Source organism: Miscanthus floridulus, chromosome 12, assembly GCF_019320115.1.
Source record: "Miscanthus floridulus cultivar M001 chromosome 12, ASM1932011v1, whole genome shotgun sequence".
In the NCBI taxonomy this organism is placed as follows: Eukaryota; Viridiplantae; Streptophyta; class Magnoliopsida; order Poales; family Poaceae; genus Miscanthus; species Miscanthus floridulus.
Window position 1 is genome coordinate 52,479,924 of NC_089591.1, and position 72,089 is coordinate 52,552,012.

The following is a 72,089-nucleotide window of genomic DNA, read 5'->3' on the forward strand; positions in this document are numbered from 1 at the left end:
CTTTACTAGACTATGGAGTAGTTCTAGAGAAAGTACCTCTTTTGTGCGACAATGAAAGTGCGGTAAAACTTGCAAATAATCCGGTTCAACACTCTCGCACCAAGCATATAGATATCCGCCATCACTTTCTAAGAGATCATGTAGCTAAAAATGATATATCACTAGAAGGTGTAAGATCCGAAGATCAATTAGCGGATATCTTCACTAAACCGCTAGATGAGGCTTACATTTTGTAGATTGCGAAATGAGCTCAATGTACTTGATTTTAGTAACTTCACCAAAAATTGAGCTTGTGTTGTCCCTTGCATTCATTGTAATATACAACATGTTTAATTTGTGGCAATGCATATAGGGCTTGTCTAACATGGTTAAGATAACCGCCGAAAAGCAGTGTGAAGAAGCTTAACCTTGGATCAAACTTGACAAGCAACTAGATTTACTTACAAGCATTACATATGCATGAATGTTGTTTTGTCGTTTTGTTCCATTTGCCCTCTTGTTGCCTATTTTCTTAAAAAGAATTATAGCCTAAGGCAAAATACTTTGAAAAATATGAGGGTTTGAGAGAGGTCACTCACATCAGTCCCAATTGGTGTTTATTTGGATCTTATTCAAGTTGGGACTTGATTGGGAACAGGCAGCGCGAAGGAAAGTTTGAAGATTTGCTGGAAAAGGTGCACCGGACGCTGCACCGGACGCTGCTATTCAGCGTCCGGTCAGTTCACAGGAGGTGAACTACTGTTGAAGGAGTGACCAGACGCTGCGTCTGTGCGTCCGGTCAGAAAGGGTTCAGCGTCCGGTCGATCGGAGGAAGATCAAATTGTACTGACCGGACCCTGCCTGCGTCCGGTCATGGACCACCGGACGCGTCCGGTCCCGATTCCAGAGGATTTGGACCTCTCTGGAATCGACCGGACGCTGGGTGGTAGCGTCCGGTCGCTACCACCGGAGCATCCGGTCAGTGGATCTCGCGCGTCTTAAGGACTCTTTTCCCGTTTCCTTTTCTATCACGAGTTAGGGGGATTATTTATACGGGCCTTTGAGTTTTTCTTCCCTGACCTAACCAGCGCCGCTGTGTCCCGCGCCCAAGTCGCTGCCGCAGCCCGAGCTGCCGCACGGTTGCGCCGCCGCCTCCTCGCGCCTCACCTCACGCCCATGCCTCCGTGCCCCTGCCTAGCCGCGCCGCCGCAGCCTCCCCGAGCCCGCAGCCGAGCCTCGCACCCCGGCCTAGCGCGCCACCGAGCCCCGCGCCAGCTCATCTCGGAGCACCACCGTCCCGCGCGCCACCACGCTTGCTCAGCTCCTCGCTGGCCTCCTCGCGCCCAAGCTCGTCGTTCCACCGTTGCTAAGGCTGCAAATCTTCGCCAAGTGCTCTTGCCCTATCCTCCCATTGTTTGGTAAGGCGAGTTTTGTGTTTCACTCTTGATCTCCACATTTGTGACCTAGATCAAATTCTAAACGCACTGATTCCCAATTGCATTCAGGGCATTTGACCTAACCCTAGCCCGGTTCTGAGGATCCCCCGCATGACATCTTATCTCTTCTCGGTTCGCTGGTCGTCAGGTAGAAAGCCATTCGATTCAATTTCGCATCTACATTGCTTTCTCTGCTAGGGTTTTGCATCTATTAGACATATGGTATTTATTTGTATATCCATCTATTCTATCATGCAGCGAGTCGGTTCCGTTGTGTTTCGTCTGGCAGTTGGCAGTCAACTCAGAGCCAAGCTCGCGAGTAAGGATCGAGGCCAAGCCTCGAAAGCGGCAGTTTGACAGTTGATCTTCATCAGCGGCAGTTCACCATCTTGTCAGTTCAGATGGCTCGCACCAAGAATGTTGGTGGTGGCCCAGGTGATGATGATAGGAGGCCCCCGCCTCGCCAGCCAGCTAGATCTAAAGGCAAGTCAACCAAGCAGGTAACATCCAAGAAGCGGAAGTACCCCGATGCAGAGACAGCGAGAGCAGTAGCTGTTGCAGAGGCCGCAGAGCGTGCCGAGAGAGGTGGTACCCACAGCGGAGTTGTCATTACAGATCAGCCAGTTTCACCCGCAGTCAGAGCTACAATTGAGGAGGTTGAGCGTCGTCATGGTAGTCCAGCCGGGACTGCCACGCTTGCAGGACGACGGGTTGCCATTGAGGAGGGTCCGTCAGCACAGCAGCAGCCCCCACCAGCAGAGCCTCAGCCAGCCCAGGAGACTCAGGAGAGTCAGGAGACCGAGCCGGCACCTCAGCTACGCCGCTCGAGTCGTACCAGTGCTGCAGTTCCACCGAGGCCAGTTACACAGCGTAGGGGTTCACGCCCTCCGCCCAGACCACAGGGTCCGCCTCTAGTGGTTCATCTCGACTTGAGAGCCGCTACAGCCAGGCAGGTTTAGCAGCTATGGTTTGTTGAGTTTGAGGTTTGGTTTCCTTCGAGGAGGGATGAGAGAGCAGCTGAGGGGTTCTACACGCCACTATAGGAGGATTTCTACAATGCATATCTCAACAGTGGGGCAGTGTTCAGATCACAGAGGGTCTATCAGATAGAGTCCATTGTGGCAGCAGTCGGAGAGGGCATTCGGCAATACTTGTCATATTTGCCAGGACTGTCAGATCTGATTGGACGGACAGGGATATATGTACCTTCTTGGGTTCGTCAGTTTTATGCCTCGCTCTACATCGATCCTCATCACAGATTCATTCACTTTGCCTTCAACGGCAAAGACTACAGAGTGACTAGTGGCAGAGCCAGGGAGATACTGAGACTACAGGAGCAGCCTGTAAAGATGCATGAGGTTTGCTATGGACAGTAGGGGCCTCCCAAGGCGTCCTCATGGAGGGCAGGTGCCCCCTACAGATTTAGTGCGGCATTGCTTCAAGGAGCCTTTTGGTGAGGGGTCGAGCAGGAACCCCAGTGACTTGACTCCTACAGCGAGGATACTAGAGGCCATCATCAGGAGGACACTGCTTCCCAGGTTGGGATACAGGGAGGGCCTAACTCGCTTACAGCTCTGGCTTCTCAATGCCATCATGCAGATGACAGTGTTTGACATCTGGGACCTCCTTCTTTCAGAGATGGAGGATACTATAGCTGAGGGATTCAAGGGTCACAGGCAGCTTCCCTATGCTCACTGGATCACGTTCCTCATCCGCAGAGTTGTGATTGATAAGCCCCCTGGCATGATGGATGAGTATACAGGTGCCACTACAGAGTTCCTAGCTTACAACCTGTCACAGAGGATCAGACACGCCACTCATCAGGCACCCAGTCAGCCTAGCCGTCGCCCCGACGTGCCAGAGTCTGCAGCTCAGCAGGACGAGATCATTAGAGGGATTGCAGCCACTGAGGAGGAGGAGCTAGAGGCACAGCAGGAGGTGAGTGAGTACAGTGACAGCTCCGACGACGACTACCAGCCTATACCTTAGATGCCTCCTCGCAGACACGATGTAGAGGCAGGTAGCTCCAGTTCTGCTCCACCTGCTCCACAGACAGACCCCGCTCTCATTGCTATTCTTGAGCGGATGTAGTAGAATCAGACACGACAGGCACAGGAGACAGCTACAAACTTCGCATAGTTTCAGGCTCGTCAGGACGAATTTCAGTGGCAGCAGCAGCTCCTTCAGCACCAGCAGTTACTTATGCAGCAGCAGCTCATGGGATTCATGCAGCATGTAGTGACAGCCATTGGGATCCCACTGCCACAGACTTCGCCCCAGCTTGCATAGCCTCCTACCACTTCGACGACTCCAGCAGTACAACCCATCGGGCTTCAGAGTCAGGGACAGCCTCCAGCTCAGTTTCCGTCATCTCCTGTACAGGTGTCCCAGTGGTTAGCCTCACCTGGTGTAGCCCCGCAGTTTACTCCTTATCACACGGGTTTCTCACCAGAGCAGACTTCCTCACTATTCGTGCCTGAGTCGTCCGTCTCCAGGAGTCTTGGAGCATCTTTCAGCGAGTTGACTGGCATGCCTACTCCGCCTCACATGCATACTGCCGGTCCGTCCATAGCAGCTCCAGCTATCATGACTACTCAGAGGCTCCCCTCATCTGTCGCCTCGTCAGATCCTACGATAGACATACTTGCAGCTTCACAGGCAGCACCAGCCCCAGCTCAGACCCAGACCGCTTCAGCGACACTTCCTGCTTTAGAGGGTCAGTCAGTTCAGAGCTCAGGGTCAGATGATGATGGCGCCCAGTTCCATCTTGCTCCACGTACTTCAGCGCCCGACTCGTCCGCTGCAGCCCCGTCGACCGACCCTTAGGTTTTGGTGTTTGACGCCAAAGGGGGAGAGGGTTTGAGTATGTAGACTTAGGGGGAGCGAGTTTTAGGGGGAGCTAGTTATCTAGTATTAGCTTATTATATACATTTGAGTTTTATTTGTGTGATACACTATTTCTTATGCATTCATGTGTCTACTTTCATGCATACTTTTATATATATGTGATAGTGCTATCTACGTGGTTGTGATATTTGACATGTGTGACTTCTACTTTACTTTATCTATATGTCATATCACCTGTGTAATGCTCATTTGTTTTTGCTTCCGTGTTTACACTTCGAAGCAAATGAGCTTTATTTATTTGTACTCATGCTTAATTCATATTCTTTGAGTACATTGTGTTGGCTTGGGTCATATAAGCGTGACTAACTCTTTTGTTCTTATTGACAAAAGCTTATATGAACCAAGCCCGTAAAAAACCTCACTCCATAACATACTCGAGGTGGTATTGTCATCAATCACCAAAAAGGGGGAGATTGAAAGCATCTAGGCCCCTAGTTGGATTTCGGTGATTAATGTCAATACAAGATTACTATGACTAACGTGTGTTTTGCAGAGACAATTAAGTTAAGTCATGGTAATGGAGATCGATTGGGCAATCGAGGTTGTCATGCCCCTACGATGGAAATCGTTTCGGTTTTCAAAGGTTGGACGACAAGGTTAAGGATAACTAGTTCTAAGTGTCGATTGGAGTTGGAGAGACACTTAGAGTAGTTTAGGACTTTATTTTTTCTTTTGGCCGTACTATGAAGGGGGGTATGAACGGGTAGCTTGACCTAGTTGAGTCTAGTGAGTTAGGTGTGGTGCACACTTGTTAAAACTAGCTCTAGGTAGCTCCTATGAATGCCTAAGGTCTTTTGGAGCAAACTTCATTCACATATGTTCGGAAGTTGGAAGTGAATGGAGGGTCAAACACTGACCGGACGCTGGCTCCGGTGCGACCGGACGCTGGCCGCAGGGTCCGGTCAGTTCATTTGACCGTAAAGATCAAGTCTGGTGTAACCGGACGCTGGGAGGTCATGTGACCGGACGCTGAGGGCCAGCGTTCGATCGACTCCAGTAAGGGTCCAGACTTGGGAAAGAGTGACCGGACGCGTCCGGTCAGTGTGACCGGACCCTGTGTATCCAGCGTCCGGTCGTTTACAGTAAGCATCCAAGAGCGACCGGACGCGTCCGGTCGGTACTGACCAGACCCTGACAGCGTCCGGTCATCACTTGAAAACTGGTTCATGGGTTGAACTGACCGGAGCGTCCGGTCATCACGACCGGAGCGTCCGGTCATCCCGCAGAGGCTCATAACGGTTCGTTTTTCAGGCTGGCTTATAAATAGAAGCTCCACTCGTGAGTGGAGTATCTTTTGCTCATTCCAACAGCTGAGAAACACGTTTGTGAGTGCCAAGAAGAGCAAGGTCCTAGTGAGGTGTTTGTGATTTGAGAATCCAAGAGAGTAGCCTCACTAGCAAATCAAGAGTAGCGAAGTGTGCATCCATCTTCTCATTAGGCTTCGCGTGGTCAAGTGAGAGTTCGTGCTTGTTACTCTTGGTGATCGCCATCACCTAGACGGCTTGGTGGTGATTGGGAGTTTGGTGTTCACCCGGCGGAGCTTGTGGGTGACCCAACTCAAGTTGTGAGCGGCTTTGGGTGATTCGCCGCGACGGAGTGTCGAAGAATCAACCCGTAGAGAGCACTTGATCCTTGCGCGGATCAAGGGGGAGCTACACCCTTGCGCGGGTGCTCCAACGAGGACTAGTGGGGAGTGGCGACTCTCCGATACCTCGGCAAAACATCGCCGCGTTCCTTTCTCTCTCTATTTACTTTGAGCACTTACTTTGAGCATTTACTTTGAGCAATTCAATACTTGTTTTTACTTCCATAAGAATTGCTTGCTAGAGTAAGTTTGGAACTTAGGTTGAGAGGTTGTTGTGCATTAGTTTGATATAAACACTTTTCTAGGCACAAGGGGTTAATTGGGCTATCCGTAGGATTTGATTATTGCAAGAAAATTTAGAATTAGCCCAATTCACCCCCACTCTTGGGCATCTTGATCCTTTCATGGATCCTTGTGCAAAACAAAATCCTCACGGCTGACAACTTGCAGTTAAGGAACTGGCCGCACCAAGACCACTGCGTCATGTGCAATGGACCACTGGAATCAGGCCTTCATCTATGCTTGTTGTGCCCTCTAGCCAAAGAGATTTGGAACCTCGTGCTAACCTGGGAACATTTTGATGCGCAACTAATCCAGCCACAGGTCCAGCCAATAGAAATTTGTACTCAGTGGGAGGAAGCGGCTGCCACAATCCCAAGGCAGCGACGATGACACTTCAACAGGAGTGGTGATTTACACAATGTGAAACATTTGGAAAGAAAGAAACAGAAGGATTTTTCAAAACACTGCTATGGACGCAAGACAAGTGGCCTCCAAAACCAAAGAAGACATTGACCTTCGATCACATGTCCTTTAGCAGCATAACTTAGCCCCTCTCTTTTTCCCCTTAAGGAGAGGAGATCGTTCTTCTTCTGTACCTAGGGTTGTGTCCTTTAGGTGTTTTAGGCTTTCGGACTTTCTATACATAAATCTTATTCTTTTCTTAATTGAGAGGCAAGCTCTTGCTAAGTTTTTTTTTAAAAGATGGGCGTACCAGCTGTTATGACTTACGAGAAAACAGGGCAGCTGCTGTGCTCATAGCAGTTGCTTCTGAGGAAAACGTGGCGGCGTTCCCTTCCTGCTTGCATCTTCCAGGACACCATCAGGCATCAGAGCAAGCGATCGCTTGCAGAATCAATATTCAATTTTGCAATTTGAAACACAGCCCGGTTATTTTTCTCATGTACTCGCCACAAAAAAAAAACCATTTAAATTACAGAGGGAAAATGTCAAAATACTGTTCATATGGTCTATCGCTAAACTAGTAAACTCTGAAGTTGGAGTGTTCTGATTCACATGGTAGACCCTAGCTGGTCATCTTTCAGCCCTACAGTGATAATAGTGTCCAGGCCTCATGATTTTCCCTCAAAGTAAAGAAATACAATTGCATATTTTCGAACAAGTGGGAACATGTAACCTTTGTAAAGCAAGCATAAACTACACTCAAAGCAATGAGCAAAACGAGAGCAAAAGAAACGCCTTGCCTTGCTGAAACATCGAGAAAGAATCAAGAAACCAAGGGACCAGCAAGGTTCCAAAGGCCTGAATGAAGATCACAGTTTTTTTTTTGGGAAAAAAACAGTTGTGAAGGGAGCAGTATACCCTACACTGAGCTGGGATTTGCCAAACGTGAGTGAACAAAACGTAAATGCTGTAAGGTCACAGCCCACAGCACTGCTCCATTGCCACTGATCAATATACTTCAATTGCAACGAGGAGAATAAAGCTCCAGTGTGAAAAATAAAATAAGATAAAGGGGTTTCTTTGGTTAAAGCAAACCAGGCCACAAAAGCCTCTGAATTGCTTTTGCTTTGTAGATGAATGAATACGCACTTTGCTCTTTTTCCCTCTTGGCTCCATCACGTAATTGAGTATGTAACCCAGCTGAGAACTTTTTATTTTCTGGATTAGATGCAAATGTGATCTGATTTCGTTTTCTTCCCTGCTATATTGAAGACCAACTTCAAAATTTATGAGACCTATTGTTTTCTGTGTACATATCATGTTCAGAGCACAAATTTCCATGTTATAGGCGAGGCAACTAAACACTTTACTTCACAAACCCAACAATGTTTCATTTCTTAGTTTTCACGAATAAGTAAGTATTTCCTCCGTTCTAAATTGTCAGTTACTTTGACTTTTCTAGATACATAGCTTTTGTTATACGTCTAGATATGAACGACTTATAATTTAGAACCGAGTACCAAGAAAAGAGCCTGACTGTCATAGCGAGTGATTATGTCAACTTCATTAAGAATAACATGGGTCTTTCATGCAGGCAACTTCACCAACACTCCTCTTCCAGTCTTCCTAGGTCCTACTCAAATCCAGGCAGATGCACCTTGACTCTGCATCACATCACATGACCTCGTCTTTACTCCATATCTCGCAAACCTTTTCCATCACAGCCCGTACCCACATTCGCTTCAAGCTTCTGCAACGAAGTGCCTGTATTCCTTCGTGCCACCTTGCATGCCTTCCCTTGCCGGCGACGGGGAAGCCGACCGCTTAACCAACAGGCGGACACGTTCATCGGCGACCGGCGCCACCATCTTGTCAGCCCCGCCGGTCATGGCGTACGCATACCCGTACGTCTTCCGTGCCCAGGCGCCACCAGTGAGAGTGGAGGATCAGATTTTTTTTTATTTTTAACACTTTTTGTACTAACATAGTTAAAAAAAAAACTAACACTTTTTGCCGCGCCTATTATCATGGCACGGTAAAACGCTTGTGTCACGCCATGCTATGGTGGTGCGGCAGAAGATTGACGTGGCAACGACCGGCACTGCTGGCCGGTGACGTGATAGGATCTGCCGCGCCATCGATCTTGACGCAGCACTGACGCGCCACGGTGCATGGCGCGGCAGTACCTGAACAGTTTAATCAGAACTTTCCGCGCCGATCCTTTTTTATTACGTCTTGTTTTTACTCCTATATTGGGAGTTACTCTACATATTGCTTGACATAAAATCAATAGCGGATTTGTTTCGGTCTTTTGTTGAATTTTTTATGGTTCGATAGAGAATTTGATAAGCCAATGATTTTTCCATCTTTCATAATACGGTTAACCACCTATGTTAACTAATCGATTACGAAAAATTAGATCGGATTTTGCGGTTCTTTTTTCTGCAGTACCTCGACGTGACATGAGCGTGAAAGAGGTTCAAGAATCCATTTTCTTTTTATAAGGGCTAAAAACGAATCACTTATTTTTTTAGCTTTTTGGCCCCATATTGTAGGATCGACAGCGACGCGACCATGGATCCCGGCTTCCTCGACCCCTCGTGCAGCACAGTCGACTACTGCGCGTCTAACCAGGGTGCCTTCTTCGGTGATTTCATGGCGGTGATGACCAAGCTCAGGAGGATCGGGATCAAGACGCCGGCCACCGGCGTCGAGATACGCCGGGAGTGTCGGTTCCCTGAACTAGTTGCTACTTAATCTTACCGGCAGTGATGCCGCGACGCATTGAAACTGAATATAAAGTAAATAAATGAAGTCCGTGCGCAAGTTGACAAGCTGCCACATAATATTTTTATTGGTTTGACATAAGTTCGACATAACATAACCAACTAAGCCTGTAAGTTTTGGACACCAATATTCATTCGACCTAACAAACTAAGACCCGGGAGTGTAAGGATCCCTCGGACGTCTCTGTCTCTTCAGATTTATTGGCAACACATTGGGAGTGTAGCCAACGTCGGTGTGGTCGCGTCGCCGGTGCAGTACGGCTCATACCCTGCAAGTATATGATATGCACGATTACTTATAATCTTTATGATCGTTAGTTCATGGACCCTACCTATTTAAAGAAACTACCTTTGTTAGTACCTGTGAGACTCCTTAGGTACCAAACAGGGGCACCACCTAGCTGAGACATGTCGATCTCGTCCTACAGCCAATCATCCCACTGGTCGTGCTGTCTGCGGAAGCTCGGGGGGTCGTCGTCATCGTCGTCCTCGTCGTCCTTGCTTGTAGGGTCCTTTCCAGCGCTATGATGTGGTAGTGTACTGCACTGTGGAAGTGGCACCTAGTCACCGACTGAGAAGAGTCGGCTGGTATCCTCAAAGAGGCTGAAGACGTGCCACATGACCGCGCCGAGAGTGGCAGTTCCACCCAAGGAGTGTCCATGCAGCTCAGCTTCTGAGCTAGCTTCCTGTAGCTCTTCTTCACCTTCTGCATAAATAGACGTTAAAGTTAGTGCATTTCCCAAACGCATATACACTAAAGAAACATTTTCGGAACGGACAAGTTTATATTTCCCTCCACAAAAGCCTCGAGAACGCCTGGCCCCTGCCCTCAAGACTCGTGAAGCTAAAACGCTACTTTGTTGGACATCCTTGACAATTGTGTCGCCTGGGTACAGAAACCAATTTTTTTTACAATTTAGCCCTTTTTCTCACAAATAGACCCCTAGCGGAAAGAATTTAGAAAATGGACCCTTAGCTCGGCGCCTACCTCGGCGCCAGCGTCTCTGGCGCCGAGCTCCTAGGCATGGAGGATGGCATGGCAGGAAGCTCAACGCCAGTCACTCTGGCGCCGAGCTCGGCGCCGTAGATCTTGGCGCCGAGCTCGGCCCCAACGTTAATGGCGCCGAGCCTTTAATACCTACTGGGCCCGCGCCTTTCCTCTCTTCTTCTCCCTCTCTCGCCCTAGCATAGCCGCTGCCGCCCTCGCTCGCACCGCCGCCGCCCTCGCCCGCGCCGCTGCCCATGCATTGCAGTTGCGGAGTGATGGAGAGATATGGGCTCCGAAACCAAAGGCACACCTAGAGAAGGCAAGAGAAAGGGTTGGCACACATTAGGTTGCATGCTTTGACCATGCCACAGGGACTTATCAGGTCGAGCATAGGGGCGGTACAATGTCCGACGGCGAGGTCCGAGAGTCGAGGATACATGTGGTTGTCCTCCAAGATTTCAAGTGCACTTGTGGTAAACCTAAGGCAGTATCCACTTTCTATGTTCTCATTTGGTGGTAGCAGCTAGACATCGCAACTATAATATCGAGAGGAGGATACCTCATGAGTTCAGTGTCGACACGCTTGTGCACACATGGAGCCCCCGCTTCGTGCCTTTCCGGGACCCTAGAGAGTGGCCTCCATATGATGGGCCGAAGTACATTGCTGGATCCAGCTTACCGTTGGAACAAGCGTGGATCAAGGCAGAGGACGTGGCACAGGATGGTTATGGATCAGATACCCGGAAGAACGAGGCGTGGGAGAGAAACTTCATTTGTTACTGACCCCGAGCAGTACGAGTGCGGCAAGTGCGGTAGACTTGGCCACAATTCACGAAGTTGCCATTAGCAGATTAGTGAAGTGCGACTATTGGTTCATTTTATTATTTTATATTTGTCGTTTTCATTTAATTAATTATGCAAGTCTCTTTTTGTGCTTGTATTGGTGTCAATTACTTATACATTTGTAAGTTCATGTTTCATTGTATATTAAAATTCTAATTCATTCACTTTTTTTGTAGGATGGAGAATTCCACCTGCTCGACCCGACGTACGAGGTGACCCACCAAGGACGTCTCATAGCGTTGGGGCAGGTAATAATCTATAAGTTTTGTTCAAAATTTGGTGAACGTACATGTATTCATGAAGTAACAAGAGACTATGTTTTATTCGATGCAGGACCTTCCGCTCCTTCATCCTAGAACCCACAGTGGGTTCTTGGACATGCGGTACGATGACAGGTACACTCCTTTCCTGCAAAGAGCTGGCCTGGATGTCATCTCTTTTTAGGTTCATCGTGGGTTGCCCAAGTTCAACTCAACGGCCATAACTACGCTGGTTGATAGGTATTAAATTGAATCATTGCCTCCATCCATGGCCATTTGTTCATGTGATTGACTTTTTGACAATTAATATTGCTTTATCTTAAATATAGGTGGCGGCCGAAGACTCACAGCTTCCACCTACCTTTCGGGGAGATGACAGTCACGCTCCAAGACTGTCAGAAGATGCTAGGCCTAAGGATTCATGGCAACCCAGTCACCGGGCAATGCAGGTCAGAGGGCTGGAGAGCACGAGTGGAGGCCTTCCTTGGGCGTGAGCTTGGCGAGCAGGTGGCTCCCACTTCTGGAGTTCCCATCTCCTGGCTACGAGAAGAGTTTGCATAGTGCCCCTAAGGGGTAGATGAGGAGACAGTTGGGTACTACTACAGGGCATAGATCTTACACCTGTTTGCCTACGTTCTCTTCCCTAACGCCATGGGTGACTAGTGCGTCCTAGATGTGGATCCACTGCCTCAGTGCCTAGGACCAGGTGGGTCACTACAGCTGGGGCTCTACAGTCTTGTATTTTCTATACTGGCAGTTGTGCGAGGGGTGTCATCGGTCTTTGTCAAACCTGTCACTTGGTGGATGCATATACCTATTATAGCTGTGGATGTGGGCTCGTCTTCTAGTTGGTCCGTCCTGAGGTTCTGGATCATCATGAGTGGTTCCAAGGTCAGCCTCCAAGACGGCAGCCGATGTGGGCATACCTTTGGGACCAGGCCAGGGTTCCATACGTGAGGTTAGACCGGGCGTACATTGAGTTCACCAACGAGCTAGACACGCTAACGGCGTCTAGTGTAAGTAAATTTTATTTCCCATGCTGGTTTGAAAATGATTAGTATACCATCTAACATCTTGTTTGGACATGTTGTAGGTGGAGTGGGAGCAGTACGGTGGAGAGGATGCACTTCCTTTTTAGCTGAGCAACGTTTGTGGGGTCGATGACGACTTCTATAGGATGAGGTGCCCTCTAATCTGCTTCTATGCTGTCACATACCATCTGCCAGATAGGGTTGCACACCAATTTGGAGTGAGACAGCTTTGGCCTACGGCTCTGTTCTCGACTGGGGTTGACCTACACAAGTAAGTGTTTTGATATTTCAAATGTCTCATGATGATGGTCCATTTCTATTAATATAGTGACATGTATATGGATTCAAGTAACGATGATATACGTGCAGGTTGGATCGTTAGAGGAACAAGAAGATTTTTGATTGGGAAAGGCACCACCAGTCCTTCATTGAGGAATGGAAGGAGATGCACGACAACATGGACAACAACAACGAGCCACACACAAACCGTGAGTTCAGGCGGTACCAAGCTTGGTACCAGCGTGTGACACAGTGTAGGCTGAGGCTACAGTGGACCGAAGCTAACTATGCCAACATTGAGTCCTCCGACGATGAAGACACGGCGCACGATCAGTCGACTCGTGCAGGAAGGCAGGTGGAGGCAAGACCGATCTTGGACAGAGTGGTAAGCCAATTGCCTTATTTTTGTACGGTAAGTTGCATAACAATACATTAGGCGTTCTTGGACCGACATTAGGGGTTATCTATTGTAGTTAGTGCAACCTTCGAGCCATATAACCCTTATAATATGTTAGATTCTTGTATAAAAGAAAACAAAACCTATTGCTATCTGTTCAGAAGTATTATTATTGAGAACTTTGTTGCAGGGCAATACACTCAAATGCTCAGTTGAAGAGATCGAACGCGTTCGGCTGAGTCAATGACGACTACATACTTGGCTTCCTGGACGTAAGATTAAAAATACTCTTTCAAACATATCATTAATATGTTAGATTCTTTCAGTTAACATAGTTTTGTACAACAGAGGCTGTCATGTCGTCTACGCCGTGCGGCTGGTTGTTGTGGTTGCAGGACAGACACAGTGCAAGACGTGTACGTTCCTTCCACAGGCAAAGGAGGCTTGGGTTCCTCTAGTCAAGCAACTACAGGGGATGGGGACGGGGACAAGGACGAGGAAGACGACGATGATGATGACGTGGACAAGAGGCACGAGGAGCTTGGCCCCTCTCAGCTCTATGACGCTCCCTCGACTCATCCTACACCGCCTACAGGCACTAGGTGACGTCGTCCGCGTGACCCTTACACTCCTGGTATGAGCGCTCTCGGTCACAAGGGTAAGGGCAAGAGTAGGAGGCAATGAGGGATGTGGTAGTTGTTAGTATGCACTATTATGGATTTTGTATTAACTTTTCTATAACTATTTGGGACTGTATGGACATTATAGACTATTTGGACTGCGCAGGACATATTATGTTGGTTATGATGTTCGTTGTGGTTGCATTTTGCTTCTTGGATGATTAAATGTTTGGAATATATAATGATGTCTCTGTTTGTAACTGTGGATGCTCCTAAAACAAGAGAAACTCTTGTGAATTTTTTTCCGTGAAACAATAATCATACTACACTGCTAAAAAGGCACAAATGTAGTACATAGATTAACTATAAATTTATTAGAAAGAGTATAATCCAAATGTATCGTACATATGCTTTGTAGACGAATCTAGGGTTACCAAGCAACAGTGAATTATTCTATGGGTTTCAGATAATAAAAATAGACTTTTCAGATACAGGGACAGCAGCGATTTATCACATCACTGATATAGTACTGACATGCAAGGAAGCACAACTCCACTCTATCTCCACCATCCATCTTATTATTGTTTGATCCAAGGGCTTAGGTGAAGAGGCATATGGATCGCTGACATGGCACATTGAGAGGCCTACATTCCTCCTCTCAACCTATAAATAACCACTCACTCCCTCTCATTCACACACACAACAAGGAAGAAGAACACTCCTCATCATTTTCTTTTGTTGCAGTACCAATGTCTGGAGGGTTATCCAGAGGGAGAGGAAAGGGAAAGGGAACTACCTGGGGGTGGGCGGGTCCTCTTGGTCCCGATTTCTTTGAGGAAGCTCTTTATGAGAGGTTCCCAGTTGAGAGCAAAAGTGATTTCACTAAAGAGGCACCACTAAGAGGATACGATGAAAGGAAAAAAGAGTGGCCAAAATGCATGCATGGTGAGGACTGCCTAGTGCAGATGTTCACTGAGGGAATAGATGGAGGTCGTTGTTTCTTCAAATGCCCGCGAGCATGGGTAATTGCTATTACTTTTTATTTCTTCAATATGTTTCTCTTGTATATAACTTACACAACATACTTATTGTAGTCTTCCTTGGCTAAAGAAAACTGTGGGTTCAATAGGTGGGTCGATCCTTGACCTATTTATCCACATGCGGAGTACATTTACTACCTACAGGACCGTATCTTCGATCTAGAAAGGGAAGTAGGCAGCGGTTACAAGGACGATGGATAGGACGACAACAACAATGGTGCCGATTCACAAGAGGCACTCTACAATGATCCATATTGCACCTGCCCTAACCGCAACAACAAGGGGCCTCCCCCGTCACCCCCGCCGCCACCACCACCACCAATAACGGGAGGCTACTATGGAGAAGGTGCAACACAATTTGCTATGTGGCCACACTACTAGGATGACTTTATCTTTTTCATATACCACATCTATGTGTTTGTTGTTTGGTTTAATTACCTAAGGCATGTTAGGTTTAGTCGAAGGAAACTCTATACCTAGGTTCGGTACATGTAGTCACATGCCATTTCATGTGTTTCGTGTGTTGATTTATATAATGTCGTACGTCGTTAGTTTTTTTTGCAACAAGTATTCATATTTCAATACGTCTGTATCATTAAGAGGAATATTAAGACCATAAATAATGAAAACAACCACATAATGAAAAGTTCAATACTATGCCACATTAAACAACATATTAATACTAGAAGTACGTGCCGACAGTAGACATAGGGGCAAATGCACTTTCAAATCCTCAGTCTGAAACATACTGAGTAAGCAACTCATCATCCGAGTACCAGTCCTCTACCACAACCCTGTTGCTGTGGCTAGGCTCACCTGTGTTGCTCTGACCTACCTGTCACCTATAGTAAGAGGCCTCCGCTTCATCTGCAGCCGCTGTGGCCTGAGTGAAGAACGCGGCGTCATCCTCCTCTACCTGTAAGCCCGCCTCTGCTAGAGCGATGAGCTCGCTCAGTCTGCCAGTGTCGTCCTTAGCCTCCTTCTCCTGCATGCCCGTCTCTGCTAGAGCGATGAGCTCGCTCAGTCTACCAGTGTCGTCCTCAGCCTCCTGCGTCTGCATGCCTGCCTCTGCTAGAGCAATGAGCTCACTCAGTCTGCCAGTGTCATCCTCATCCTCGTCCCCCTCATCAAACAACACAATCGGTGATTGAATGGTGCGACCAGCTCATGATCTATGCTCATCTAACTTTTTCTCCTCATACCTTGCACGAGCCACCTCTGCAGCATGTTCCTCGCTGCAACCAATCCCTTCATGTATAAAATGCAATTAGTTACAAACACGATTATATTACTTTTAAAATTAGGCAACGAAAAAAGGCTTTCAAGCACTCACTGACACATAATGTAGCAACATGCTCGTTCAAGACCTGCATCTGTACTCTTGTCTCCTCCCTTGCCTCATTCCTTACCCTCTCCTCCTCTAACGTCATCCACCTCTCCAATCCCCATTTGTTAAGCCCAACATCGATCGGGTTGCAAATACCATGCTGTCTAGCAAACTCACGTATCTTTTCTTTATGATGTATAACGAATAGGTTGACGTAGTCAGGTCCATATCCCCTCTTCCGTGCAATTAGTTGCCTCTTCTTTAGTTCATCCAAGAACTTAGCTTGACCATCATAACATTCCCACCTGCATTTTCTAGTGCTCTGTTCAAAAGAAATATTATATCATATATGTCTTAGCAAAACAAACAAAATACGATTCCATGTTTACCACAAAAATAACGAACCTCATCATACTCAATCATATGGCCGTAATAATGGCCTATTCCAAGCTCCGAAGGAATTAGGCCATAGTTGGATTTAACACCACATTCGCACATGACAGGAGGCGCTTTGTAGATTACCCTTTCTTTCTTATTTTCCTTAACCCTCCGCGGTTCTTCCGACCATTGGTTCTTAGGACCATACAACCATTCCTTGAAACGACACTTCACCATTGAAAACACCTAAATAATGAGACATTAGTACATGAACACATATAGCTCAAGATTTGAACACATACACTTTGCACTTACTTCATGCTTGTTTGGACACACAAACTCCAACGTATTCTCAGGGTTTATCACAGCTTGATCTCCGCAATCGCATAGAGGAGGTTCCTCGAGTCGTCTAACTGCGGCTAGGTGCTTCTCCTTAGCCATCACTAGCGGAGGGTTAGGGGGGGTGGAACCCACCGCTTGAAGTGCTCACGTGGATGTCTCCCTCTAAACCAATCATCGAAAAGGAGGTACCTAGGATCAAACTTGTCTGCACCTGTTGATCCACTGCAAAAAAAGCACCTCTCATGGTCCTACACAATGAGATTCCAACAAAATATTAGTAGCATACATACACAAATAAAGAAAAAGGATAGTGGAAACAATTTCTTACATTAAAATGATTGCATGTGTAGAAGCAACGCGCCGCTGTGTCCGAATGTTTCGATTGAAAAACATGGGTCGGGAAACCACAGTTACAGTTAGGGACAGGGAGGTCAGGAGGGACGGGGGCATCTTTGCTAGACGCATCTGAAAGGTCCTTGTTTGGTTTTGGTAATTAAGTGACAACTTAGATGGACTAATTGTGTTTATGTGAGATACACAGGTGATTAGTCTACAGGTACATGTGTATGAGCAACATATGCCATGAAGGTGAAAATGGCTTGGAGATGTTGCAAAGCTCACACATGTGATGATGAAGGAGCTTATTGCACATGAGACATGACATTGAGTCATGTGATCAAGGTGGAGAAGATCAAGACAAGACTTGGCTTGATAGACCGGTTGCAAGCGTAAAGGGCAAGTCGAAGGCTTTGGAGTGATGGACCGCGTGGCGGTGAAGCTTGAGCAAGACTTAGCGCCGATGGACGATGGCAACGATGAAGAGCAAGAAAAGTCAAGATCGATGAACCAATATGATCATGTGATGATATGAAGTGGATCATATCATTGTTGATCATGTTGGTGCATGTGTTGCATCGACATTAAGGAGATGGAATGGAATGCGCAAGGCAAAGGTATAACCTAGGGCATTTCATTTCACCGGTCATAGGTGTGTAGAGAAGTTTATGGCCAAGTTTAGGATAGATGGCCGTACTATCAAGAGGGGCAAACTTGTTTGCATATCGGTCATCTAGTGCCACTCGAGTGATCTATCTTTGCATTATCGCTAGGATCGAGTGGCGTGGCAAGTTGAGTGGCTAACATCCTTTGGGAAATGATTGTGAAAATGCTAACACACATACACATGGTGATATACACTTGGTGGTGTTGGCACATTTACAAAGGAGGTGGTGTTTGCAAGGGTTGAGATGGGTTTGGGTCCCTCTTTAGAAAAATGGAATGCCTATTTTCTATTGCGCCGGATGCAAATTCTTGTGGTTAGCACACTTGAGCAAGGGTGAAGAGAATGGAGAAGATGCTGGCGTCGGTCAACTGACCGGACGCTGGATCTGAATGCACTGGACGCTGGACAGGCTACAGTCCGGTCACGCTTGACGTGGAGTGTAGCAGTAGCTAGGAGAGTGACCGGACGCTGGTGCTGCGTCCGATCGCATTCGACCAGACGCGTCCGGTCATGCTCAGGAGCTTACTAGAAACGACCGGACGCTGAAGGTCCAGTGTCCAGTCAGTTGAAGCTGCTGCGTCTGGTTCAAGTCAGTGACCTGTTGGAATCGAGACACGTGGCCGTCTATGGGCGACCGGACGCTGAGGTCCAGCGTCCGGTCAACACGATCGGAGCAGTCCGGTCGGCCCGACCGTTGCCTAGTGAAGGGGTAACGGCTAGTTTAGCCCTTGGGGCTATAAATAGAAGTGGCCTTCGGCCATGGCTGGGGCTAAGCACCTTGGGGGACTTTGTGTCCATGTTGAGAGTGCTTAAGAGCCCTCCATCACACATATACTTGATAGTGATCATTCGATTATGTGAGTGAGCGATTCTAGTGCGATTGCATCGTGAGGTTGCATCGAGTGGCACTAGGTGATCGAGTTGCAAACCGGTGGTGCTTGTTACTCTTGGAGGTTGCCACCTCCTAGACGGCTTGGTGGTGGTCTCCGTCGAAGCACGCAAGAAGCTTGTGCGGCGCTCTGGAGAAGTGCTTGTGAGGGGCATTATGCTCGCCCCGCGGGAGCCACGAAGAGCAACTCTAGTAAAGCGTGTCATTGAGCTACCCTCACTCAAGGGGTAGGTTCTTGCGGCGCCCGACGTGCGGGCTTAGCGGGTGATGCTAATTAGCCGCCGAACCACCAAGTGAGCGGTCGACACAACAGGGGACTAGCGTGTTGGCAAACACGTGAACCTCAGGAGAAAAATCATCGTGTCAACCTTGTTCTTCCTGTTGGTTTGCATCCCCATTACACAAGCTTGCATTTACTTTTATACATATTAAGCTTGTGTAGTTGCTCTTGTAATTAGATAGCTTGTGTAGCTTGCTAATTACCTTCTTGCTTGTGTAGCATAGAAGTAGCTCCCTTGCGTGGCTAATTTGGTTTTAGTAACCTTGTTAGTCACATTGCTTAGTTTGTGTAGCTAAGTATTTGCGCTCTCTAATTATGCATTGGTTGCCTTGTTATTGAGCATTGCTAGTGAGCTTAGTTAGCTTTGTGCTTTTACTTACTAGCATGTGTAGGAGCTCCCTTATTGCTTAAAGTACTAGTGGCATAGGTTTGTGTAACCTTGCTCCTAGAATTGTTTAGGAGAGCTCTAACTAGCCCTGGCACCTTTGTTGCATAATTGTTATCTTTGCAAGGTGCTAGTGAACATATATAGTGGGGTATAGTCTTGGCTAGATCGATAGTTTTAATTCCGCATTTGTATCAGGTTAGCCGACGCAATTAAGTTTTAGAAAAGACTATTTCACCCCCCCTCTAGTCAGCCATCTTGACCCTTCAGCGTCGGGGTATAATTCTTGAGGACAACCCCATTTTCGCCAAAACTCCTCCCGAAACATTTCTTGCATCTAACAAAATGGATGTAATTTAACAAACATAAATTAAAACATCACAAATAAATATCAATGAGAACCATAACTACAATACAACCAATTTTGTTCTAAGAAACGATAAGCAGTTAACATTAAACCCTAAACCTAGGGTTTCCCATTTGATGCACAACAATAAACCCATAACATAACTACATGCGCCTAGGTTTGCTGGCTTTTTCCATGCCTTGGCATCATCCAACGGTTGTATAATATATATATTAAGGGATACAATGAAACCCTAAGTGATGACAATTCTTAGGTTGAAAAATCCAACTAATATATACCGAATCGATGCGAAAAAAACTAGGAGGGGAGCGAGGATACCTTGCTCTCGAAGATCTACGGATCAAGTCAAGGTTTTCAAGGTCCAATATGCAGATTCGTGAGGTAGGGTGAAGTGGGGAGAGAAAAAACCCGAGAGGGAGGAGAAAGAAGAGGAAGAACGCTCGGGCAGAAAGGTTGGGCCGGGGTTAAATGCTAGAAGCTCGGCGCTAGTCACTCTAGGCGCCGAGCTCGACGCTAAGATCTACGGCGCCAAGCTCGACGCCAGAGTGACTGGCGCTGAGCTCCCTGCCATGCTATCCTCTGTGCCCAAAAGCTCGGTGCTAGAGACGCTGGCGTCGAGATAGGCGCCAGCATCAATGGTGCCGAGCTAAGGGTCTATTTTCTGAATTCTTTCCAGTCAGGGGTCTATTTGTGAGAAACTTTCAAAAAAGGGCTAAATTGTAAAAATTCGGGTATAGAAACGCGGTTGGACAATTTTAGTACACATACTTAATGCCAAATGGATAACAAATTGTATCATTCAAGTATTTTATCACGTATCTTTGAAGTGGGGCTCTCTGTAGTTGTGTGTCCTCCCTAGTGGCAACATTATACACATCTTCGATCATATCTTCCTCTGAGTCCTCGTCAATCGCATTCCTCAGTGTACGGGGGCTTGATATGTGTCCTCGTAGACCTGTGAAGCCACCATAGGTACTCGTCGAAGGTGTGCTGGTCGTGTGGAAGACCTACATGGACCGACTGCATTCCCTGTTCTGCCACAAGTGGATGTGCGAGTTGTGTGTCACGTGCCAATCTTGGTCTTGCACCTCTTCCTACTGGTCATACCCGCAATAAAACGATGTTAGTTGTACCACACTACTCCTCTGAATTATAGCTTTGTTATTAATAGATAACGCACCCGTGTAATTCTTGGTTGGTGGAGTAAAGCGGTGGTGGGCAGGCTGTCATTCTTCTAAACTGTCTGTATACCCTGATGGGCAAGTGAATCTCGACGACATGGAAGAAAATAAGAGGAACGTTGCAGCGATACTCGTCTGACTTGTCCCTAGTGATAGGACTGAGATAGTACTAGAGCTCCAGAGCATCCTAAGGACACCAATGCACCTAAATATTTTGTAATTGAGTTAGGTTATGATATAGTGTACATCAAACAAGACACAAGTATGATAGTAAAGAGAGCATAACCTGGTGCTATGTCAGGACGTCGAGACCAGTCCGTGTACTCTCTGTACTTGTGCCTCGCATTCCCTCTAACTAACTTTGCTTCCATCCAAATATACAAAGTTGTAGGGAGTGTATCCTACCCATTCCATTACTGCATTGAACATGATAATGAATTAGACATTAATAATCTCATCATATGTAACTGCCTCGAAGAATATAGTGAACCGAAGTACTTACTGGTAAACCAGTATTAAGGGGCCTCCCAATGAGCCATCGTTCCCAACACCAAGCCTGGAGTAGGTAGGAGCAACCCCCAAGGTTCACATGCCCTGAGGTGCGACGACAGGCAACGCATAGTTGTCGATACGTCTATGTCAGGACTGCACTGTCCCAATTGTACACCACTATATTCTCCCACAACTGGCGTAGTATGTTCAAGGAAGATCCAGCTGATAGTGTTGCCCGAGGTGTCTCGGAAGAGAAAAGCACCAAGGAAGTGCTAGAGCGACACTCTAGCGAACCAGTCGATCTGAGTCTCCTTAGCCTGTGGGTCCAAGTAATCAAAGCGTTCTGTGATCCAGGACGACGAAACACCAGAACTTTTACTAAAATTCACCAAAGAAAATAAGACTCGATGGCTATAGGAAAGTAATGCAAGTATTAAATAGGCTTAAATTGCTCACTTATTTTTTTTGAAACCTCATCGTCCGGTGGAAGAAAGCCAGTGAACTGAGCCACCAGCTCCCTCCAGTGATCGTTGTCAACTATACCCGTCACTAGAAGTTCTCCCAACTGAAGGCCAAAGATAGCATTCATGTCCTGCATGGTCAAGGTCATCTCACCGCAAGGTAGATGGAACGTGTGGGTCTCAGGCCTCCACCTATTATAAGAATAGAATGGCTGTTAGTTGACTCAAATTTGTTATAAGAATATTTTTGTACAAAGAAGACACTCGTACCTGTCTATAGCTACAAGTAAGTAGCAGTTGGGTCAAGGGGTGGAAGACCAGTAGTTGGCAACACGGACAAGCTCAAGGAAGTCGGCACGGCATATATACGGCACGTAACGCTCGTCCCACTGGCGCTCACGGGTGTGCGTGCAGGGTCTCAAAGGAGGCAAGGCCACCTCTGCGTCGGTATCACTCAAGATGTGTGCTCGGTGCTGGTCATCGTACTCCACCTCAAGAATAAGACACAACAGGTGCTGCATGGAAGGAGCCATCTTGTTACAAATTGATAAACAAAGGGTTAGCGTATTCAAATTAACAATATTCAAATTAACATTACGTAGCATTGTAAAATTTGAACTACTTATTATGCAATACGAACACAATATAAAAGCACATGTATATATTTAAAGTAACATTAACAGACATATTAAACAACTTCACTAGAAAAATAAGCATTTGTCAAAACTTTATCAAGTCATCCAAATCGATGTATCACGCACTACTAAGTACCGACACTTGAAAACTAATATCTATACCCAAAATCTTTAACTAAATAACTAACTATAAACTAAATAATAAATACCTAATCAATCCGTAAACCCAAAATCCTAATTAACAGTAAACTAAACCCTAACTACCTAACTAAACCTTAACTATACTACAACACACAACGTCAAACATAAAAACTACCTACATAAATCACAAACAGATTCACTAACCTAACTATCCTAAACCACTAACTATACTAAATCACTATCCTAAATCAATAACAATAATAAACCCTAACTATCCTAAATCACTAACATAACTATCCTAAATCAATAACAAGCATAATAACATGAAATCGAGAGGGAGGTACCTTGAGCGGACGGCCGTGACGCGCCGACGTTCGTGGCGCGGCCAGCGCGGGCGCTGCGGGAGTGGGCGGGCGGCCGTCCGAGCGTGTGCGGGCGCTGGCGGCGGGGCAGCTGCGCGGCGGGCGGGCAGGCGTGTGGGCGGGCGGGCGGGCTCGCTCGCGATATTTATCTGGTCCTGCCGCGCCATGCACCGTGGCGCGTCAGTGCTGCGTCAAGATCGGTGGCGCGATAGACCCTGCCACGTCACCGATCAGCAGCGCCAGCCGTCGCCACGTCAGTCTTCTGCCGTGCCACCATGCATGGCGCGGCACAGGCGTTTCGCCGCGCCATAGCAATAGGCACGGGCAAAAGTGCTAAGTTTTGAAAAAAATGTTAGATTTAAAATTAGTTTAAAAAATATTAAAATTAAAAAAAATCGAGGATCACAAGGCCAAGGACGCCGCAGCCTGTTCCGCAGGTCAAGGAGCAGTGGCCCGCAGGCGGTGGCAGCAGAAGCGCAGGAGCCGGGTGGCTGGACGGCCTTGGCTCAGGGGAGAGCCAGAGGCTGGCGAGCGCCTACGACCTCGTGGAGACGATGCATTACCTGTACGTGCGCGTCGTCAAGGCGCGCGGGCTCCCGGCGAGCGCCGTCACCGGCGGGTGCAGCCCCTACGTCGAGGTCCGCGTCGGCAACTACCGCGCCGCCACGCGGCATTGCGTGGGGAAGGCCAGCCCCGGGTGGAACCTGGTGTTCGCCTTCTCCAGGGACCGTGTGCAGGCCACGGTGCTCGAGGTGTTCGTCAGGGACAGGGACGCCCTGGGGCGCGACGACTGCGTCGGCAGAGTCGCGTTCGACATCGCCGAGGCGCCCGTGCGCGTGCCGCCGGACAGCCCGCTCGCGCCGCAGTGGTACCGCCTCGACGGTACTAATGGTGGGAAGATGGCGGCGAACGGCGAGGTCATGCTCGCCGTCTGGGTCGGCACGAGGCGTTCTCTGCCTGGCCGTGCGCCTCACCGGCCTCTCCCTCGGCAGCGTGGTGCGCCTCTACGGCCAGCCCCTCCTCCCCAAGGTGCACTACATCCAGCCGCTCACCGTCGTGCAGCTTGACAGACTGCGGCGGCAGGCAATGAGCATCGTGGCGGCGAGGCTGAGCCGGGCCGAGCCGCTGCTGCGCCGTGAGGTCGTGGAGTACATGCTCGACGCGGACTCGCACGTCTGGAGCATCCGGCGGAGCAAGGCCAACTTCTTCCGCGTCACGGCGCTCCTCTCAGGCGCGGCCAGCACCGCGCGGTGGCTCGCCGACGTTTGCCGCTCGAAGAACCCGGCGACGACGGTCCTCGTGCACGTGCTCTTCGTCACCCTCATGTGCTTCCCGGAGCTCATCCTGCCAACCACGTTCCTGTACATGTCTACGGCTGGCAGCTGCGCTACGACCGGCTGCGGAGCGTGGCCGGGCGGATCCAGACGGTGGTCGGAGACGTGGCGACGCAGGGGGAGCGGATCCGGTCCCTGCTCGCGTGGAGGGACCCGCGGGCCACGGCACTGTTCACGGCGTTCTGCCTCGTCGCCGCCGCCGCCGTGCTCTACGTCACACCGATCCGGGTCGTGTCGCTCGTCTTCGGCCTGTACGTGCTCCGCCACCCGAGGTTCCGGGGCCGGATGCCGTCGGCTGCCAGCAACTTTTTCAAGAGGCTGCCGTCACGGGCTGACACTATGCTGTAGCCTGCAGTTCAGTGCCACTTTGCGAGTGTATTGGTGTTGAACTAGTACTGGAATTTTCCGTCGCAGGTTCCGAACATCATAAACCCAATTGCTTTCTACACCTAAAAAATCCGTGCATCACCCTACTAAAAAAATGGAATATGACCGAAATTTGAGCTATCCTCAACTAACCAGCTCATTTCAGCAAACCAACCATTCCATAACTCAAACCGAGAATACAATCACGATTCTATGTACCTGTTAAGAATGCAATCACGGTTCTATGTAGAATGTACACAAAGATCATCTTGGGCAGCATGAAGCGAATGCAAACATAGTAGAAATTAACCGACAAAGTTAACACGAAATGGAGACAACACGGATCATAGTCCAGCCTCCAGCAGATGCAAGGCTAAACCAAGGCTACGGCCCACAGATGAATGATAGATGGCAGGGCAGAACTTCGTTGCAAGTAGCTTACATATATTGTGTAAAACATCGCTAAATTTACCAGCAAAATGTATGACTTCATTAAAGATTTGACAGTGATTCAAATGGAAACCAAAGGTTCACCAGTCAGATACAAAATTCAATAGCGCCCTCAGGCAAACTGACTATTAAGCTTCACAACTAGCACCGACTAATCTAGAAAACCATCTCATGGGGCTTGTCGCCGTCCCTGAGAGAGAACCGCGCACCGAGGTAGGTTTTCAGATCCGGCACAGCCTCAATAGCTTTGATCAGCTCGGCGTCCACCACCTTCTGGTCATCCTTCTTGAACTGCGGCAGGTCCTTGGTTGCCTGAAAGACACAGGTAGGACCCTTCTAAGTAAAGAAATGCCAGGTTACTAAAAAAACAAGGTCCAAATTATGTAGACACACACCTCTTTCTCTGTCTCAAAAAGTTCACCCTCAGTCTTGGTTGCCTTCTTCTTCTTCTCCCTTGCAAAGTACTTGTCATCGAACTTCTCTACGTTAACACCAGAGATATCAACCTTTGTGGAGGTTGCAATGACGTAGGTCTGATTCACACGGCGGATTGGGACTCCATTGATCTTGAAAGGCCCTGAAAGAGATAAATACTGGTTAATGCATGACACATATACAACACAATATAATAAGAACATGCAACATACAGTCCAGAGTATGAAATAGCTTAGCAGACTTAAAAAACTAATAGGAGTCCATAGCCTGCACAGATTTTATGATACCTTAGTACCTAGTAACAGAATGCCAGAAAAAAACATGCATATACTTAACCTACTCCAGCATATACAATTAATAGAGCAGCTGCTAAATACATGTACATCTAAAAGAGCTGCAAAACAAGCACGAGGATTAACAAAGCTCCTAATCTTACAAAATAGAAACAAACTTTTTAACAACTTGTAGTAGTACTCATCTGTCAAATTGGTGTTGCCACAAATCCACACAACGACATTGTAACAAGTGTAAAAATGTAATCTAACAAGGTCTGAAACAGTGTTATATTACTCAGAGTAAGTAACCATGTGCTGATATATGATCAAAACACTCAGCGCACCATGATAATCCATTCGGGATTTTCAATTGTATGTTGGGACAATGGATATTTCACCCATTCTATAAGATAATGCCAGGAAAAGATCAATATGAGTAATAATAGAAAAGTTCAGTACAAATTTATCCCAACCTATTCCCACTAAAAACTAAAAAGGGTCATGTGATAGGAGTTTTACAGAATTTGAGATAAAATTCCATAGCCATTCCAACCATTTCTGATTAATGTAATAATGCAATGAATTTGCTATACACTCAATTGAGACTTCCATTCCCAAATAAAACGTCCATAAATCAATATAACTGCAATTGCTCCCAATTTCACACCCATACGAATATAAGCAAGAAACTGAAATATGACCAGACCAACAATTTGCAACAAGGAATACAAGCAGGTAATCATCAAATACACAAACAGATAGCATAAACAGATTTCCACAGCAGTCAGAAAATTTCACAACAATATTCAACATCAGCATTTCAACTCCAAGACGACTATACTGTCTAATGTTCAATCTACAACGTTCCACTACAGAATAAAGGCAAGGAGACGTCGACAGGAAACAGCTAATGTAGCTATTCAAAACAAACAATGCATTTGTAACACTCCAACCAGCAATTTACCACAGATTTTCAAATTAAACGGTGTCAGACTAACGTAGGCTCACCAGTAACAAGGAGCAGGCCAGATTTGAGCTGCTTGAGGAAAACAACTCTCTTCCCCATGAACCTCCCGGCGAGCAGAATCAGCACGGTGCCTGGAGTGATTGACGACCTGCGCGCATCAGAAACCGTCAGGACTCGCAGCCCACGGCAAACAAATCGTACTGAAGAAATGATGCAATCCATGCAGGAACCTAAGCTTGGTGGGCTTCGGCTTGCGGGTGCTGGGCTTGCGCGGCTTCACGTCATCGGCGGGGTAAAACTTGGGCTCGGCGACCGCGGCGGGCTTCTCTGCCTTGGGGAAGGCGCCGCCGTGCTTAGCCTTGATCGCCCACAGACCGCGGCGGTGGTACGCGTGGGACCGCGAGGCCTTCTTGATGCCCTGCGACAGCTTAGACGACGGCGCCATTGGATCGGCTGGCGGCGGCGGCGGCGGCGGCAGGGAGTGGAGGCAGAGGTGGAAGAGAAGCGGGGGCGGGGGTTAGGGCTCGGCTTATATACCTCGCAGCGGCGGGGTACTTGTGAGGTGGTAAACCCTAGTCTTCGAGTGGAGCATTATGGGCCGGGCAGTTGGGCCGCTCAACCCATGTATTCTGTTGCATGTTTGATCCAGAATAATCATTTACACATTTGATTAATTTTTTTTCTAAAAATAATCTAAAACTGGCGTTGAATTTTTTTTTTTGCGAGACCCACGTAACACGAGCGCATACTCATCATCCTATGAATGCATGCACGCATACCTTATCCCTATAAGCACCTCCGAAGAACTGATTTACTGGCAAATCTCGAGATTGACAAAGTCACCACATGCCTCTCGCTGTCGACGGGTACATCGCCTACCACTGAAAGAATAACGCCGTTAAAATCCTGGAATAAATCCAGTAAAATACGAGCACCTATGTCAGGCCAGAGGCTTGAACACAGGTGGGCAGGTTCCACCACAAGAAAAAAAAATTACTACATACACTATAAATTTAGGTCTTTGAATTTAAACCAAACTTATATTCTTCATTGAGCTTAAAGAAAAATATATTAACATCTATAACGCCAAATAAATACACTATTAATTAAGAGATACCGAATGGCGAATTTAATAAAAAATAATATGACGTTGTATGAGTCGATGTATATTTCATAAACTATATCAAAATTTAGAGAACTTTGATTAGGACAAAATTAAAAAGACATAAATTTTCAAACGTTTCATAAACTATATCAAAATTTAGAGAACTTTGATCAGGACAAAATTAAAAAGACATAATTTTTCAAACAAAAAGATAACACGTAAAAAAATACTAAAAAATTAAATATTATGACCATGTTTTCCCCCCAATCTACGCTCTCGCTAAATTGCAATTTTTTTGAACTTGCTGTTTTCAAGTATTAATTAGGAAGGACTCATTTGGGACCTAATAGATGGAGGCACGTATGAACACAGGACATTATAACTGTCTGCGCTTTTTTGTCTTCTGTATTTCACCGGTTCTGTTAGTATCATTTTATCTTTAACTTTACACATGGCTCCTTAAACGGTAATGCTCTGGTCAGGACACCCCATCATCCGGACGTTGCGCTCATGGGACGCGGCACTAGCCCAACAGCCGAACTAGTGTATCCCCTTGTCCACTCGCCTCTAACCTATCCTGCTGCTCCATTCTCCAGAAGGCTCTCCACCGCAGCGCCGCACAATCGTGCTCCACCGTGACCCCGCTCCACAGCACCGCAACCGTGGGGTTCCTTCGTTGGCCATCGGCCTCGCCAGCGCCCCTCAGAGCCCAGTAATCCACGGTGCCCCATGGCCAGCCGCCACCCCCATCGCCCTCCCCCTAGCCGGTCTGCAGCTGCCCCCCTGTCCGGTCCGCTCTAAGGCTACGGTGCTCCCTTGGCTGGTCCATCCACAACGCAAAGCTCAATCATCGGGCCTGAAGAAATGGAGGGTAGCTCCGCTTCGGCCACCACACTCGCGGTTATCGCCCCCCTTGCCCGGTCACTCAGCGTCATCGGCGAGCTCTAGACCGATGAACTTCATATGGTGACGAACCTCCATTCTCCCAGACAGCAAAGAGGTGTTGCGCTGAAAGCATATATTGCAAGTATACATTTCAAATATTTCAGAAGTATGTTGCAAGTGTTTCATATGGATGGTGCAAAAGTAGATCGGGATGTTGCATTTGTTGCAATGATTTATACATGTATGTTGCAAGCGTTTGTTCCCAATGTTTCATCTATTTTTTAGACTGTATGGAGTATGTTGCAAGTGTGTTTATCTAGATGTTGCATATGTTTCACACATATGCTACGAGTGTTTTATCTGGATGTTGCGTATGTTTTGCTATGGGTTTCAAGTGTTTTCAGGTGTTTTTTTTGCAAATGTTCCATCTGTCTTCTTTTATATGTTGCAAGTGTTGCATCTAGATGTTTCAAAAGTAGATCTAGTGTTGCATATGTTGTTATGGATATACATGCATGTTTCAAGTGTTTTATTTATTTTAGACGTATGTTGCAAGTGTTTCATTTCGATATTTCAAAAGTAGATCTTGAGAGAGCACATGCGGTTGTTGCTAGTGTGCCGCCGTAGGTCACAGTGCCACCGTGGGTCATCGCATGCAGTTTGCTGGTGGGTGATGGTGGTGGTGCTGCTGCGTGCATGCTGGGCGTGTGAAACGGAGCGGGCTCAGGGTGGTCCCCCATGCATGCGTGGGCCCACAGTGGCCTACTGGAGCGGGATGGGTGCGTCAGGCACAGGTTCGGCAGCACCGTCCAATGCTAACTGTCCTGTATCGAACGTTCGGGCGCTAGCAAGTCTTATCCTTAAAATGGTTGGAGAATGGAGATGGGAGAATAACTAGAAAAATGGTCTGACGTGTGGGTCGAGGGAGTGTGGTAAGTGTGAGGAGCATGAGGGAAAAGCTACACTTGTTCCTTGCAAGGCATACCGCATACACTCTAGGCAACTGAAGTGGACCCTGTGACCGTTTAAATACATTACACATGGGGAAGCATGTGCCCATTGTGTAAAAAACATGAATTTACTCATATGCTACTCTCAATTTTCTCATTTAAAACAAGGAAAAAGTCCGTTTTGGCCCTCCAACTATGGCAGCAATTTGGTTTTAGCCCTCCAACTCCAAAACCAGACAACCGCAGTCTATCAACTCTGTAAACCAGATAGAAATGGCCCTCGCGCCGGCGCATCGACGGTTTCCTGCCCGGTCAACCCGCGACGACCACGTTATTGGGCCTTTTTCCTTTTCTCGTGGCCCACTTACTCGCGCTCTCTCCTCTCACTCTCTTCTGTTCATTCCCCAACCCCAAACCCTAACTCCCGACGGCGGCGACGACGACGGCAACGACGGAGGGTGCTGGTGTGGGTGCGGATCGATAGCTCCTAACATTCCTTGCGCAGGGACCCATTCCAGTCACTGACCTACTGCTGTGGAGGCAGACGAATGCCTCGGCGGCGGGCGTTGTGGGCGCCACCGCGGTCTGGTTCGTCTTTGAGCGCAGCGGGCTACAGCTTCCCCTCCTGACCAACTGCCTTGCTCCTCCTCGTCGCCATCGTCTTCTTCTAGGCCAAGTGCGCGTCGCTACTCAATAGGTATGGTACATCGTTCTTAGGAATTCCTCGTTCATATTCTGCTTCGGTAACTCATAGCACTAAGTCAGTTGTGTATGATATGTTAACTTGATAGGAATTGGTTTGGTCTTCATTTTGCAATGCATCTAATTGATATTTAGGTTTTTTGTGATTTTGCGTGATATTTTGTGATCAGCAATGTATAGTGTACTTGCATTGTTACTAGGCTACATGTTGTCCATTCAGAGTGGTAGTCTGAAAGTTTTTTGGTTCCTATTGCATGAAGTGTAGGGCATTTTATGCACCATGGACCCTCTGGATACTCTTCCTATTTGGTTTCATTATGGAGGAGAATTCTTGAGAAGAGGAAATAAGTTGTATTACTTGGGAGGATTGGTGGGGGTGTCATACATTGACCGTGATAAAAGTCTCTCTCCCTGAGGTTATGGGGCACCTTAAGGATCATTGCACTGTTAAAGAAGGAGCATTGTTGCACTGGCTTGGTCCTAGAAGGCAGCTTTCTAATGGCCTACGTGTTCTGATGGATGATCAGACTTGCATTGAAATGGCAAACAACATTGAGGAAGGAGATGTAGCAGAGATATATGTTGAAGGACATGTAGTTGATGATGAAGAGGAAGAGGATGATGAGGACAACAACTATGAAGATGAGATTGAAGGTGAGCAAGAAGAACATGATGACAGTGAGTTTGAAGGTGGATATGAGGAACTGACAGATCCAGGTGAAGATGTCTTGGTTGCTCATAATAAGCATAAAAGTAGGGAAGATGTAGAGAAACAGATCAAATTTGTAAGGGAGTGGTACAGCCCTAGCAAGATGGACAAGGGAAAGTAGGTGGTTGATGACCAAGGGAGTCAGGCAGTTTCAAGTGTTTTGAATGACAAAGAGATTTTAGAAGACAGCAGTGATAGTGAGTTTTTGCCTAGAGATGACAATTCATCTAAGGAAGATGAAGAAGTTGTACAGATTCAAAAGAAGTTCAAGGAATTCAAGAAGAGCATGAAGAGTGGACAAGTAGCAAATCTAGATGATGTCATCTTAGATAGGCCAAATTCTGTGCCAACCACGTTTGAGCTTGATGATGATGCAAATGACACCCCATATGCTAACAGCAGTGCAGAGGATGAGTCAAAGGAGGAAGCAAGTGAGGGACACTTAGAGACCAAGCACAGCTATTACCCAAGGTTCAACAAGAGTGTACCTAGTCCTAGGTTTGTGATTGGCATGAAGTTCACTGGGGAAAAACAGTTCAAGAAAGCAGTTATCAGGCAAAGTTTGCTAGAGAGGAGGGTGATCAGGTTTAGGAGGAATGAGTCACACAGGATGTTAGCTCTATGTGATTGGGCCACATGTACCTAGGAGATGTTTGTTGTCAACCAATTCAAGGACAGACAGCTGGCAGGAGGCTAGTCTAAATGATTTGCACACATGCCCCCCAAGGAGGGACAACAAGTTAGTAACTGCTAGTAGGATTGCAGAGAAGTATGAGAAGTTCATAAAGGCCAACCCAACATGGAGTTTGGAAAGAATGAGAACCACAATTCAAGAGGAGTTGTTTGCTATGGTAAGCATCTCAAAACTAAAAAGAGCAAAGGCAATTGTCATGCAGAAAGAACTAGATGCAACCAAAGGCCAGTACCAACTTCTGTACAAATATCAGCTTGAATTGTTGAGAAGTAATCCTGGTAGCACAGTCATTGTCAAAAAAGAACTTCAGTTGGAACCACCAGTATTCTAGAGAATGTATATTTGCCTGGATGCATGTAAAAAAAGATTCATGGCAGGGTGTAGAAAAGTGTTAGGTCTAGATGGTTGCTTCTTTAAGGGTGCAACGAATGGGGAGCTTCTGTGTGCAATAGGAAGGGATGCCAACAGCCAGATGTATCCCATAGCATGGGCAGTAGTAGAGAAGGAAAACAATGAATCATGGGATTGGTTTTGTGACATTTTGTTCAGAGATGTTGGAGTGGGAGATGGGGAGGGGTGGGTTATCATATCTGATCAATAGAAGGGTATCCTCAATGTAGTACAGAAATGGGCTCCTAGTGCTGAACACAGAAACTGTGCTAGGCATATATACACCAACTAGAGAAAGAAATTCAAGAACAAGGAGTGGCAAAAGAAATTCTAGGCATTGTGCAAAGGCACCCTGTCCATCATTGTTCAATCTTGCAAGGGCCAGACTAGCAAAGTATACACCAGATGGTGTGCAAGCCTTGATGAACACTGATCTAGCTCATTGGAGCAGGGCCTAGTTTAAGATAGGATCAAATTGTGATTATGTTGACAACAACATGTGTGAAACATTTAACAAATGGATTGTGGAAGCTAGGTTCTTTCCTATTGTAACTATGCTGGAGACAATTAGAAGGAAGGTGATGGTGAGGATCCAACAGAATAGGTCTAAGTCACAAACATGGATAGGAACAGTGTGTCCCAACATCCTTAAAAAGCTAAATGCAAGTATCACCCTTTCAGGGGTATGCCATGCTATTAGCAATGGAGCTGACAGATTTGAAGTCAATCATTGGGACAACAGGTTCATAGTTGACCTACAGGCTAGAGAGTGGTCTTGTAGGTATTGGCAGTTGTCTGGGTTGCCATGCTGCCATGCTATTTCATGCATCTTTTACAACACAAATGTGCTAGATGATTACATTGCATCTTGTTATCATATTAATGAGTTCAACAAGACTTACTCTCACTGCCTAAACCCATTGGAGGGTATGCAGAGTTGGCCAGAGTCTCATCTCCCACCCTTGAAGGCACCTGGATATGTGAGAATGCCAGGTAGACCTAAGAAAGAAAGGAAGAGGGAGCCACAAGAACAACCAAAGTCAAAGAGACTTCCTAAGGTAGGGACAGTCATCAGATGCAGGAAATGTAAGGGAATAGGCCACAATAGGTCCACTTGTGACAAGAGACATGGGGTTCCATCTAGCAGTGAAACTCCAGGAGGCACAGGTCATGCTGCTCCACAACCAAGTAATGTATCAGCTGCTGCTTCTACACATGGTAGCTTTGTACCCACTGCTACCTCTAATGAAAGCGGTAGAGGAAGAGGGAAAAGAAGAGCATCTCAGCGAAGCCAAGTAACTGTATGTGCTACTGCTTATATTTTGCCTCACATTGCTTATATTTTGCCTCCAATTGCTTATATTTTAACTCACATGTAGAAAAATATCAAGTGCACTGCAACAGCTAGAGTGCAAACACCTGGGCAAGCTACCATGCATTTACAAGCCAATGTTCCATTGTCACAAGCAAGTTCATCTGTCAACTTGAGTTTTAATGGTGGAAAAGCATGTGTTACAGTCACTGCCGAGGAACCTCCAAAGAAGAAGCAAGCAGTGAACAAGCGCACACAACCAAGCCAACTGCTGCTTCTCAAAGACCATGCTGATCCCTAAGAGCATGTATTGCCATATTGTGATGTTACCTTGTAATGTACTGCCAGACTTTTAAGGCATTTGTAATGTAACGTTCAGTCGTTTCTATCACTCCTTGGTTGAACTTGTAATGTAATGCCAGACTATAAGTGCTCGAAGCTGTGCTGGTGTGCAAATTATAATGCCATACTTTAATGTCTTTGTAATGTAATGCTACACTTTTAAGTTCTCGAAGCTGTGCAAATACATGGTTATTAAGTCCTGAGTCCTGACAGCTTTTCAAGTTTAGAGCCTGGTTCCTGTCCTGACAGGCCACAACGTTGGCTCCATTTTGCTGGTAGTAGCTATTGAATGCATACGAAGCATGGGAAGCTAAAGTGTCCGGCTGGTAGCAAGGTTGGCTTGGTTGAATGGCAGGTTTCCTATTCTCATTGAACAATGAAAATATGTAGACATCAATTTCTTCCCCAGGTCATGGGATAGTGGGTGCTGGCCTCCTGACTATAGCTTATAGGTCAAGAAGCTGTTATTGCCTATGGATCACAGAATCACAGAACCCAAGTAAAGGCAAAATAGAAGAAAAGGGTATTTCTCCATCAGAGAGCAAGTCATCCTGGATGACAGCCAATTTGAGTTCCTCAGTTCACATGAAAGAGCAATAGGATATGAAATCAAATTTGCTAGAAGCGAGAAAAGCAATAAGACTTCATGTCACTAGATACCTGAAAGCCTTATCTTCGAATTCATAATCGATTCAAAGATAGCAAAATACATCTTCAATTCAATACATCTTCCATACTTGTACACCACAAACTAACAAGCATCCAACTACTACCATTCACAACTAAAAAAGCAACAAACATCTACTTCCTAAAAAGTACAGCAAGCACTACAATCACACATGCCGCCAATACAAACTTCAACAAACCTAGTTCCTTCTCTACCATCCTGCATTTCAACTGAACATCATCTGTTCTAGTTGTTTGCACCGTTGGTGCCACAACATCTGTGCCTGCAAATCCTGCTTCCACCATGGCTCTTTCTTGATGCCTTGATGCTTCTACAGTGACTAATGCCAGATCCATGTGGCCATTTCCCTGTCTGTTAGCCGTCCTCATTGCTCGCACTTGGTCACGGAGCTCAATAAGAACGGGTACAAGGTGCTCCGGGGTTGGTGGATCAATCCAGCGATAAAATTGGCATGGTCGCATATTGCTCTGCAACCGTGATTACAACCAAAACCAAGACAGCTTCAATCATCACATCCAACAAAGAACCAAGGACAAGAACCAAACCCTAAACAAGTCATCGATCGAACTCACCTGAGATCTGAAGCAATTGTAGAACCTGCGGCCCGGATTATCATTGGTCCACGACGTCCACTTTGCCGCCTTCGCTCCGCAATCGCAAAGCACGGACGACCAATAATCAAGAGGGCCTCGGCGACATAGCAAGGGGGACGACCGAAAGCCACCACGGTCGGACCTTCCTCCTCCCCTCCAGCTACTCGCGCTGCTTGAGCTCGCCATGTTGTCGCCGCCGTCGGGAGTTAGGGTTCGGGGTTGGGGAAGGAACGGAAGAGAGTGAGCAAGTCGGCGACTGGAGCTGTCGATCCACACCCGCACCACCCTCCGCCGTCACCGTCGCCGTCGCCGTCGTCGGGAGTTAGGGTTCGGGGTTGGGGAACGAACGGAAGAGTGTGAGAGGAGAGAGCGCGAGTAAGTGGGCCGCGAGAAAAGGAAAAAGGCCCAGTAACGCTGGTCGTCGCGGGTTGACCTGGGCGGAAACCGCCGACGCACCGGCGCGAGGGCCATTTCTATCTGGTTTACAGAGTTGATAGACTGCGGTTGTCTGGTTTTAGAGTTGGAGGGCTAAAACCAAACTGCTGCCATAGTTGGAGGCCAAAAACGGACTTTTTCCTTAAAACAATGCCCCATTTCTTTTCTTTTGCTACGTATTTTTTGCCGGTGCAATGGTAAATTGTGCAGTCAGCATAAAAGCATCCATGGATTTCATAACGGTTCCTTCGTAAAAGCGCATCAATCATGATGCGTCCATGGCAACAATCTGTGCCAAAGTTTCATTAGAACTGACAACAAGCACGATTATTCAAATCCAGCCCAAGCCTTAATTACTAATGACACCTGAATTTCAAGCAATGCCGGTGGTCAATCATGGAATGAACAAAAGGCAAGCACGCTAGCATCATATGCCATGCTTTAACAAGCTTAAGTCACCAAATTTATTTTCTAGCTTTATTCTTGATAACACAAGCCAAAATTCATAACTGGCCACTACATGCATGCTGTTGGAAATCTGACAACCTTTTTTTTTTACAACAGAAATCTGACAACCTTAAAAAACATTTGCATGCATACATACACCTCTGTTTACAGAGAAATCACATAAATCAATCACTATCTAGTACCCTCACTGATTGGGTGCAAACTTGATGATGTAAAATGCAGTTACTTTTGAGTACTTGAGGCCCATTTCAATGAAATCCAGAATTTTTTTTTTGTTGAATGTGATTGTAATATAATATATTGATCCGTTACTTGGGCAAGATGAACTGATAATGTTGCAAATAAAAGCAAATCAGGCTAGAGCAATCCAGAGAAAATGAAACATGAAATCTGACAACCTTTTTTTTGACAACAGAAATCTGACAACCTTAAAAACATCATGCATGCATACATACACCTCTGTTTACAGAGAAATCACATAAATCAAGCACTATGTAGTACCCTCACTGATTGAGTGCAAATTTGATGATGTAAAATGCAGTTACTTTTGAGTACTTGAGGCCCATTTCAATGAAATCCAGAAAAAAAAAAACTAGTTGAATGTGATCGCAATATAATGTATTGATCCGTTACTTGGGTAAGAAGAACTGATAATGTTGCAAATAAAAGCAAATCAGGCTAGAGCAATCCAGAGAAAATGAAATATGAACTCCTGTTGGTTCTTTTTTTATATATAAAAAAGAACTTTTAGCTTTGAGACAAGCTGCACGCAGGCCCCATACAGTACGCCTCACCACTGCCTACTTCTTTCTCTGGCAAAACAACGAATAGAACAAAGTGGCTTTCTTCCAGGAATAGGAAAAAAAACACAGTTCTTGCTTCCCATCCCACAATCTGAACTTGAACGCCCCCTCAAATAAGATCTGAACTTGAACAATCAGGCATCGATGCAAAGACGTTTGAAAACAAGCTGAGCATTTATAAATTAAACCAAGCCAGCAATCACAAAGAGAACATCAATCAAAGAATGAACCAGCAACAAGACAAACTGACAATATTACGAGGGAAAGAACAACTCATACATGGAACTCATTGTACACCCTTATTATGAATTGCGTTGTATTCCCTTTCTCTAATTGGCATGCCAAACACAAGGTTTTGATGATAGTTTATAGGTAGATGCTGCTTCCCCTACTACAACAATGGAATTAGAACCAAAAGTGCACCACGGATTACAGTTAACAACAAAGAAACAGCATGATCATCGTGGAATCCGGTTCACGCCCGACTGATCAAGACCACAACTTCCAGGAAGCGAGGATCCTCCGCCGCCGTGTCGCGCGCGAATGATCAAGGCGACTGCCGCCTTGGCCCCCGGGCGTGGTGGTGGATGGGGTCCGGTCCCGTTGGCACCTCCCTCTCGGACTCCGCGCCGAAACCCGTCGTGCTCAGGTCCTCCTCCGCGCCCTGCACGCCGGAGCCGGAGAAAACCCCGGCCAGGAAAGAAACCATCAGAAAAAGAGCCGCCTTTTCTTGACCCTAGCTCGCAGCACGGCGGCGTCTTCTTTTACCTTGGCCACGTCCGCCTTCTCCCGCAAGCCCTGCGCGGTGTCCATCGGCGCCGCCGTCTCGAGCCGTCGCAATGCAGCTACTGCACCGCCGGCGAGGGAAGGAGCGGGCGAAAGCGTCAGGTTTTGGAGCGGCGGAAGAACCAAGAAACACGGTTTGCGATGCGATGCGATGGGCGGGCGTTACGTACCTCCCCGGTAGGACGAGGCGGCGGCGGGCGGCAAGCAGGCCAAGAGCACAGCGACGGCGAGCAAGGCGACGACGGCCGCACGAGCCATCCGGCCAGACGCGGCGGCCTCGCGGACGCAGCCGCCAACACGCGCAAGGCGAGAGAAGAGATGGAGGAACAAGAGCCAGGCTTGTCTGCTCCAAAACCCTCTCTCTGCCCCCTGCCGCAGAGTTGGTTTCGCCCGTCTGGTGGTGGTGGGGGCTCAAACGAAAACCGGGAGGCGCATCGCGTCGCGGGCTCGCGGCGGCAGGTGCTTTGCAGCCCTATCCGTGCTACGGTCACGTGCCGCGGATACACGTGGCGAGCATCGGGTGCTCTGATCGCGCCGGGAGGGCTCTCCTGCTGCGCCGTCGCGGCCAGCGCCGTATGTGGGGGCCCGCGATCCAGAGACTGAGGTGGAGCGGCCCGGGGATTTCTCGCCTTGGCGTCGAGCGAGCGCCGAGCGGCCGTCCTCTCTCGCCTCGCTGACGTCAAAGACAGCTGGTGGTCAGAGCCGGCCGTTGGACGATTTTACAGCTTTGCCACCGTTTGGATTCTTTTCCGCCGCTTGGGAAATGGTAGAGAGACTCAAAGATTTGAACTTGAAAATGTCTTCAACCTTTTTTTTACCCTCACCCAAAGTGGAACATAGAACTTTTGTACCTCTTTCCCTAATATAAAAAAGGAGAACCTTTGTACTTTGAAAAATGAACACTAGCGGGTAGCATCGGAAAAGATCAGCAAGGCTGTGCACGTATCTTCTCCATGAGTGAGGTGGCAGTTGGAGCCATCGCCAGCAACATCACACAAGATGTACCTTTTTTTTTTAAGAACACAAGATATACGTCTTGTTCGCTTGAACTTATTTGGAACTATTTTTCAGCTATGGAACTGTGTTTTTCCTCTCACAACATTTCGGTATAAACCAAAAGCATCAGGAAAAACTACTTGGTGGTTTTTTAATGGAAGTGCCAGAAGCCGGCTCCACCAAGTCTGAACAAAGTGATCAGCAAAGAACAAGGACAAGCGGGAATATATGTTGGATGTACACATGAATACAGGACAAAATCCCTGAAGGGAACAAGCAGCTTTCACAGAAAAGGATAAGTGGGAAAGAGTACAGGTACTTCTAAGGCATGACCATACGTCCAGACCTTCGCTTTTTATGCTACCACTATAGAGAGGAAAATAGTATGCCAACTACAACTCAAAACGGACAAACACATGGTCAAGGAACACTGCCTTCGAAGGAACACTGCCAGCTCGGAGCAAACAAATGAAAAACCCTGTAATCTTGCAGTATGTTTTAGAGATTCAGAGCAAACAACTTTGTTTTGATTCTTCCTTTCTTTTAAGTAAAGAAAAACTCATTGATCTTTGACAGAAAAACAAAGATCGATCGATTGACTTCATATCATTGCATTAAGGCAAACTCAGAGTACACACCTGTAGCTTACATCATTTCCAGCCACTTATTGATCATATATCACTACTATGATCTGCAACTCAACCAACCCCCAAAACGAAAAGAAATGCTCAACTGCTATGACGAGGCCTTCCGCTTTTGCTGTCCTACATGGCTACATCCTGTTCATCACGATCTCCTCCTTCATGGCCAGCCGCAGGGCACCGAGGCAGCCGCCGTCGTCGACCATGACGCCTGGCATGGCCACCGCGCGGCTGCCGACGAACCCATCCTCGCCCACGTGGACCCTGCCAAACTTCACCTCCCCGCCCTCGCCCTCGTACACGTGGCCAAACAGCAGCGCGTCCCGCCCCACGCTTGCACCGCGCTCCAGGTGCACCATCTCCGGGTTCAGCAGTGCGCCCATGGAGTCCACGTACACGCCACCGGACACGGCCACGGACGCGCCCATCGCCCGCATCCACCCAGCGAACAGCACGGACCCGGGAGTAAGCTCCGCGAAGTACTCCGCGGTCGCCGTGCGCACGGCCTGCCAGATCGTGTCCAGGAACACGGGCGGCGACCAGATGTGCACCGTGTCACCGTCGGCCCGCCTGCCAACCAGGGCCCACTTCGCTGCGGCACAGGCACCCATCGCGGCGACGCCTGACATGGCCCAGAAGATGGGCAGAGTCCAGTAGAGTGGCATGCCGGTGGCCATGGAGGCGAGGAGGCCACGGAGGGGGAGGAAGATGACTAGTCCCACGACGAAGTACGGCAGGAGAGTCTGCAGCAGTGGCTGGCACAGCGTGGCCCAGAGCGCCTGGTACCATGTCCGAGCCAGCGTCACCTTGGTGGCTTGACGGACGTCCGAGCTTGTGCGCGTCGCCGCGATGACCGGACAGCCTGACAAGTCGATCTTGGTGTCTGACTGCTCGAGGAACGCTCGCCACGAGGCCGGCAGTGGCTCGCCATTTCGCACGCGCTGGCAGATCTCGTAGACCAGCGAGCGCCCATGGTCGATGGACGCGCTCTGCTTGCAGGACGTCGCCGAGATCACGTCCACCTCTTGGCACCGCAGGAACGGGTTGAACTCGAGCTTCTCCGTCTCCTCTGCTGGGAGATTGCTGCCAATGCTTATCTCTCCGACTTCGATGTACGGGAACTCGGTCTCGTCCCAAGGCCGTGTGCAGTCTAGAGCAATGTCGCGAGTGGCGCTGTCAGCAGGGACATCCCTGAGCTGCAGCTGGAAGACATAGCGCACCCCCTCGGGAGACTCCACCTTCCGGCGGAAGTCGTCAGCGAGGAAGAGCAGCGGGCGTGCGTCACCCTCGTCCCTCGGGATCGCACCAGTTTCCGGTGGCAGGATGCCACGCGGCACCACTTGGCCGGAGTCCTCCGAGATGCCTTGGTCCGCAGGACGAAGCTTGAACTTTGCGTACATCTGCCTACCGTCCTCGAACCGCAGCAGCCGGCATATGTTTGAGTAGTAATGAAGCATGGTGTACGAGTCGGTGTTCCGCAACGAGCCCCAGACGGCGTCGCGGATGTGCGGTGCACGCTTCACTTGCTCTTCCCTCGCCGGCAGGCCACAGACAAGCCAGGTGGCGAAGTCGGCGATTGTGCGCGCGTAGAACGCCTTTCCGCTCTTCAGTGTGAGGTCAAGAAGAGGCACCTCGCCGTCATCCGAGAGGATCCGCACTGCTGCGCCACGAGCGTCGAGCCTTGCGTCGTCATCTGCGCTGAGGCTGTTGCTGTGCCGGACAATCACCGGGAAAGACTTGCCGGCGCCAAATATCTTGTGCTTGGGCAGCGAAGGTATATCTTGGTACATCCTCAGGACCCCCCGCCCGCTGACGCCAATGCGGTGGAAGTATCTTGACTTGACGTTCATGGTAGTGATGGCCAGGTTCGCCGCAAGGTTCCCAACAATCTTCTTATACATCGGGTCCATCTCTGCAATCCGTTCATCTTCTGTGAGCAAGGTGTTCTTCACCAAGGTCAGAGACTGCGCCCCGACATAGACGCCACCTTGAAGGAGAACCGAACCCTGTGGGGCGACAGATAGTGCTCCCAGGATGACATTCTCTTGGAGGACAGAGCCAGGAAGGAGCAAGCTGCCACTGCCAACCACAGTGTTGTCCTGGACCTTAATCTCTGCACTGGTAAACCCCTTTGAGTAGAACCCTGGAACAATATTGCAGAAATCACCTAGATGGACCCCATCACCAATGCTGATCAGCTGAGGATTTGCCACCGGATTGATGGCTCGGATAGAGCAATGCCTGCCAATCTTAGCTCCAAGAAGCCTCAAGTACATGCAGAAGGCTTCTGTACCGGATATCATCTTTGCAAATCTGAGGTGTGCAGCGATGGTTATGCGCTGCTGGATCAAACTTGCCATATCCTTCTTCTTGGTCCCTGACCTTGTAGCAAGAGCTTTGTTGGTGACACTGGTGAGAAGACTAACAATGATCCCATAACTTAAGTAGGCGAAGGCAATGAAGAGAGCAAATTCCACTGGGCTCTTGGTTGTCTCCTGGACAATCACAGCATAAGCGGCAATGACAGCTGGCAACCAATGGAAAGCACCAGCAACACATGCAAAGGAGAAGTGCTGAAGCGAAGCCGTGGTGCCTGAAAAGTGGGTGTACAACATGAAGACTGTTGCACCTGATAAAGCACCCAAGAAGCCAACTGCATAGATGCTAACGAGGTGTTCAAATGCCATGTTTGCTGTCCCTGCTTCGTCCTGAAAAAAGAGTAGATGGTCAAAATTCGAATGATAACACAACAAAATCATTCTTTAGTTGTAGTATATATCATTACATAAATATGAGAGTGGTGCTGGAAAATGGCAAAGCATGTTTCCAACACGCAAACGAGAATTTCGAATATCATCAGACGATGAGCTAAGAAAAACAGAGGAAAAAAAATCATTTGCGCACAATCTTTTCTAGGCCTCCCTTGTAATTTTTTTCTGTCGCTTCCTATGTCTAAAAAATATTACCTCTAATTGTAGTACTGGACTGTAGGCAACTCAATTGCCAGTAACTTCATCAGTGAACAAGAGGTGAATGAAGGTTCACAAATCTATGTACGTAGGTGTATTTCTGTAGCTCACTAACTTCAAAGCCTAGAAATAACCAACTCAAATTCTATTTGTTTTATGCCTTAAGATCTTAGGTGATTAGCAATTTAGCACAAGAACTTAGTGTATAAATTCAAATATTTCTAGCTACCTTCATGTACGCAGAAGCTCCACTAGGAGGATATGCTGATTTCGCTTGCTCAGTCTTTTGCAATGGTGGAACGACAGCGCCACCATGCACAACAGTTCCCTTCTGGATCACCGCATAAGGGCCAATTGATGCCTTCTGACCAATCTTGATATGCCTGAAACTCAGCACTTCATTACGGACTTCATGGCTCTGAATGAGAACACCTTCTGCGATCACTGCACCATCTGCGACTGCTAGTAAGGATGGGTCAGTGATGTCTACCGTATCAATGACAACATGTGAACCAATCCGAGCTCCTTGCATCTTGAACCAATAATTCAAGAAGACTGTGCCCTTTAGATGCACAGCTAGCATCTTTGCTGCCAATGATTGTGCCTTGTTTAGTGCCCACCATTTCACAAAGTCAACCGACCATATCGAAATATCAGGGGTTAAAACATAATTTGGCTGAAGGAATGGCTTCCCCAAGGTAGACAGGGATAATGAAGTGAACAAGGCATAGCAGATCCATGCAATAGGTGCCAAGACCAAAGAAGTAAGATAGCTCAGTAGTGATGATTTCAGCAGACTGACTGAAGATATCATGCTCATGTACATCGAGCTTGCGAGATATGCTGGGAGTAGCAGGATAAAACAGACATAAGTAAGAGCCAGGAGTTGGAGGGTCCCAGTAGCAAACACGCTAAGATCTAAACTAGTGGCATCTGTGATAACTAGATTCTCATCTTCAGCGGAGTGAGATACATCAAGTTCTAACTGTGGTTGTGACTTGCGCGCCAAATTCTCCAAGAAGCTGGCAAGCTCAGCAATACCGCTTGCTGTAAAAATGTCAATGGCTCCAACAGGAATACCAAGAAAATCTGAGAGCTTCTGAGCAGCTCGGACCACTGCAATTGAATCAAAACCGTAAGAAGGTAGACTATCAGTTGGAGAAATTTTGTCCTTTGGAATGCCTGCTTGATCTGATACTATCTGTGTTAGAAACTCAATAATCTCACTGGACCTTTTCACTTTGCTTCTAGGCTGAGGTGCCAGCTGTGGTTGTGACTTGAGCACCAGATTCTCCAAGGAGTTAGCAAGCTCTGAAATGCTGCTCGCAGTAAAGATGTCAATTGCTCCAACAGGTGTACCAAGAAAATCTGAGAGCTTTTGTGCTGCTCGGACCACGGCAATCGAGTCAAAACCATAAGAAGGTAGGCTGTCATTTGGGGAAATTTTATCCTTTGAAATACCTGTTTGATCAGATACTAACTGCATTAAAAACTCAACAATCTCCATGAATTTTTTCACTTTGCTTCTAGGCTGAGGGTGAATGGTAGGATCAACAGCGTGCTTCAAGAAAGGTCTCCTGATTTCCATGCCAGTTCCTGTAGTGAGAGACCGAAAAAGAGACTTCTTGTTAGATATATGATTACCACTTGCCAAGCTAAGAGTATTATCAACAAATTGCTTCATGCATTCAAATCTCCGTATTTTCCCAGATGTTGTCTTGGATATGGTTCTAGGCTTGACAAGCTTGATAGATGCAATAGTTACACCATGCTCCTCGGCTACACGTGTTCTGATGTTGTCTGCAATCTCTTCAGAGGCTACTTTACCCTCCCTAACCTCAGCGATCACGACAAGTCCAACCTGATCAGAAGAATCAGGGATTGAGATGCCTTTCTGGGTTAAAACTTCCTCAGGAACACCAACAACAGCACAACAGCCTGGTCGAAGAACATCAGAAGAACCTTCCACTGTCTTCTCTACAGTCTGCAGAATAAATATTTCTACCAGCAACAATGATAAGATCTTTGATCCTTCCTGTAATAAAAAGTTTACCATCAATGATCCGTCCTAAATCACCAGTTCTTGTAAACTTTATGTTAGGGTAATTCTTGAGACAATTGCAAAAGGTTCTCTGGCTTGTTTCCTTATTGTTCCAATAACCAACTCCAGAACTAGAACTGCTGATCCATATCTCGCCCTCAGCACCATCCTCTTGATGCTCTGTCAAAGAGTCTGGATCAACAATTTTGATCACAACATCTGCATCATTTGGATCAACATACCCACAACATATTCTTCCCTGCCAGTCTATAAAAATGGGCTTGCATTCACCAAAAGCACAGCTAACATAGACACAATTCTCAGCCAGGCCATATCCAGGAGCAAGTACACCTTCAGAAAAGCCCAAAGGTTGAGTCAACTCTATGAACCTTTTGACAGTTTTTTGCCTCACTGGCTCTGCGGCAATCATGAGGAAGATCATTGAAGAGAGGTCATACATTTTGTTCTTCTCAGCCTCAAGCCGTCTTATAACCAATTCAAATGCAAAGTTTGGCCCTGCACTGTGTGTTCCATGGTAGTCACTTATTATTTTGAGCCATAGGAGGGGGTTTCTGATAAATGTCATTGGTGAAAATAGAATGGAAGTTCCTCCACTTACAAGAGTAGTGAAAAGACCCCCTATTAGACCCATGTCATGGTACTGTGGAAGCCAACTGATAAGGACAGTTTTTGAAGTACTTCTATATCGCTCCTTCATCATCTTCACATTGTGGATTAGTCCACCATGTGTTATCATCACACCCTTGGCGTCACCAGTGGAACCTGAAGTGAATTGTAGAAAGCACAACTCACTTGGCTGGGGCTTGGTAATCATAGGCACAACACTTTCTGAGTTGAAGCTGTCTGGACTTCGTCGATAGTTCTTAATCCATGAGTCAGTGTGAATCCATGGGAGGTCAGGCCACTGAGCTGAGAATTTCTGAGCACTCTTTGCTAGAGTGACAATATTCTTGATATAGCCTGCACGTACAGCAGCATGGTATGAAGAGGTGGATAGAATTGCCACAGCATTGCACACCTTAGAGACATTCTCAACTTTCAGAAGCGCTTGCCCACCCCTTTGCATTGGGTCAGGGGGCAAAACTGGGACTGGTATAACTCCTGCTCTGATGCATCCAAAGAATGCATCAACAAACTCCAAACCAGGTAGATGAATAAGAAGAACTCTGTCACCAGGCTTGATAATAGGCTTTGTGCTTGTCAATAGCCTATACGCAATGTAAGATGCATTATCATGAAGCTCCTGGTAGGTTCTATGATTCACGATCTTCCCTTCTTCGTTGATCCAAGTGTAGATAACCTTCTCTGCAGTGACTCTATGAGTTCCCCAGTATTGTAAATATCCATCCAGGGATGGAAGATGGGGGAATTCAACTCCTTCAAGCTCACCAATATCTCTAGGAGGTGAAGGATTTCCTTTGGATAGAGGAAAAAGTCTCTGCATATTTACAAACATAAGCATAATTACTTTAGGTAATAGAAGTTGAAATGATACTTGAAGTATATCAGGACAGTATTTCTGGCTCACCTTAACATAAGGAACCATTGGTATCTCACTGGCAATGGCAAAGTGTTTACAAACAGCTGAGATGGAGTATAACGCATTTCTTTCAGTTAGCTCAAACGCTAGCAGACCTCCAACAAAGTAAGTGTTCTGAAAGCCTTGCAACTGAGACTCCACCTTCTCGTAGAATCCATTTTTCATGTCTGCAATGCAGGGAATCATTATTGTTGGAATGCATAATTGAATTATTTGATAATCAGAAGCAACCCTGTCAACCTATACCTTCACTGCTGACATGAGGGAAATATTTGAATCGCCGCTGTAAAAGCACTTTCTGCACAGTTCCTCCCATAGATGTCACAACATTGGTTACACATTTAGCCACATATGACTCCTTGATGTCTGCTGAATTCCCATAAGACCAGAACAAGAAAATATTTGTGTCAGCAAAGAATCTTTGCATTGCCACTGGATGCCCTACTGTTGTTGGATCCTCCATGTATTCCCCAAAGTAGAAAAAGCCCTTTGGCATGTGCTGAAATCCTTCAATCTTAACAACAGTTGTATAGTAGTCAATCGTCCGTACCTTACTGAATAGCTCTCTTTCAAGATCATTCAGTTCTACCACTTCATTTTCTCCATCTGAAAAATGGCATATATATCTTCAGATGGCTGGAGTACTAGCTTCAATCAAACGAAAGGTGAATTTAAATCATACTTACCAGTCATACTCAAAGATCGATATGTTTTCCCATTCTTGAAAGGAAGAGCACCTGACAATATAATTTTATCAAACTCCCTAACTTCTACATCATCATTGATATTCTTGATGGTTACACTTGCGACACAGTTGTCACGCTTGACTCTGAGAACCTCCGTGCCACAAAGAATTTCAAATGGTAATGAACGACTAAGTTTCTCCCACAAGCTCATGTAACCATGCTTGAAACGTCGGATCTTGCCAGCCATAGAGGTTCTAGTAAACTCATGTATGAAAGCATAGGGCATGTCTTGAACAAAACCATAGCCAGAAGCAGTGTAACCATATACTACAGATTTTGGCATTGAACTTATTCCATGCTGCTTCAAAAAGTCAAGAGTTGGATCTGAGGCCAATCCACTAACTGCATGAATTCCCATTCGTCCAGACCTATTTGCCTCGTCCTATAAAATGTATCAAAGAACATACATGTGAGAAACAGAAAGAAATGCTATCCAATAGTAAAGTAGACCAAACCATTAGTTATTAGCACTGAAAATCATATTCCTTTTGACCGATTTATAACTAGTCCAAATTATTCTAGAAAAACTTGCCTGTAATTTTAGCGTTAGAGATACCATGGATACATAGTCCTCAGCAACTTCAAGATCTCTAATGTTTCCTGTTTGGCTGTCAATCAGAGCAAGCTTGTGTGTATCCATTTCTTCAAATTCAGAGCCTAGTTCCTTTGCCAGGTGAGTTATAACAGGGGCACTGTTTGCTGCTATAACTTGTCCTCCCAGATCATATGTCCTTCCTGAATAACAATGCCATTGATAAGTAAATACACAGATGTCGAAACAATTGAATAAGAGTGCATTAATCAAGTTCCTCACCCTCAATATCAATGGACTCGCACATCCCTGAAACATTATGGCATTTCTCAAACACAGTTACATTGTGATATCCTAGCTTAGCTAGTGCAAACGCTGCTGATAAGCCGCTTGGCCCTGCTCCAACTATGCCAATTCTGGTGTCTACTGGCAAACTTGGATGCAACTTGCTGAATTTATCATCTATTGATTTTCCTGGATCCATATTTGACTTATTGTCAATCTTGATAAATCACCTGTGGAATTTATATGGAGAAAAAGCTCCGTTAGGACCTTTTGACATTCATTTTTGTGGCATCCACAAATGAACAGAGGAAATGAACAAGCTAAATTCCCTTCCTCTTAACGAATTATTTCTTCCAAACTATAACTTCAGGATATGTCAGCTCCTATTTTAATTAACATATCAAGTAGCCACTAGGAGGTTGTAGTTTTGCTTCCTCATATGAAATGTCTATCATATGATACTAATTAGAAAATAGAAATGTTACTGCTTAGAAAACTAGCTTGTTGACCAACATGTAATTGCTAGATAATTATTGTGAAGTGGTTGTGGTGTCACTTTAATATGACATTATGATTAGCAAGATGAGAAAACTATTTGACCATGTGCTGCAAACCACGAAGCCAAAGTAACAAGCAGATACATCATCAAATTGTACTATCAAAAACAACATCAAGCACCATAATGTACTAGCTCATATAATATGGTGCAATTAGTCTATGATAACTGTCAAGGGTTCTAGAAGGTGGATCGGCATCGTAAAAGAAGACGTCAAATGGAATTGAGCTTCGTGTACTTATTTGACACGTGTAGCCATACCAAATATGAACCTAACCATGGTGTTGTTCTGACTAAATATTCCACGCTCATCTCTATTCAGACACCTTCAGCAAGACAGAGATTTACTCGATTCAACGGTATAAAAACGGACTGCCTGGGAAGAACATGAAAGACCTGAACAAGGTATCACACATGCCATGTACTGATATACAGCACTTGCATATCACATTACTATGGGATTGCACATTTGCAACCATGGGCCAAGCAGCCCCGATCCCAGATAACGAAATTATTATTTTGATTGAGGAAACCGGATGATGATATTGTCGTAAAAATAAACCCAGAATAAGTCTTAAAAAAAATGAGCCGAAATACTTACTGAACAAAATTAAGAAATAATCCTAGAAGCCATGTGGTAGGCACCTGCGATGGCATCACATCCCCAGGTGCCAGAGCAGAAGCGAATAACAAGCACCCACACAGGCTCACATAGGAAGCACAATGCTATAGCAAATATAGCAAGGAGGGATGGAGCAGGGTCATGTCTCGTCGAGGGCGGAAGAGCGGAGACTGAGCCGTACCTCTCCTCCGGGCGGCGGGTGCACTACCCGGCACCCGGGCGGGTGGCGAGGAAGCGCGGCGCGCGGTTGGCGCCAAATGGCAGCCCCGGTTAGGGAAAGGGCGTCGTCGTCCGGGTCCAAGTCGTCCGGTGCCTGGTGGTGGGGGTGACCTCAGGGCGGGCGGGAGTATTTAAGCCCGCGCAGATTCCCCCGTGGCGCCAAGGACGTCGCGACAAAGGGGACGCGGGCCGCGCGCCCGTGAGTCCGTGACCCGGCGGCGATGGCGACCTCGCGGTCGCGGAGTTACGGCCAAGGGGACCGGCGGGCATATTCGTGGTGAAACCCCCGCCCCCCACGGAACTTACCTGGCCGCACGGCCGGTGCAAGGTTGTGGCCTCCGCCGGGAAGGTGAGAGGGGTGAGATGGGGTCATTTTCTATACAGTTTGGATGGGTTGGTTCGTCAACAACCCATACGAGGATGGGAATATTGCTCCCAAAAACAACCGGACGGGGGCGGCGTTGTTCCGCTTCGCCCTCGCGGCTCATGTAGCACATGACGTGAGGGGCGCCTGCGACCCCGGTCACCACCCACCCCCAAATCGCTGACCTCCTCGTCCGCTCCCCCGTCCGGCGCACTTGGATCTCGGCGGCGAATCGGCGATTGCCCCCACCGCGTCCGCTCATCGTTAGGCGCGAGCAGGTCGGCACCGTCCGCGCTCTCCCTCTCCAGCTTTCCTTCTGCGTGTGTTGAACATCATCTCCTCCTCCGTCGAGCGTGATTGGCTGTCGACCGTATTCAAGATCAAATCCGTTTATAAGAATTTAGATCGGTTCATATCCGAGTTCGGATGTTACCTATCCAAATACTTAAATCGCATAGATGTGGATACATAATCTTATTTTATCAGACATAGCTTATGCTATCTATATTCGAATCTAAATTCGAACATAAATATAAAAACAAATATAATATCGATCATATTCATCCATATCCGATCCATTTTCATGGCATCGGCTTCTCATGGGGATATCCGGTGAATGCAGATTTTTTTACTCAAAAAAATGTATGGACTAGATTTTTTTCTTGGTACGGATCTGATTATTCACGTAGGGGAGTAGGCTAATAGCCTAATACCGGTGAAAAGTTGAAAACTAAGCACTCCCTCCATGTTTTTAGAGAAAGTCACTTTAAAGTTATCTTAAATCAAATATTTTAAATTTTAGCTACAAATAAATTCTTTTAGGTTGAGTTTGAAAATTTAAAGTGGTGAAAGTAGATTGAAGACTAAATGAACATGCCCTAAGTCAACTATGAATTATGTTTAGATTTTTGTAACAAATAACAACCGATTACACACCCATTTTGCAAGCGAGTGAAAGAACACTAACTATATAAAAAAATAGGTTGATTATTGTAAGAATGCCCTTTGTTGTAAGTTTTTATTTGTGCAATTAATATAGAGATCACAGCTCAGCTCAGCTCGCTCACTCATTGTCAATAACTAAAATCTTTAGCACGAATAGGGTGCGTCGTTGGGCTGTTGGGAGCCAGGATTCTTTGTACTTTGCTCTGTCCTGATGATCATTGTCTGTTCGCTTGGCTGATAAGTCATGATTGAAAGTATTGTTGGCTGATTTATTATGAGAGAAAAATATTGTTCGTTGGCTGATTTACGGTATATGACATTGTTTAACAAAGATGTTCTGGATTAACGCCGTAGAAGAATTTACAACAAAAAAGAAATTTTTGTTGATGATATTATATATTAAGAAAAAGAGAAATTTTGTTGGGTCAGATCTTGGTACACACGGACAGATTAGCTACAACCTAAAGGTAATACAAATGCGTCGAAGTATGGTTTGTCGCATCAATCCCTGGATATTCCAAAGAAGACTGAGCATACCAAAGGGGTGCCATGTAATACGAAATTACACTAACGAAGATTACTAAGACCACTGCAAACGTAGACAAAGTAAAGCATATATATAACCTAAAGAGACATCGTGAAATCAGAAGTGCTAACAAGAGTACAAACTATATCCTAGCTAGTGGCAAGGCGTTGCTGATTGCATTGAACGTACGCCATACGCTACTGAATACTCCGTAGTATATATATATATGTATACTTATACTGAACTGCCCGAAGAAAAACTACGGAACCAGCGATAATGACTCTGTTCGCTTTGCTGAAAAGCATGGCTGAAAATACTATTCGTTGATTTGTTGTGAGTGAAAAACAATGTTCGTTCACTGAAATAATACGGCTCATAAGACAAGCGAACAGGACCAATGTTGACGCTCGGCTTCAATAAAGAGAAACATATCTTATTATTAATTATTGAGTTATAGTACGTTGCTCGTACTAACGCTATGGGTCATGTTAAGTCCAAAGTAGATTTACAGTAGGAGAGCAAGATCTGTGTAAAAAAGGAGAGCAACAAAATTTATACTTGAGCTTCTAGCTAGTTAGGCCTCGAAATCTTCTTCATGTGTTCTCTTTTCAGGGACAGGTGTGCTTGTTTGTCTCTCACTCTGTTTTTTGTGCTCGCTACTTATATTGCCATTTACCATAGTACCTATATGTTTTTTTTGTGGCGTGTGGTGCTGCGCATTGGATCGACTAGTGTGCTTTGCACTGTGCCATGCATGAGTTCTGCCGGTTTGACACACACAACAACAACAAAAAAAAAAACAACCCAAATAATTAAACTTGTGGATAATAAACAACCCGAAAAAAAAACACTTCAACCAATCGCCTGAACGAAACCAACTCATCGGGCTAATCCATCGCGCTGTCATCAGAGACGAAAACTCCGACGCACGAGACCGCAGGTTCCACGGCATATTACGGGCATCGGCTCGGCATCTCGCGGCCGCGCTCCGCCCGGTAGCGCTTGGACGCGACGCCGGGAAGGCTGCGCAGCGGAACGAGAAGTCCTTTCGACGGACGCCGGACGCCGGACGCCGGACGCGGCACGGCGGCCGCGGGGCAACGCAAGGGAGATATGCCGGTAATATGCTGCCTGCCCGGGAGAGAGGACGCCATCAATTACCTCGGCGTGACGAGCTCGCTTTTCGTCGGCACGGCACTGCGTAGAATATTGGGCGGTCTGCACGAAGGGATATCGGAGTAGTGCTAGGAACTATCCGCAGGGAGAGGGAGGTTGCTTTGTTTTATCTGTGGACATATGTACGTTTCTTCTCTGTTTTTTCATGGAGGCAGAGGTTTGGAGGTAGCTAGGTAGCACGCTTCGTTAGACTCGCTTGTGTTAGTTTGATCTTCATCAACTGGGCCCAACGGTTAATTGAACCCTTGGATCCGCACTTTGATCAGGGCGCCTAACCGTTCCATGGTTGGTGGGCCCCAGCGCACAATGCAATAAAAAGAGAGGTAGGGGCCGGGGCACAAGGACACGAGGTTCACCTGAGCCGCCAGACACCCCACCGACATCCTAACCCTAGCCGATCTAGAGAGGGAGCACTGCCAGCGACGGGAAGCTCCGCCACCGGCCACCGCCGTCTCTGCACCGCCGCCACCGCGACCGCTGCCTTCACTGCCGGTCTTCACCGCACCACCGACAAGCAACCCCATGGACAGCTCGTCTCCTACGAAGGCGGGCCGATGGTTTGCACCTCCGCACCCTCTCTCTCTCTCTCCCTCTCTCTCTAAATCCCGTACTAGTTCATATTCTAGGACATGTTATTTATCCCAAATATCAGTATACATGCTAGATCTATGGCTAGTGGATCATGTCAAGTCTATCAATGGTATCAATCGCCTAACTAGGCGTAGATCTAACTCATCGGGGTAGAAAACCGAGTAGAAGTAGAAGGAGGGGATTCGATTTGAAGAAACGGATTGGACCCTAACTCTAACCCTAACCCTAACCCTAACCCTAATCCTAGAAGAAGTAAGGATGGAGAAGGGGAGGACCTACCCGGTTTTTCTCGCCGCCGTCACCACCGCCGAGGCGCCGCTCGATGCTTAGTCGCCAGCGCGCGGGCTCTGGGCGCCGACACAGGACCGCACTCTTCTTCTATGACGTCGGTTGCACTGAGAAGAAAGGGGGAAGATCTAGGGTTTAGGGCGAGCCCACCGCAGCGCATGTGGGGATCAGGGCACCGTCGCCCAGACCGCTCGACGGCAACGCACTCAGCCTAGGGCGAGCGCGCGCCGGCGAGGGGAGCGGCAGCGGTGTCGCTGCGCTGCCTTTTCTCTTCCGGCTACGGTGAGGAGAGGAGAGGGAGAACCAAATGAGGTTAGGGTTTAGGAGCCGCGGCCGCGGACGCCGTTTTGATCCGTCGAGGTGCGCGGACGACCGTCAGATCGCGATGAACGGACGACGTTCGTTGGACTGGATTTGGCCCAGGCGGGCGAGAGAAATCCCGGTCTAGGCCCAGGTTGTGGCCTGGGCACGGGGGAGCACGGGCGCGAGTGGCCGCCGCGGGCCAATTTTAATGCTGGGCCGCGACAATGCGCAGCGCGCGAGCGGTTTTGGCCCAATTGCACAGTACCGATTAGAATTAGTTTATTTATTTTCAGAAACAATTTTTTGATGATTTTTGTCTAGTGTAAATCTCTGTCAAAATTTGAACCAACGGAATAATTTTTCAGAGGGTTGATAAGTATAGTAAAATACTTCATAAAAGTAGATAAATAATTTTCATGTTTCCGTTGCAATGTTAAAGCTTATTATCTTCTAATTAAATTCAAACCAACGGAAAAATTTAATTTGAAGAGCAGTCATTTTTTGTCAGTAAATTATAATATTGTTATTTTTCTGACCAACATTAATAATAGCAATATTATAATATTTATTCATAAGTTTTCCATGTATTAATTCTATTTTTGCCCAACGATGATGTAGAATTAATGTATAAGAATATTGTATATTTTAATTTTGACCAACGTTAAATTGAAGGATGCAATTATGATGTCATATTTTCTCACTATCTCTGACGGTGTTTTTCAGGACTCAACTCAATGGCATTTATCTCGCACATACCACCTCTTGAAGGGGCAACTATAGAGTATGGCGAGAAAGTATGAACTAGCACTTGTGCTGTCTGAAATTGACCTAGCGCTTATCTCCCCGTCTCCTAATGAGCCAATGGACCCGGTGAGGAAAGAAAATGAGATTGGTGCTGATTTCACTGCTCGGCAGCGAGATCATGCAGAAGTGCGGATGAAATATTATCTCGAACGTAAGAAATGAGACATTTCAAACCACATGTGCTTGATGGTGGCTGAGCCCATAATTTCATATGCTATAAGGGGGTCTATCCCAGATTGTGATACCGCCACAAAGTATCTTAAGAAAGTGGAGAGTCAGTTCACTGGCTCTTCAAAGGCTTATGCCAGTACTTTGATTAAGAAATTGTTCAATGAGAAATACACTGGTGGCGGTATTAGAGAGCACGTACTGAAGATGAGCAACACGGCTTCGAAGCTGAAGCCAATGGATTTAGGGCTCAAGGATGAGTTCCTTATTCATTTGGTTTTTGCTTCCTTGCCCAAAGAATATGAATATTTTTGTGAACTACAACATCCAGTCCGATAAGTGGGATATAGAGAAGCTCATTGCAATGTGTGTTCAAGAAGAGGAGAGGCTGAAAAGCTCATAGGATGACTCTGCTAACCTTGTGAATGACAACAAGAAGAAGAACTTCAATAAGAATGCCAAACCTCAAGGGAAAGCCCCTCAAACTGAGCACCATCAGAAGAACAACAATGCCCAAGTTAAAAAAGATCAGTGCAAATGGTGCAAGCAGCGTGGACATTACCAGATGGACTGCCCAGACTTCCTGAAAAGCCTTTTGAAGAGAGGTGATGATTTCTTTACATTCATAGATGAATCATTTTATTTAAGTTATGCAAAATCTACTTGATGGATTGATTCAGGTGCAACTGTTTTTGTTGCAAATTCATTACAGGGATTCTGTACAAGAAAAACCCTGCAAAGAGAAGAAATAAGAATTAAAGTTGCAAATGGAGTTGAAGCTGAAGTTGAAGCCATTGAAGATCTTTCTCTAGAATTAGATGATGGTTTTAGACTTCAACTTTCAGATATTCTTTATGTACCCTCTTTGCGTAGAAACTTGATAAGTGTTTCAAGATTAGATGATGATGGATATGATTGCTATTTTGGTAATGGCAAATATCGGATTGTGATTAATAATAAGTGTGTTGGTCTTGCCTTTCGACAAGACAAGCTTTATTTATTATCACTTTCTAAGAATGTGAATGATGTGAGCACTGAGAATGAGAATACTTCCTCGTCTATGAATGTAACAAATAAACGAAAGAGAGTGCATGATGTATCTTTGAAATTATGGTACTGTCATTTAGACCATATTTCGAGGGGGGAGAATAGAGCGATTGATTAAGAAATCAATTCTTTCACCTTTAAAATTTTCAGATTTAGAGCAATGCATTGATTGCATAAAAGGAAAGTACGTTAAGAAAATAAAGAAAGATGTCAAATGAAGCATAGAAATTTTAAAAATAGTTCACACAGACATCTGTGGTCCTTTTCCTGTGAAAAGCGTGGATGGTTATGATTCATTTATAACATTCACAGATGATCATTCTTGTTTTGGCTATATTTATCCAATTAAGGAAGATCGGAAGGGTTGGATAAATTTAATATATTTAAGGCTAAAGTAGGCTAAAGTAGAAAATTAGCACAACTTAAAGATTAAGGTAGTAAGATCCGACCGTGGGAGAGAGTACTATGGTCGACACACCCCATATGGCCAAGTTCCTGGACCTTTTGCAAGGTTCTTATAGGAAAATAGTATAGTTGCCTAGTATTCTATACCGGACGAGCCTTAACAGAATGGAGTGGCTGAAAGACACAACCATATCTTAATGGATATGGTGAGAAGTATGATAAGTTACTCTTCTTTACCAATAAGTTTATGGATGGAGGCGTTGAAAAACATCATTCATTTTCTTAATCGAGTGACAAGTAAGTCAGTGCCCAAAACACCATATGAGTTGTGGATAGGAAAGAAACCCTCACTGAACTATTTTCGTGTGTGGGGTTATCCAGCTGAGGCTAAAGTCTTTAACCCAAACATAGAAAAGCTAGACTCTAAGACAATTAGTTGCCATTTTATTGGATATCCAAAAAAGTCAAAATGTTATCGCTTCTATTGTTCTGACAAACAAACGGAGTTTATAGAAACAAGACATGCTGTGTTTACATGGCACAATCGAAAGGTTTTGTTGTGTAAGGAAAAGAACGTATGGGATGCCACCTAAAAAATCCATTTACGGATTAAAATAAGCTTCAAGACAGTGGTATTTGAAGTTTGATAGTACAATAAGAAAGTTTGGGTTTCAAGAAAACGTAGAGGACAATTGCGTTTGCAAAGTTCAAGAATGGGAAATACATTTTCCTAGTCTTGTATGTGGATGACATCTTGCTTGCTAGCAGTGATGTTAATCTACTACTAGAAACAAAGAAGTTCTTGTCCTCGAAGTTTGATATGAAGGATCTCGGTGAAGCTTTGTTCGTCCTAGGTGAAAGGATCAAGATGCCCAAGAGAGGGGTGAATTGAGCTAATTCTAAATGTCTTTACAATAATTAAATCATATGGTTAGCCCAATTAACCTCTTGTGCCTAAAAAGTGTTCCTAATTATTCTACCACACAAAAGACTTGCAACCTAAGTTCCAATCCTACTCTAGCATAGCAATTCTAAGAATGTAAAGACATGAAATGAATTGCTCAAAGTAAATGCTCAAAGTAAATAGAGAGGAAAAGAACACGGCGATGTTTTGCCGAGGTATCGGAGAATCGCCACTCCTCACTAGTCCTCGTTGGAGCACCCGCGCAAGGGTGTAGCTCCCCCTTGATCCGCGCAAGGATCAAGTACTCTCTATGGGTTGATTCTTCGACACTCCGTCGCGGTGAATCACCCATAACCGCTCACAACTTGAGTTGGGTCACCCACAAGCTCCGCCGGGTGATCTCCAAACTCCCAATCACCACCAAGCCTGTCTAGGTGATGGCGATCACCAAGAGTAACAAGCATGAACTCTCACTTGACCACGACAAGCCTAATGAGAAGGTGGATGCACACTTTGCTACTCTTGATCTTCACTAATGAGGGCTCTCTTTGGGATTCTCAAATCTCAATCACCTCACTAGGACCTTGCACTTCTTGGCACTCTCTAAGGTGTTTCTCAGCTATTGAAATGAGCAAAAGTGACTCCACACACTGAGTGGAGCTTCTATTTATAACATGGGCTAAAAACGAAACTGTTATGTGCCTTAGTGGGGTGACCGGACGCTCCGGTCATGTACTACGCTTCGGTCAGTACACCCCGAACTCTAGAGTTTACAGTGTGACCGGACGTTGTCAGCGTCTGATCACAATTTTCCCTCTCTGGAACCTTACTGGAAACGACCGGACGCTGGCTCTCAGCGTCCGGTCACTTGACCTTCCAGTGTCCGGTCACACCGAACGATTTCACCTCAGTCAAATGAACTGACCGGACTCTGCGCCAGCGTTCGGTCACACCAAAGCTAGCGTTTGGTCAGTATTTTCCCCTCCATTCACTCCCAACTCTCGATTATACGTGAATAAAGTTTGCTCTATTGGATCTTAGGCATATGTAGGAGCTACCTAGCGCTAGTTTTAACAAGTGTGCACCACACCTAACTCACTAGACTCATCTAGGTTAAGCTACCCGTCCATACCCTCCTTAATAGTATGGCCAAAGGAAAAACAAAGTCCTAAACTACTCTAAGTGTCTCTCTAACTCCAATTGACACTTAGAACTAGTCCATCCTTAACCTTGTCGTCCATCCTTTGAAAACTGAAATGATTTCCATCGTAGGGGCATGACAACCATGATTGCCCAATCGATCTCCATTATCGTGACCTAACTCAATTGTTTCTACAAAACACATGTTAGTCACAGTAATCACGTATTGTCATTAATCACCAAAACCAAACTAGGGGCCTAGATGCTTTCAATCTCTCCCTTTTTGGTGATTGATGACAATACTACCTTGAGTATGTGAAAGAGATGAGGTTTTTAACATGCTTGGTTCATATAAGCTCTTGTCAATAAGAATAAAAGGGTTAGGCAAGCTTATATGAACCAAGCCAACATGATGTACTCAAAAGATATGAAATAAGCATGAGTACCAGTAATAAAGCTCATTTGCATCAGAGTATAACGCGGAAGCAAAGGTAAATGAGCAAAACACAAGTGATGTGACATACAAAGAATTCAAAGTAGAGAGTACACATGTCATATATCATGATCACGTAGATAACACTATCACATATATATAGTTCAATGCATATAGATAACACTATCACATATATATAGTTCAATGCATAAAGGTAAACACACGATGAATGCATAATAGTGTATCACACATAAAAACTCCAAATGTAATATATAAGCTAATATAATAACTAAGCTCCCCCTAGATAAGTAGCTCCCCCTAAGCCTAACATACTCGAACCCTCTCCCCCTTTGGCGTCAAACACCAAAACCTACGGGTCGGTCGGTGGAGCTGCAGCGGATGAGCCGGGCGCTGAGGTACGAGGGGCAAGGTGGAACTAGGTGCCATCATCGTCTAATCCGGAGCTCTGGGCTGTCTGACCCTCTGTAGTTGGCAGTGTTGCTGAAGCGGTCTAGGTCTGAGCTGGGACAGGTGCTGCCTATGACTCTGCTAGTATGCCTGTAGTAGGATCTGAAGATGCAACTGAGGAAGGAAGCCTCTATGTAGTCACGATGATGGAAGCTGCTGTAGAGGGACCTAGGGCATACAAATGTGGTGGTGTAGGCTACCCTGTCGACTCACTAAAGAGGCTCCTAGACTCCTAGAGACTAAAGTATCTGGCTCAAGTAGCGACGATGTCTGAGCCAGTGTGAAGCCCATCTGAAATGGAGTGAATTGTGGGGCTACCACCGGCGAAGCGAACCACTGGGACACCTGCTCTATAGGAGAAGCATACTATGCTAGTGGCTATCCCTGACTCTGAAGCCCACTAGGCTATAACATTGGAGTCATGGAAGTGGTGGTAGGCTGAACGAGCTAGGGCGAAGGCTGTGGCAGTGGGGCCCCAATCGCTGTCATTACATGCTGCATAAATCCAAGGAGCTACTGCTGTATGAGTATCTGCTGCTGATGCATGGCCTGCTACTGCTGCTGTAGAGCCTGAGTCTGCTGCTGAATAGCTAGCTGCTGCTAGAACTCATCCTGCTGAGTCTGGAACTGTGTAAACATAGCAGCTATCTCTTGAGCCTAGCATGCCTGGTCTTGCCTCATCTGCTCAAGTATAGCAAGGAGAGCGGGGTCTGTCTGCAGGGCAGGTGGCGCTGAACTGGAGCTACCGGCCTTATGATCATGCTGATGCGTAGGCATCTGAGGAATAGGCTGGTAATCATCATCTGAGCTATCACTAGGATCACTCCTCTCCTGCTGAGCCTCAAGCTGCTCCTCCTCAGTAGCTACAATACCCCTGATGATCTCATCCTACTAGGCTGCAGACTCTGGCACCTCAGAACATTGACGCGGCTGACTGGGTGTTGTAGGTGTACTGTGCCTGATCATCTATGTCATGTTATAGGCAGGAAACTCTATGGTGGCATCACTGTACTTAGCAAGCATCTCTAGCGGCCTCACTATGACTGCCCTATGGATAAGCCATGTGATCCAGTGAGCATAAGGTAGCTACCTATGTCCTCTGAAACCCTTAGCTATTGTGTCCTCCATCTTGTAACACCTCGGGTGTTAGCCTTGCATAACTTGACTTGCATAACATGAGCATGAGCATCAAGCATTCATAAATCATCATTTACAATTGAAACATTTGATCGAAACATATGAAACATTGCTTGTTATCTCGTGTTTCTTGGAACATATGCATATGATCTTGTACAAATGAATACAAGGGGGTAATGCTAGTCACTAAAACACCTTAGCTACACTTAGGTTAACAAAAGTAACCTTGTTCATGAAGGCCACATTTCATGGTCAAGTCTTTAAGGCATATTTCATGTGTTGACCTAGATAGCTCTATGAGTGACCACTACATAAAATGTTTGGATGGCCTTACAAGTTGCTCAAACATGCTTAGGATATCATCATGAACAACTTTGGTATTTAAGGCTAGGGCTAAATTGGTCATTTAGTCATGGTTTGAGTATGTATCATGATTTCAAAAGTGACATGTTTGACTAAAGTTGAACTAGGTGTTAGGGACCTTGCATGGAGGAGTTCACTAAAGCAAAGTTGGAGTGTTTGACATAAGGAACAACTTTTATTTTTGGGTCATGGACTGATTTAGCTCCTAACATGTTTGAAATTGGATCACAAAAATCAGTAAAACACTCATTTCAACACTTAACAATATTTTTCTAAGTCTGGTACCCTAACCGTGCTGACAGCCGACCTTTGGGAAGACATAACTCAGTTTCTGTTGCGAATTAGAATATGTTTCCTTAACAAGAGTTGGAGATGGTACATAGAGCTACAAGTTTGTTAATTACGGTTTTCGATTTTGTAGCACGGTTTAAGTGAACGAACGCCGTCAAAACTGGCTGTCAGGCATCCATTGCGGTGTCTGAATCGGCCGATCGGCTGTCTTCGGTGGCTGACCGTTGCCAGGACAGAGCCGCCGCATGGAGCCAGCGGCTGGCCGTGCGTCGCCGGCGTCCTACCCCGCACGGCAGAGCTAGGCCCAGGCCGCCTTTATCACTCGCAGCGCTCGCCCGCTCCCACCCAGAGCCCCATTTTTCATTTTCGCGGCCTCCTTCCTCACCCGCAGAGGCAGTCGAGCCTCCGCCATTACGGCCAAGCCATCACCGCCGCGCAGCTCCGTCGCTGACCCACCACCTCGCCATGGCTTGCAACCGTAGACGCGTCGTGCTTCACCCTGACTCCTTGAACCCCTTCGCTGTCACTTTAAGCCAAGGTAAAGGCCCATTGGCCGTTTCCATCACTGCCGCCATCTCTGGCACCTCACCGGAGCACGAGCTCGTCGTGGCCGGGACACCTCAGTCCGTCATGTGCCACGACCATGAGTTTACGAGCATCCCCATAGTCGGTAGGGCCTAGGCCAAACCTTAGACGACGCCACCTCGACTGGCTCCAGCGTGTCGCTATCATCCTGCGCCACCGCTCCTCCATGGCCGCTGCCGCCGTGTTTAGCTTCAGCAATAGGTCGCTCTAAGTAGCCCAATCAGTGCGGAAGGTCATGAGGATTCTTATAGTGTCGGTGAAGTCGCCGGAGAAGCCGCCATCGGCGAGCTCCGCCGTTCCCACGTCAATTCTGCGCCGCTGCTCTGCTCCGAGTCAATGACATGTGGGGTCCCCTAACCAGCGGGTCCCACCGGTCAGCGACTCAGTGTTCGAAGGCTAACTCATTTGATTCTAGTTTTTGATTTGTTTTGTGAATTTTGTATCTTCAGTTTGGTAGCTCCAAAAATTGCGAAATAAATATGATTGTGTTGCTTAGGAAGTGTAGTATTTAAGAAAAATATGTTCTTGGTTTCAACAGTAGAAATTTCTAGAGATTTAAATAGGGATTTGAAATGTGCTTTTGAATGCATTCAAATTTGTTTATTTTATATCTAGAGTTCCTGTGCTCCAAAAATTATGAAATTTTTGTGGTAAGCTAGTCTTAGCATATGTGAACTCTGGTAAAAATTTGAGGACCAGTGCATGTGTAGGTCTATAGTTATAGATTTTTCTTTTATAAATAGTTAATCCTTGCATAAATTTTTATAAATTAATTATGAGTCCAAAATTCATGAAATTTATTGGAGGTAATACTAGTACCATATGGATGTTAAGAAAAATAAGAAATCTGTTGCTTGACACTTTTCAATAGGATTTTCCATTTATGCTATTTCAAGCCTTGCTTCCTTATCATTTTTGTATAGAATGTTCTACTTAGTAAAATGACATGAAATTTTTATAGTAGTCCTTTTATAGCATTAGTAAGGCACTGTAAATTTTTGAGAATTTATGAAGTACATCTGATATATGTTTATTATTTAACCTAGATATCTAAATAAAATAATAAAGGCATTTAAATAAATAGTTTGGACTTCACCTTTATATTATCTTAACTGTATATGGTATGCTTAAACTGGTGGTAGAGTCTAGGTTATCAAATTTTGAATGATTACATGAAGTAGGAGTATTATTACTTTACATTGCATGTTAAATAGTCTCCAGACTGATTCTAGAGTGTGATGAGTTGCATGTTGAAACCGATGTGTACTGTAAAAATGGTTAGTAACAAAGTTGTAGAGAATTTGATAAGCTTTCCAGAAAGTCCTGGATCACTGATTTTGGATTTGTAGAACTCCAATTATGAGTGAAACAAGTAGCTACTGTTTGTGACATAGTCGATGCATTATAGAAGTAGTTAAGTAATAATCGAGAAGAGATATGCACCTACTCAAACAACGTGATGCACTTGTTAACATATATGCATTCGTAATACTTATACCATACTCATGCATCTAGGATCAGAGGAAGAGATCACGTTGCTGGAATTCGAAGAAGCAGAGGAAGGGAACCCGCAGGAGGATCCGTAAGCCGCAGCTCCCGAAGGCGTGGAGCAGAACCCTGAAGAGCTTCCGGAGTGTCCTGACCATCGCCCTACTTCCTTTCTGCGAGGCAAGCCTCGGAGCATTATAAGTCTCCCAGTATTTTACAAATGTTTACTTACGTATTTATGATTGATGCATTAGGTTATAAGAGTTGAATGAAACCACTTGATGCATGTACATTCCTTGTCCAGATATTAACCCTTTAACCGATATAGGTCCAGGATCGAATATATGCTTAGCCATGCTTAGACCGATAGAAGTCGGGTGATGTCCTGTCACCTACGAGATATAGGTGGATACCGGAGCACGGTTGGCTATATCTGCTATCGTGGAACAGAACCATGTGGTAAAAGTAAATCGAGACCGGACGGGAAGTCGATAGAGAAGCAACAAGACATGGAGGTCTTGGGTGTGGACTTATCCCCATCTATGTCGATTAAGGACCGTACCGTTGTTGGCGCTTCTGACAAGATTGAACGCATGCCTCTCACTTAGCTGGCCGGATAACTCGTTCCGACCGCAAAGCCGAGTAATTCAACTTAGGCTGAGAACCGTTCTGTTGTGCGCTCCTTCCGAGGAACGATCAGACTAAGCCCAAGGGCAGGCTTGGCCTGAGCATCCTGGCATCTGGTGTTCTAGATTGTGCGGCGTGGTATGGACCCACGAAATGTGTACCTGAGTTATACCAAAGGTGACCTAAGACTATCGTGGCTGGTAGATCTGGGTTTGTGTTAGGAATAAATTCCCAACTGGTTGAAATCGATTCGAATCACCGTCTCTCCCGGATAGTGAGAAACTTGGCTAGTCCCAACATCGTAGTAACTATATTATGGAACATGATGGTTCAGATGAATATGGAACTACAATACCTGCTATGGTTACTATTGTATGCTTCTAAATGATATACCACATGTTTGGCACAGGATAGTTGCTAATCTAGAAATGGATAGTTATAATTAACTTGATAAAGGAATCATAATTGTACAATGGGTAATTGCTTTTACGCAAAATGTTGTCAAGTTACGCCCACTTATATAGCCTTGCATAATCCTTGGAGTCATTTTATTTCTGGTTCATGACGGGTAAGTCTAGCTGAGTACCTTCTCGTACTCAGGGTTATTTTCCCATTGTTGCAGATGGCACTGTGTATCATGGTTATTGCAAGAGTTGCTTCTATCCCGCTGTGGATGAGGAGTAAGCCTTGGGCAGGCTTCTTTAGTAATTCCTATCTTTGCTTTTGCGGACCATGATCTGGTTTGGCACTGTATCAAACTATGTTGGAAACTTTATCTTCGAACTTATTTGCTTCCGCTCTATTTATCAAACTGGGTTTGTAATAACTTTTATTCATACTCTAATGATGAAAAGTATCTGTGAACTTTATGTAATATGTGGCATGTATGTTGAATCCTGTACGATCTTGGTTGTTGTAAATCGTTTATCGAGACCCGTCGTGGTACTCGACGGACTACCGGGTTTATATGGGTTCAAGTATGATAGTGCGACCGCTTGCGGATTGCCATTGTACTTGTATTCTTATAAATTGGTCGGTTCTGCGATAGCTAGTATCAGAGTAGGGTTCAACGTTAATTGTCACAAGTGTATTTAAAACAAAAGTTTTTGTTTTCCAAAAACCCTTTTCTAGCAACTAATAGTTATATAATAGGTATTTGAAATCTAAAGTGTGCCAATGATCACTCTCCTTTATGCCCAGTTAAGGACTATTAGGTGGCTATTTAAGTACTAACATGGGGATTTTTACTTCGTCGTCCATACGGCGTGCTATAGTATGGATGCCATTCACTTGAGTGGTAGTGTATGGATCAAATGCCTCTACGCCAAGGTAAGATGAGTGTATGACCACAAGATGTGAGCGTGCGGTCGGGAAGAGTTAGCTTTGGTACGGCTATGTATGCATGCTTGCATGTGTATATGGTACGTATTTAATTGTGGGTTTAAATTATTGTCGGTTAGATTGATACGGAAGTATATGTATGGGTATACATATATGAAAGTATTTACAATTATATTCTGCATATTTCATTATGGGTTTAGGGCTGAAATGAAATTTTATGCAGGTACACTAACAATGAAACGTGTAGCTCGACTAGTTACGCTATTTATGAGAGAACGTATGTATGCCACCGTGTCTACCGTTAGAAACAAATTTTTTCTAAGTTTGTAAGGACGTACGGCACGAGCATGCATCATGTTAAATTACCATACACATAACTACATTGTTCCTCCCCTTATAAAATTCTTACTCGGTTATGTAACTCTTATCCATTATGGCTTTGTCTCACCAAAGGGTACATGTTAATGGTGCAGATGGCACGCACCAAGCAGACTGCTCGCAAGTCCACCGGAGGCAGAGCTCCTAGCCGTCAGCTTGCTCTACGTACCCGTCAACGTCACACGTTCCTTGGAGAGTTTGGGATGCCTACACTCTTATGGAGAGTGCTCAGCTATGTAGGTTATCCTGATGGAATGGAACCCCGCTACTTCTGGGCGAATGAGCAGTTGGGAGAAGGTCTCTTAGTTACTGTGGAGGCCGTTGTTCGTCCCCGAGGTGATGATTCTGAGTGGACAGGTTGGTGTTATGAGTCGACTGGCAGGACTGCTGAAGAAGCAGCTGGCAGGGCAGCCTTTGGGATCTTGAGGAATATCATGGATCATTTTCCTCAGGAGCTGGCAGCCGCTTTGGTTGGAGTCTTTCCAAGAGGTAATCCCTCCACTGACTCATGGCAGCAGGCAAGGGGAAGATCTTTGGAGATTGGTGCCACGGAAGGGCAGAATAGTGATAACCCTGCCATGAGCGCCATGTTCGCAATGATGAGAGTGTTAGATAGAGTAGAAGGTAGCCTCAGACGTGTGTCTGGTGCTCTTGGTCATGCCCGCGAGGACCAACGTTAGCTTCAGAGGGAGCATGACACCGAGATTGAGAGGCTCACTGAAGAGATGACTCGGTTAACTCACCAGTGAAATGCAGCTTGGTCTAGGGAAGATGTCCTAAGGGCTCGACAGTTTGAGCTGGGACAGCAGCTGGCCAATGCGGAAGAATACAACGATAATCTGCATGAAGAGGTTCATCTACTGCACAATCAGCTCCACCCTTATGTACCACCTGGAGCCACAGAAATAGATCTAGAAGGGTACGAGGAAGAAGAAGAAGTGGAGCCTGAAGAAGAAGTAGAACCTGAGGAAGGAGATGATTCTGCGTCTGACCTCGATAGTGATCATGATGAGGATTAGATCGCTTAGCGTGTAGTGGGAAGCCTAATGTATCACCTTTATTCATGTAATGGACCTGTAGTTCCAAGTTGGCATTAGTAACCAGACTATCATGTAATGTTAATCGCACGTTTGGATGAACGTCAATGCAATTCCAGTACTTTGTCGGTAATCACGCTTTAAAATTGCATGCGTTATGAGCACGATAAGTGGTCAAATTGGCGATGTCATGTTGCGAGAATGAATTGTTATGCCTCTATTTTTATTGTGCTTTTGAGAATTTTCTCCAGTAATTTCAGCTTGGCATGAGTAACTAATTCATCTGCAATCTCTTGGCATCAACCAATAATCGCTTATTGTTGCAAATTTGTAGATGACGTGCACCCGTGCAGGAGCTAGTAGCAGCCAGGATGGCAACCAGGATGACTTGCCACCCCCACTGCCACCGTCTGCTCAGGAATTCTTTACCCAGTTCCTAGGGAGCCAAAGGACAATGGAGGAAGCTTTGCGCCTTATCATGCAAAACACTGCTCGTGGCCACCCACAGCAACCAGGGGCCGAGCCAAATCAGCACAGTTCATTTAAGGAGTTTCTGGACACGAAGCCTCCGATCTTCAAGGTGGCAGAGGAACCACTACAAGCCAATGAGTGGCTGAATACCATCGAGCAGAAATTTCGTCTACTAAGGGTCACAGAGCACCTGAAAGCTGAATATGCTTCTCATCAGCTGCAAGGACCAGCAGGAATCTGGTGGACGCACTTCCTGTCGTCTCTGCCTGCTAATGCGAGAGTGACCTGGGATCAGTTCAAGCTGGCTTTTAGGGGACACCATATTCCCCCGGGCCTGATGCGCATGAAAGCAGCCAAATTTATGAGGCTCACTCAGGGAACAAAGTCACTTACAGAATATATGCACGCATTCAACAACTTGTCAAGGTATGCTCCAAGTTTCGTGGATACTGAAGAGAAAAAGATTGAGAGTTTCAAGCGAGGTCTGGGTACCAAATTAATGAAGACTATGGCAAATTCTAGATGTGCCACGTACAATGAGTTTATTAGTGATGCCTTGACCCAAGAAAACCACAACAACAAGCATGCAGTTGCTAAAGGTCGCAAGAGAGCATATGAGGCCGGTGCATCCGGATCTTTCCAGTCAAAAGCGCCTGTCACAGCTAGGCCACAATTCCATCCACCTGCACCCAAGTTTAGGCCTCCACCACCGAAAGCTCAGAATAACAGGCCACAGAAACTGTTTCGTAAGGCGTTCACTATTGCCTTACCAAAAGGAAATGGTAATCAGGACAGCTCCACCGGATTCAGAAGTAATCAACCTTGTTTCAACTGCAACCAACTGGGTCATTGGTCCAAGGAGTGCCCCCACCCCAAGAGGAATAGCAACCCAAATTAGAACAATCAGAGGCAGGTGAATGCCAGGGCACGTCAGGGACAAGTGCATTATACCACTGTGGAGGAAGTGCCCGCCGGAGAAGTTGTCACGACTGGTATGTTTCTCGTCAACAAGCATCCCGCTGTTGTTTTATTTGACTCCGGAGCTTCTCATTCATTTATGAGTCAAGCATTTGCATCTAGACATGATCAAGAAATTATAGAAGTAAGTAAAGGGGGTTTTAATATAAGTTCAGCAGGGGGAACTGTTACTACCAAAAAGATAGTCAAAAATGTACTTATCTTGATACAAGAGAGGGAGTACACAACAGATTTGATAATATTGCCGGGGTTGTCGATAAGTGTAATCTTAGGCATGAATTGGATGAAGGATCATGGTGTTCTTATTGACACTAGCACCCGCACTATTATGTTGAGAGAACCCACGGGAGGGAATGCTTTTCTAGTTCCACTCTCCCGCGATTTCGAACCCCAACATTTAGCCTGTGCTATCCAAGCCACCCCCATATGTGATATTCCAGTGGTTTGTGAGTTTCCGGACGTATTTCCAGAGGAATTACCAGGTCTACCACTGGATAGGGACGTGGAATTTAAGATTGAATTAGTGCCAGGTACCGCACCCATATCCAGAAGGCCCTATAGAATGCCACCCAATGAGTTAGCAGAACTTAAAGTTCAATTGCAAGATCTATTGGACAAAGGTCTTATCCAACCTAGCTCATCTTCGTGGGGATGCCCAGCATTGTTTGTGAAAAAGAAGGATAAGTCACTGAGAATGTGTGTAGATTACAGACCACTCAATGCTGTGACCATCAAGAACAAATATCCATTGCCCCGCATTGACATCTTGTTCAATCAGCTAGCGAAGGCAAAGGTATTCTCCAAAATTGACTTGAGATCAGGTTACCATCAGATAAAGATCAGACCGGAGGATATACCTAAAACCGCTTTCTCTACTAGGTACGGCTTATACGAGTATTTGGTTATGTCTTTCGGACTAACAAATGCCCCAACCTATTTCATGTACCTGATGAACTCGGTATTCATGCCCGAACTGGATAAGTTCGTGGTCGTGTTTATCGATGACATATTGATTTATTCAGAAAATGAGTCAGATCATGAAGAGCATCTGAGGATTGTCCTATCCAGATTGAGGAAGCATAAGCTATATGCCAAGTTTAGCAAATGTGAATTTTGGATGAGTAAAGTACCTTTCTTAGGTCACATTTTATCGAGAGATGTAATCTCAGTAGACCCATCAAAAGTACAAGAGGTCATGGATTGGAAAGCCCCAACTTTGGTCCATGAAGTTCGGAGTTTCCTGGGGTTAGCAGGATACTATCGTCGGTTTATTCCAGATTTCTCAAAAATAGCTAAGCCTATGACCAGACTACTTCAGAAAGATGAGAAATACAAATGGACACCAGAATGTGAAACAGCTTTTCACACCCTCAGAACTTTGTTGACTACAGCACCTGTGCTAGCACAACCAGACATTGAAAAGCCTTTTGATGTATTTTGTGATGCATCAGGAATAGGTTTGGGATGTGTGCTTATGCAAGAAGGTAGAGTAATTGCATATGCCTCTCGGCAATTGAGGAAACATGAAGTCAACTACCCCACACATGATTTGGAACTGGCAGCCGTTGTCCATGCATTAAAGATATGGAGACATTACTTATTGGGCAATGTATGTCATGTCTATACTGATCATAAAAGCCTCAAGTATATCTTTACCCAGCTAGAACTGAACATGAGACAACGTAGATGGCTGGAATTGATTAAGGACTATAATTTGGAAGTGCATTACCATTCGGGTAAAGCTAATGTAGTAGCCGATGCACTTAGTCGGAAGTCCCATTGCAACACTATGGAAGCACTATTGGAAGATGGATTCAACTTGCTACATCCTGCTGTACTACACAATATCACCATCAGTTGTTCGCTTGAGGGCAAAATCATAGAGCTACAGCAGACAGATGTAGGAATAAGTCACATTAAGAGAAAAATGCAAGAGCAAGACACCAAGCATTTTAGATTGGATGAAAGAGGTGTATTATGGTTTGAGGACCGGCTAGTAGTACCAAAAGACCATGAGCTAAGGAATCAAATCTTAGAGGAAGCTCACTCGTCCAAATTGTCTATCCATCCGGGTAGTAGTAAAATGTATCAAGATCTAAGAACCCGTTTTTGGTGGACTAAGATGAAGAAAGAGATCGTAGCCTATGTTGCTAGGTGTGATAACTGCAGTAGAGTGAAAGCCGTCCATATGAAAACCGCTGGATTACTTCAGCCATTGCCTATTCTAGGATGGAAATGGGAGGAAATCAGCATGGACTTTATCACAGGCTTTCCAACAATGCCACAAGGTCACGATTCAATCTAGGTCATTGTTGATCGTCTTACCAAGTCAGCACACTTTATACCCGTGAACACGCGGTATATAGTTGGGAAATACGCTAAGATATATGTATCCCAGATCGTGAGATTGCATGGAGTACCTAGGACCATAATCTCAGATAGAGGACCATAGTTCATAGCTCATTTCTGGGAACACTTACACTAGGCTTTAGGAACCAAGCTAATCAGAAGTTCAGCTTATCATCCGCAAACTTCAGGACAAACAGAGTGAGTGAACCAAATCCTAGAAGATTTACTTAGAGCTTGTGTCATATCTTCAAAAGGTTCATGGGAGAAATGGTTACCTTTAGCTGAATTCTCCTATAACAACAGTTATCAAGCGAGTATCAAAATGGCTCCATTTGAAGCCTTGTATGGCAGAAAGTGCAGAACTCCATTGAATTGGATTGAGCCCGGTGAAAGGTGGTACTTTGGTATTGATTTTGTCAATGAAGTCGAAGAACAAGTACGTATCATCCAACAGCACATGAAGGCAGCTCAATCCAGACAAAAGAGTTATGCCGACAGGAGGAGAAGACCACTAACCTTTGAAGTGGGTGACTATGTATACTTAAGAGTATCACCCATGAAAGGTGTGAAAAGATTTGGGATGAAAAAGAAGCTTTCACCAAGATATGTAGGGCCATACAAAATTTTGGAACGAAAAGGAAATGTTGCGTATAAGCTACAACTACCACCAGAGATGAGTGCAATCTTTGATGTGTTCCATGTTTCTCAGCTAAAGAAATGTCTTCGAGTACCGGAAGAAGCGATTGCACCCACCAACGTGCAGCTTCAATCAGATTTGACCTATGAAGAAAAGCCAATTAGAGTATTAGAAGAGATGGAGAGAGTGACAAGGAGTAAGATTATTAAGTTCTATAAGGTGGTGTGGAACAATCATAGTGAATAAGATGCTACGTGGGAAAGAGAGGATTATCTGCGAGAAGTTTATCCCGCCTTTTTCCATGAATGGTAGGTCTTGCAAATCTCGGGACGAGATTTTTATAAGGGGGAGGGGTTGTAACACCTCGGGTGTTAGCCTTGCATAACTTGACTTGCATAACATGAGCATGAGCATCAAGCATTCATAAATCATCATTTACAATTGAAACATTTGATCGAAACATATGAAACATTGCTTGTTATCTCGTGTTTCTTGGAACATATGCATATGATCTTGTACAAATGAATACAAGGGGGTAATGCTAGTCACTAAAACACCTTAGCTACACTTAGGTTAACAAAAGTAACCTTGTTCATGAAGGCCACATTTCATGGTCAAGTCTTTAAGGCATATTTCATGTGTTGACCTAGATAGCTCTATGAGTGACCACTGCATAAAATGTTTGGATGGCCTTACAAGTTGCTCAAACATGCTTAGGATATCATCATGAACAACTTTGGTATTTAAGGCTAGGGCTAAATTGGTCATTTAGTCATGGTTTGAGTATGTATCATGATTTCAAAAGTGACATGTTTGACTAAAGTTGAACTAGGTGTTAGGGACCTTGCATGGAGGAGTTCACTAAAGCAAAGTTGGAGTGTTTGACATAAGGAACAACTTTTATTTTTGGGTCATGGACTGATTTAGCTCCTAACATGTTTGAAATTGGATCACAAAAATCAGTAAAACACTCATTTCAACACTTAACAATATTTTTCTAAGTCTGGTACCCTAACCGTGCTGACAGCCGACCTTTGGGAAGACATAACTCAGTTTTTGTTGCGAATTAGAATATGTTTCCTTAACAAGAGTTGGAGATGGTACATAGAGCTACAAGTTTGTTAATTACGGTTTTCGATTTTGTAGCACGGTTTAAGTGAACGAACGCCGTCAAAACTGGCTGTCAGGCATCCATTGCGGTGTCTGAATCGGTCGATCGGCTGTCTTCGGTGGCTGACCGTTGCCAGGACAGAGCCGCCACGTGGAGCCAGCGGCTGGCCGCGCATCGCCGGCGTCCTGCCCCGCGTGGCAGAGCCAGGCCCAGGCCGCCTTTATCACTCGCAGCGCTCGCTCGCTCCCACCCAGAGCCCCATTTTTCATTTTCGCGGCCTCCTTCCTCGCCTGTAGAGGCAGTCGAGCCTCCGCCATTACGGCCAAGCCATCACCGCCGCGCAGCTCCGTCGCCGACCCACCACTTTGCCACGGCTTGCAACCGTAGACGCGTCGTGCTTCGCCCTGACTCCTTGAACCCCTTCGCTGTCACTTTAAGCCAAGGTAAAGGCCCATTGGCCGTTTCCATCGCCGCCGCCATCTCTGGCACCTCGCCGGAGCATGAGCTCGTCGTGGCCGGGACACCTCAGTCCGTCATGTGCCACGACCATGAGTTTACGAGCATCCCCATAGTCGGTAGGGCCTAGGCCAAACCTTAGACGACGCCACCTCGACTGGCTCCAGCGTGTCGCTATCATCCCGCGCCACCGCTCCTCCATGGTCGCTGCCGCCGTGTTTAGCTTCAGCAATAGGTCGCTCTAAGTAGCCTAATCAGTGCGGAAGGTCATGAGGATTCTTGTAGTGTCGGTGAAGTCGTCGGAGAAGCCGCCGTCGGCGAGCTCCGCCGTTCCCACGTCAAT

The 72,089-nt window shown here is 46.0% G+C and overlaps 2 protein-coding genes and 1 pseudogene across 2 annotated transcripts; 1 reads left to right on the plus strand and 2 right to left on the minus strand.

Moving 5' to 3' along the window:
• Positions 1 to 8,379: 8,379 nt before the first annotated feature.
• On the plus strand, positions 8,380 to 24,813 carry LOC136498521 (FT-interacting protein 1-like; annotated as a pseudogene).
• Positions 24,814 to 25,201: 388 nt separating this feature from the next.
• Positions 25,202 to 27,416, minus strand: LOC136497321 (large ribosomal subunit protein eL6x-like). Its single transcript, XM_066493113.1, has 4 exons — positions 27,136 to 27,416; positions 26,947 to 27,053; positions 25,624 to 25,805; positions 25,202 to 25,540 (listed from the first exon to the last, which is right to left on the minus strand). The coding sequence occupies exons 1-4, from the start codon at positions 27,348 to 27,350 to the stop codon at positions 25,385 to 25,387; spliced, it is 660 nt and encodes a 219-aa protein (XP_066349210.1). The 5' UTR covers positions 27,351 to 27,416; the 3' UTR covers positions 25,202 to 25,384.
• An 11,966-nt stretch (positions 27,417 to 39,382) lies between these two features.
• LOC136497520 (uncharacterized) lies at positions 39,383 to 48,936 on the minus strand. The gene is given in 9 exon segments (XM_066493356.1): positions 39,383 to 42,112; positions 42,603 to 44,354; positions 44,356 to 45,873; positions 45,964 to 46,142; positions 46,222 to 46,581; positions 46,662 to 47,103; positions 47,254 to 47,456; positions 47,536 to 47,768; positions 48,898 to 48,936. Coding segments are annotated over 8 exon segments (7,233 nt in total). The 5' UTR covers positions 47,738 to 47,768; positions 48,898 to 48,936; the 3' UTR covers positions 39,383 to 39,535.
• Positions 48,937 to 72,089: the final 23,153 nt, after the last annotated feature.

Coding starts and splice junctions, on each gene's coding strand:
- LOC136497321 (XM_066493113.1), bottom strand. CDS start 27,350: ATGGCGCCGTCGTCTAAGCTGTCGCAGGGCATCAAGAAGGCCTCGCGG. Junction 25,806..26,946: donor TGGCCTGCTCCTTGTTACTG/GTGAGCCTACGT, acceptor TATCTCTTTCAG/GGCCTTTCAAGATCAATGGA. Junction 25,541..25,623: donor TTTTTGAGACAGAGAAAGAG/GTGTGTGTCTAC, acceptor TGTGTCTTTCAG/GCAACCAAGGACCTGCCGCA.